The 72,089-nt window shown below is 46.6% G+C and overlaps 1 protein-coding gene and 2 pseudogenes across 1 annotated transcript; 1 reads left to right on the plus strand and 2 right to left on the minus strand.

Moving 5' to 3' along the window:
* The first annotated feature begins 4,342 nt into the window (after nt 1-4,342).
* Nucleotides 4,343-46,632, plus strand: LOC103640091 (uncharacterized; annotated as a pseudogene).
* Nucleotides 46,633-46,910: 278 nt separating this feature from the next.
* On the minus strand, nt 46,911-50,551 carry LOC103640093 (uncharacterized). Its single transcript, XM_020544379.2, has 4 exons — nt 48,769-50,551; nt 48,567-48,639; nt 47,953-48,493; nt 46,911-47,154 (listed from the first exon to the last, which is right to left on the minus strand). Exons 1-4 carry the CDS (start codon nt 49,087-49,089, stop codon nt 47,130-47,132), a joined length of 960 nt encoding a protein of 319 aa, XP_020399968.1. The 5' UTR covers nt 49,090-50,551; the 3' UTR covers nt 46,911-47,129.
* Nucleotides 49,965-50,484, minus strand: LOC109942410 (uncharacterized; annotated as a pseudogene).
* Nucleotides 50,552-72,089: the final 21,538 nt, after the last annotated feature.

A 72,089-nucleotide genomic window follows, 5' to 3' on the forward strand; every position in this document is an offset into this window, starting at 1 on the left:
TTATTATAAAGACTATGTGGATGTCTCAGACATATGATGTAATCGACTATTATTTCCCTTTTTAATACTATTTGAGCATTGTGTGATGATGCCCATGTTATGTAACTACTGTGTACGTGAATTGCTGATCCCGGCACGTACATGGTTCGCATTCGGTTTGCCTTCTAAAACCGGGTGTGACAGTCGCCTAGAGGGGGGTGAATGGGTGAAACTTGGAAATTATAAGCTTTGAACACGCACTATGCCCGGGGTTAGTGTTAGAAATAATTTGGAGTGCGGAAGATAGTTCTTGCTATGAGTTTCTCAATAAATGCGGATGACCTTGGGAGCAAACTCAAATCAATATGAGCAAGGGAACTTTTAGAGAGAGGGGAAAGGGAAAACAAATCAAGTGGAGATCAACACAAATGAACACGGCGATTTGTTTACCGAGGTTCGGTTCCAAAGAACCTAGTCCCCGTTAAGGAGGCCACAAAAGCCGGGTCTATTCCAACCCTTCCCCTCTCTCAATCGGTCATTTAGACCGGTTGAGTGTTTCTCCTTAATCACTTGGGTCACTAAGTCCCCGCAAAGATCACCACGCACTTAGGTGTCTCTTGCTAGCTTTACAAAGCACTTTAGAACAGTTAGAGTGAGAAGGAAAAAGCAATCCAAGCAACAAGAGCAACAAAGAAAACACAAAACACCTTCTCTCAAGTCACTAAGCACTTGAGTTGATTTTGAGGCTTGAAGAGGATTTGATCTTTTCATTGTGTCTTGGAGTGTATGCTTTTGCTCTTGTATTGAATGTGAAGGTCTAAAAACTTGGATGGCTCGATTGGTGGTGATTGGGGGTATTTATAGCCCCAACCACTATTCCAGTCATTGCTGTTGATGGGCACACCGGACAGTCCGTTGCGTGCCACGTTGGCCGATCGTTGGGGTTTGGAGCGGTTGATCGTTGAAGTCCTTTCTCCCCTTGCGACACCAGACAGTCTGGTGGCATACCGGACAGTCTGGTGCGTTCTGACTTTGCAATTCTGACTTCTGCACTGTTCACTATATACTCAGTGTGAATCAACAACTACGAAATCAGTAGTGAGCATGATTACTATGAAATGATTAGTCACCATCAACTACTATTGATGCTGGTTTCTTCCAGCTTCAGTAAAAAGTTCATTCTTTTTGGTCGAAAGGACTAAAAATCCCCATGCAACACAATGCCCTCTCATGTGGCTGTTGAAAATGAATCAAGAGTTAAATAATATGAACTCATAGCCAAAAGCAAATGGACGGTTCAAGAATTTCAGCGAAAGTATGCATCTCAGTAAGATTTCAGCTTTTAGGTGTTATCTCTTCATGCTTGAAGACATTCATTGTTTCCATAGGAGGACTAACAACAGGTAGTCTAAACGATAGCACCATAATTTTGACGACACATCTTGAGTTCTCTTTCCTTTTCTATTTTCATTCATAGATGAGGATACTTTTTCATTTATATCACTTACAAAATTCACATTTTCAAGAAGTGATAACAAATAAAGATCTTCCTTTTGAAAACAAAGACCGACACTTTCTTTATTGCAAAATATCTCACATTTGCCATCTCCAAAATAACAATCAAAACCATCATTGTCCAAACATGATACACTAATCAAATTCCTCTGTAATTAGGGAACATAAAGAACATCTCTAAGTACAAGTATGAAGCCATTAGCAAGCTCTAGAGGAATGTCGCCAACAGCTTCAGCATCTACTTGTACTCCATTTGCAACTTTAATGTGTCTTTCTTTTCATTCACTATAGGAAACACATAAATTTTCGTGGGCTAGGCTATTTTTGTCGGCCGGCCCATGAAAATACAATGTTATTTTCGTCGGCCCTCGTGACCGATGAAAATGTGGCATATTTTCGTGGGCCGGGGAATATTTTCGTGGGCAGGCCCACAAGAATACGGAAGTTATTTTCGTCGGCCTCTGGACCGACGAAAATGTGGTGTATTTTCGTCAGCCTCAGCCAGGCCGACGAAAATAAGTCATTAACCGACCACTATTTTTGTCGGCCTCACTGAGGCCGACGAAAATAGAGGCCCGTTAATCGTCCATCTCGGCCTCATCCCGCACCTTCTCGCTCTCGCTCGTCTCAATCCCGCCGCGCCGCCGCCCGCCCGTCCTCGCCGTGTCGCGCCGCCGCACGCGGCCCGCCCGCCCTCGCCGCACGGTCGTGGCCACTGTCGCGAAGAAGGGAGACGGCCCGCGCCACGCAAATCACCGTCGCGACGATCACCGAGCTCCATCGCGCGCGCCCGCCGTCCATCCACGCCGCCCTCGTTCCCCGCGGTGAGCCTCCCCGTCTCCCTCCTTCCCCGACCTCCCTCCTCCCCATGCTCGCAGCTCGCGCGACCCCCTGGCTAGCGTGTGGACCCCTATCCCGACGCAGTGCGGCCCCGACACGCGGCCATGGCTTTCCGGCGTGCCGTGCGCGCGGCCATGGCGCTCGCCCGCCCTCACCGCGCCACCCTGCCGCACGCGCCCAAATAGTTAGTAGAAGGTTACTGGATCCATTGGCGCCTGATGTTGGAACTTGCTCTCCAGGGCAAGATGATCCAACGGGGGTAAGTGGAGTACGAACAAGGTTTTAGCTCGAGATGGCAATTGCTCTGTTAATCTAGCCTCTCAAGGGCACTGTGCGAGGGTATTTATAGGTGCCTGAGTGCCAAGCGTCTTGGATTAAGGACGCATGTGCCCTCAGGCGCCTAGGTCATCCCTGGAATATTCCCATAAAGCAGGGTTACAGACTGTCATTACAGAAAAGCCTTTAGAAATCGGGCCCATAATACACTCAGCCGCGCGAGGCCTGTTACAATGGGCCGAATACCATGTGGGCCTTCGTGTTGGACGAGGACGCGGGACGGGGCGACCTCATCGTAGGCCTTCGTCTTGCAGCATGTTGGACGAAGGGTGGAAATTGCCGGTCGCTTTGCCTCCGTTGGTGCAGCGAGATTGGCGAAGGCATCAAGCGAAGGGTAGCGTCTTCGCCTTCGCCCCAACATTTGCCCTCCGAGGGACCAGTTCGACTAAGTCATCTGGTGCCAAAGACATCGCTAGATGGTGGAGACGCTGCCCTCGCTCGAAGTGGTTCCGAGGGGGTTTTTGATGTGACCGTTGATGGACGCCGTACTGTTTGATTGCGGGTTTCTCGAAGCGTCGCGTCCTGTGTATAAAAGGGGGTGGGGGCGGCGTAGCTGACACCTAACGTCGTGGTGGCTCTGGCGAAGTACGTCTGGGCGATGACTTCGTATGGCAGTCAGCCTTCGGTGGAAGTCTTCACCAAGCAATACTGTCTGCACTGGCAGAAAAGAAAAATTGGACATAAGATTGCACAATTTGGATCGTGCACTTTCACGCTGAAGTCCGGGAAGACTTCGATGGAAGTCATGGAGTTGGTTCCCTGTGCCCGTAATAAGTGGGGCAACTGGTGGGATTACTGGTTCTATGTTTCAGAGGCCGAAGTCGAAGACCACCCAGGGCTCCCCGCGGCCATTATGTGCTCCCATTACTATGTGGCGTACCGGCCATTTGATGTAGCGAAGGATGATGAGAATGAAGGAGCCCTTCGGATCGCTGCCCGTATGAGTAGTGGGCGCGATCTAGTTGAGGAATTCATCGGGTATGGGGTGTGGCCCTTGGCGCATGGATGGGCGTTGGGCGAAGTATGCCCTCGCAAGATGCCCTCCCTGGGTGGGCGGAAAGTGCGAAGTCCACTTTTTGCTTTGGATGTGAGAGGCCGGGATCCTGCCGCGGTCGTGCGTGAAGCGGAGGATGGGGCGGTGCGAATTGTGGGGCGTTATGTGCCGAGGACGGAGGCCCTGCGGAGCTGGGATATTCGCGGATCCAACGACCGCCTGAATAGGGTCTTCGAGTTGAATCACTTACCGTATGACGGTTATCCCGGGGATGACGCTGTCGACCGCCGCAGGAAAGGGCCAGCGACTGTGACTGAGGAAGACCCTACGCAGGAGGTCGCCCCAGCCACTAAGAAAAGAAAACTGGGTACTGCGGTGGGGGAACTGGGGGTCTCCGATAGTTTTGCTATGGAGTTGATGGGGACGTGTGCAGCCCTCGGGGGAAGGATGTCTTCGCCCGAGCTTCGGGAGTCTTCGGCGCGGATGCTAGAGGTTACCGGGGGTCGATGGCCCAAGAACGTTCTGATCCCCCGCGCGGCTGGCGAAGACTTCTTTACGTCTCGCATGGCTCGTGACTTGAGGGTGTTTCCTTACGGATGGAATATTGCTGTTGTTGTGTCGGCAGTGATGAACAAGGACCGTCAAGACGCTGCGCAGAAGCGCCGGGTGGTCGTCAGGATGGCAGATCCCATGCGCGAGGCGAAGAGGGCGTGGGGGAGCGCGAAGGCTGCTGCCTCCGGCAGTAGCAAGCCGGTGCCGGCTGCAAAACCGGCTGCCCCCGGACCCAGCAAGGCGTCTACGGGCGCGAAGACTGCAGCCTCTGGCGGAACCAAGCCTCCCCCGGGCGGACCCGCGAAAGGACGGGAGGTGCCATCGCCCGCGAAGCTGCCTTCGCCGGGTAGACGTGTTGCTGACTTCGGCATGAATATCAATGTCGAGGATTATCTTGTTGGTAAGTTTTTTTTGACCGGAGATATGTTGCAGGGTCGGGTGAGGGACAACTGGTTGTTGTCCCGCCCTCGGTGGCAACCACTTCGCCATCGGCGGTGGTAAGGACGAAGGGAGCCGCGCAGGACCCGTGGGCCGCCTTCTGTACGAGCGGCGAGATTCTAACAGCCGCTGCCGCTAAGGACGTGGCGGGCACCATGTCCCAGCGGCTGAGGGAGGTGTCGCAGCAGCTGACGCAACAGCTGAAGCAAGTAAGTTGTGTTGGACTTCGATGTTTGTTGTTTCCATGAAGGTTTGGGTCTCATGTGTTTTTGTCAGGCGGCCGACTTCGCCGACCGTGTTGCGTCGGGTGTCCTGACTATGGACGTCGCTGCCGAAGTCGAGAGTCTTCGGGCGTAGCATGCGGATGCTGTCCGGGAGAAGTCGGCTGCGGAAAGCAAGAACCGCAGGCTGGTGGAGAAGGTGGCCGCCTTGGAGGCCGAGAAGACGGACCTCCGGTGCCGGCTGGCGGAGGAGAGGAGGGAGGCTAACCAGGCTGTCGCTGAAGCGCAGGCTGCGCGAGCGGAGGCTAAAGTGGCACGGGAGGAGAACAGTCTCGCCAGCCAACGCGCCGAGGAGTGGGAGGCGAGATTCAACGCCCTGCGCAGTCTCGTGGACAAGGCCGATGCCTCAGCGCGCTCGGAAGTCAAGCGGACGCACGCGCAGCTCGTGGAAGCATACCGTGATCTGGGTGCGTGGACTGCAGACTTCGAAGTACCCGACCAAGAGGTAGGCCTTTGCTTCCTCGAATGGTTGCAGGAGGAGCTGGTGGTGCTCCCGACTATTGTGCAGGGTTTCATGTCCTTCGCCTCCCTCGTCACCTGCGAGGGGACCATGAATGCGTTGTCCCGCGAGGGGTGCAAACACTACGAGGTCTTCGACCAATCAGACGAGAACTTTGAACGTGAAATTTTCAAGGTCGAAGACCCTGTGGTGAAGCAGTCAACGGGGGCACTCTTCGATAGGATGTGGGGTCCACACGGTCGGGAGGCGGTTAGGGAGCGGTCTGACCGGGCGAGAGAGCAGGTAAAGGTTATCTTTTGTTTTGTGTGGTTATGTGTGGGTACGTGTGGTTTTGCTGAATGAGTGTACTGTTGCTGCAGATGGCGCGTGCCAAGGATGTCGAGGACCTTGGAGATCTGGTCGGCGCGCCGCTCGAGGCTAAGGTCAACCCGGTGCTGCCCTCGGATGCCGGTGAAGGCTCCTCGGCTGCACCCGCGCCTACTGTGGCCGGTGAAGGCCCTTTGCCAGCCCCTGCGCCGACGGCCGAAGATCCCCCGAAGGTGGTGGTGGAGCCGGCAGCCGAAGACCCATGGCCGCGACTGGGCCTTCGCAGGTGGCTGAGTAGTTGTTGGGGAGTCTGTAAATTTTGTCTGTGTTACTGAACCTTGGTTGCTGCGCAGGTTCAGGATTTTGGGCCTGCACACGCAACCGCTACTGACACTGCTAATTTTGTGGCGGCTTCGACCGTGGTTGCTGAAGACTATTCTGATGATTCTGTGTCTAAGTGTTTTGAGTCTGATGATTCTGGGAGTTTGATTGTGTGGACAGAGGAGTCATCGGATGAGGATTTGGATTACTTTGTAGCATTGGATGTGGCTGCGGCGGAGGCTTCTCCGCGTGTAATGGGTGATGAGGATCTTCCGGGTGCGAGTACTGGGCATAGGCGACAAAGGGCGGTGGCGAAACAGAGAGTGAGTGAGTTGTCGCGAAGTGATAGGCGTCATCGTGGTGAGGTGGAGGGTGGTCGTCTTCGTGTGGACGAGACTGGCAAGCAGGAATTGCTGGCCTCGCCGGCTGGGGCGAGTGTAGGTGAGGGAGAGCTGCAAAGTCTGTTTGAGGGTGATGAATTGAGGATAATGCTATTCAACTACAGGGAGATGGGTATCATCCTGAAGGTTGAGCCAATGTAATGTGTGATGCCCTCGCTACATGTATGTAACTATAATTTGTATGATAAGGCTGCGTGCCTTCGCTGATCCGGCCGCGCCCGTAGGCGACTTGTGCACTTGATGTTGCACATTTATTGTGTTGGTCTGGCTGCACCCGTAGTTGATTTTTGCATGGAGGATCCGGCTGCACCCTTAGGCAACTTTTGCACGGATAGTCTTTTGAGGAAGACTTCGATTTTGCGCACTTGTTGTGCTAGTCCGGCTGCACCCTTAGGCGACTTTTGCACGGATGGTCTTTTGAAGAAGACTTCGATTTTGCGCACTTGTTGTGCTAGTCCGGCTGCACCCTTAGGCGACTTTTGCACGGATAGTCTTTTAAGGAAGACTTCGATTTTACGCACTTGTTGTGCTAGTCCGGCTGCACCCTTAGGCGACTTTTGCACGGAGATTCTGGCTGCACCCTTAGGCGACTTTTGCGCGGAGTGTCACACGCGAGGGTAGTTAGCGCTGCCCCTCGCGGTGACTTTGGTGTGGTCGAATGCCGAAGACCGTCGATGCGGTCTTTTTCGACATATTGTGTCTTAATTTTTGCGGGGGATTTTTGCGGGTATATTGCATGGCTCCGCCTCATTAAAAACCTCACCCCCCGGGAGGAAAAGAGTGCGGGCCGGAATAATGATGTTTGGTGAATTACAAGGGCGTGATGGCCCTGAGGATTCAAACAAAAATTTGCGGAGATTATCTATATTCCAGGAATGTTCCAGGTCTTCGCCAGATTGCGTTGTTAGTCTATACACGCTGGGAGACGACTTCGTTTTGACGATAAATGGTCCTTCCCACTTTGGCTCCAGCTTACCCCGTGACTCTGTCCGGGTTGTGCGGACAAGTACGAGGTCCCCTTCGTTGAATTCTCTTGGAACGACTGCGTGGTCGCGCCAGGCCTTCGTTTGGGCTTGGTATTTGTTGAGGGCCTACAGGGCGAAGACGTGGTCTCTGTCGATGAGTTCTTTGGAGGTTAGCTCGTCGACGTCGGGTACTGCTGAAGCGCTTGTCCGCGGGGACCCATGTTTGATTTCCTGCGGGGTCATGGCCTCTGATCCGTATAGGAGGCGAAAGAGAGTGAATCCGGTCGCCCGACACTCAGTCGTGTTCAGTGCCCATACTGCTTCAGGTAGCAGGTCGGCCCATTTACCCTTCTTGTCATCGAGGACATTTTCTTGATCGCCGTGAAAATCTTGCCGTTGGCACGCTCCACGACGCCGTTGGATTGTGGGTGGTACACTGCGGCGAAGGCAAGCTTGGTGCCAATGGAGAAGCAGAAGTCCCTGAAGTCTTGGCTGTCAAATTGTTTGCCATTGTCAACTGTGAGCTCGGACGGGACTCCGAATCGACAAACAATGTTTTGCCAGAAGAATTTCTGGGCAGTCTTCGATGTTATCGTGGATACTGCTCTTGCCTCTATCCACTTGGTGAAATACTCGACGGCGACGAAGGTGAACTTGAGGTTCCCTTGGGCCGTGGGTAGCGGCCCGACAATGTCCAGGCCCCAGCGCTGAAGAGGCCACGTGTGGGCTATTAGCTTTGTGAACTGCGAAGGGTTTCCCGAGCGTGGAGAAAATTTCTGGCAGGCTTCGTAGGACCTCATCACCCGATTCGCGGCGCAAATCATAGCAGGCCAATAGAAGCCTTGACGGATCACCTTGGCGGCTAGGGCCCTAGGTCCTGTGTGAGAGCCGCAAGTTCCGCTGTGGACTTCGCGCAGGATCTGGATGCCTTCGGTCTCGGTGACGCATTTAAGCATGGGTTGACTGACCCCCTTTTTGTAAAGTTGTCCCTCGATGAGTGCGAAGTCCCGGCTTTGGTGTTTGAGGCGCTTGGCCTCGTTGATATCGCTTGGATGGTAGTATCCCTGCAGGAACAGGGTTATTGGTGCCCGCCAGTCTTCGGTCATAATGAGGTTGACTATGCGGTGGCCCTCTGTGTCGTTGGTTATTTGGAGGCCCTCTGGGCTGCGGACAGGTGGCGTGCCAATGACATGGTAGAATACGTCGGAGGGCAGGGCCTCACCTCTGGCGGCTGCCTTGGCCAATGCGTCGGCCTCCTCATTCTTGGCTCGGTCCACGTGCTGCAAGGTAAAGCCCTTGAATTGTCTCTCGAGACTGCGGACAATCGCGAGACACTGCATAAGTGCAGGGTCCTTTGCTGCGTAATCTTTCTCGACTTGGCCGGCAACCACTTTGGAGTCTGTTCTGATTATGCAGGTAGTGACACCAAGTGCCCTTAGCTTGCGAAGGCCGAGGATGACAGCTTCGTACTCTCCTACATTATTGGTGCACCTGTCGGACTCCAAAGCAAAGCTGAGGCGTGCTGCATATCTGTGCTTGGCCCCTGTGGGTGACGTGATGACTGTAGCTGTGCCTGCCCCCGCATGGCACCATGCGCCGTCGCAGTGGATGGTCCACACCTTCTCTGTAGACGTCTGGCTGCGCTGCTGGCCCTGTCCAGTCGACGATGAAATCTGCCAGGACTTGTGACTTGATGGCAGTCCTGGGTTCGAAGGTGATATGGTAGCCGGAGAGCTCGGCTGCCCATTTGGCGATCCGGACAGACGCCTCCGGATTTCTGAATAGTTCGCCGAGTCCCCTGTCCGAGGTGACCTGTACTTTGAACGCTTCGAAGTAGTGGTGCAACTTGCGCGAAGCCATAACGACTGAGTAGGCAATTTTTTCCAGTTCCGTCATGTTGCATTTGGATGCCGTGAGTACTTCGGAGACATAATAAACTAGACACTGCCTTGTTGTGCCCTACCTGTCCTGCTCTTGGACCAGCGCTGCGCTGACCGTGTGTGGCGAAGCTACGATGTAGAGCAACAGGGGTAGCGAAGGGTTGGGGCTATTAAGAGTTGCCAGCTCTGACAGGTGCTGCTTTAGAGATGCGAAGGCCGCCGCTTGCTCTGGTCCCCATGCGAAGTCCTTTGCGTCGCGTAGCGTTTTGAGGAAAGGTAGGCTTCTATCTGTGGACTTGGAAATGAATCGGTTTAGGGCGGCCAATTTGCCAGTCAGTCGTTGTACGTCTCTGGCTGACTACGGGGGCGTCATGTTGATAATAGCCTGTATAACACCCCAGGTGTTACCTTGGCCAGAGCCCACCTTGGCACTAGAAGCTGTGATCACAAGGGGTAAAGGCTTAGGGCAACACTTGAGAACTTGGAGATCAAGTGCCAATAAAGTTACCAATGACATGAGAAGAATTACTCTAATCCTTGCTCACTTACTACTTTGGATAAGAGGGGAGAAGAACCCTAGACCTCTCTTAAAACCCTGTCTTCCAAAACCCTAGGCAAGGGGGGGGGGAGAGGGTGATCAAGTATGCAAAGTATGTGTAACTTTTACCCAAACCCTAAGCAATCTTACAACCATCAATTAGGGGAGGGAAATGTTGCAAAAAGACCCCTGGAGAAACCCCAATTCAAATCTCCAAGTGGAGAGAGAGCTAGAGCTCTCTATTTCCCTCTAAGTCAATTTTAACCCTAACCCAAAGATCAACTGTGTTCACTTTGAAGATGGCGCCAAAACCACTTGGGTTCTATACCAAAAATGTGGTATACCACTTGAGGCACCCCCTGGAAAAAGTGGAGACCCAGACTCGGACGTTTGACACCTCTTGACATCAGTTTTGTCGCAATGTGGGCAGTGAGACAAGCCAGATTTGGCGCCCGTCTATCTCCTGATCTAGGGCGTATCCTCCATTGGAACTCACACATGTGAGATAGCCCTAGGTGCCAGGAAGAGGCCTGCGCCGGATTCATGGCGAGATTCGCACGTTTGCGATCTCTGGAGACGTTTGAACACTGGAAGAAAAACACCTCCACGTGTTCGACGCCTTCTGCCCGCGCCAGAGCACGCTCACGCGCGCCCCCGCACGCCCAGCGCCGCGCCCGAGCCAAGCCAGCGCCCTAGCCCGCGCCCGCGCTTATAAAAACCCTCCCAGGCTTAGATTGTACCCTTCCGTGCACCCTCAAACCTCACCGGAGTCGAGCTCGTCGCCGTTTCCCCGTGCGCAGCGAGTCCGCGGCCGCCCAATCCCTCTGTCACCGTAGACCGGCCAGTGGAGCCATTCCCAACCCCGTCCAGCCCACGGAGAAGACTGTGCACACCTCCGTGAAGCTCCCCAAGCAAGGAATCGGAGTTTGCTTCGCCGGAGAGGCCAGTCCACGCTCGCCGGAGCTCTCAACCCTGCCGGAGTACGTGGACCGGGTAAACCACTCCACCATCCTTCGATTCCTTGTGCACGCAGTCGCTACATTACCCCGTGAAGCTCACCATGCCCTCGGATTGAACCAGTTCGCCGTGGTTTGGCCGGTATACTCGCCGCCGACGAGGACCCCCGCCTGCACGCGTGGACCGAGCGATTCCGGCCATCCCCGACGTCAAGCCGTACCTCGACGTGACCGCCAGAGTCTCCCCGAGCCAACCCCACCCTTCGCCGGACCTCCCTCGCCGCCGGTAAGCCGCGCCGCCCTTTTCTTTCCCGCGGTTACTGTTTGCATAAGGGGAAGGACTGCGGGTGAGAGGGAGAGAAGGTCAGGGGGTTTTGTGAAATGTCAGAGACACAGGGGAATAGTGGCGTGGGGGTAGATTTGCGAAGGTGGATTTAGTTTAAACCCAGGGACCTCGGTGTAAACTGTTTTTCCAGAAAACCTTTATTAAATCTGTTTTTAATTTGGACAGAGACTTTGAAAATGCATAACTTTTGTTTAAATCATCCAAATTTGGTCAAACCAATTTTGTCAGACTCTAAATAATGTAACCTACTTGAGAAAAATATAAAACCCCCTATGTACTATAGAAAACTTTAAAGCTCTGATTTAATTATAGTTTGACCAAAAGCTTAATAATAGGCCCAAAATTAGTTGCACTATTTGACTAGGGTTAGAAAAATTTTGAGAAGTTTGTATCTACCTACTAAACCAATTAAAAATGCTAAACCTCTCTGTCCACTCCATTAAGTTAGTTTTTACCCCTTATTCTATAATATGCTTAAGGATAAAGAAAATAGAAAATGTAATTTAATTAATGGACCAGAGAGTACCTCTATTTTTGTTAGGATACTTATTCAATATAGTTCACTGGAAAAATATATCATACCCTGTTTTAGTATAAAATAAGTAGGATCCCTTTTGTTTTAATAAAACAAGTGAAACTTAGAAAAACTCTACAAAAATAACCCCAAGGTAAAAACACCCCCACCCTTGGGATAACTAATGTTTTATTAATAAGAACTTAGGAAAAATAGGAAATCTGCTGTTTGACATTTTTCAAATAATAATGTAGTAGAAAGTGCCTTTTTGACATTAAACTTAAGAAAATCATAACTAAATAACCACCCTTTAGTTTTCTGTGATTTTTAGCACAGAAGCCTATTAATACTATGGGATACCAGCAAAAATAACCTTTAGGACAGAACCCACCCCTAACTAAGAGGTGTAGTGTAAGGTGGCCCATTTTGCCTAACTATTGTTATTTTTGTTTAAAGTCTAGCTTTTGTACTTTAAGCCTCAAATTCTGAAAACCAGTTAGAATAGAAAATGACAACCCACTGTAATTTTTACAGAATTTTTGGAAATTATTAAAACACTGTCGTAGTTCAACCTACACTAGAAACCCTAAATGGAAATTAAAGAAAGGAAAATGAATAAGGGAAATCAATGTCATACTAAAACCTTTGTAAATTGTCTACTGAATTCTATAAAGACAATGCAATTCCACTATGTTATCCTAAAGGAAAACCTAAGCCTAAAAGGTAATAAGTCTATGTATATATATATATACCACTAGAAGCCCCACATGACTAAGAAACCCTAAATTACTTCTTAACATAGTTCTCTTTAGCATAATATTATTGAATCCTGCATAATCATGACATACATGTTCATTGCATTTCGATAGACTGTAATCTTGCTGACGGAGAGTACATCCTCGTGCTGGAGCAAGGAGCTGCTCAGGAGGTAGCCCCAGATCCAGCATCCGAGCCTGCACCAGAGGACCTGCCTGCCACTGCTTTGGAAGGCAAGCCCCGGTTTTATGCATAACCTGTTACTTATGCTATTTTACTTCACTTAACGATTGTAGGATTGATTGTGCACTTAGGTGTAGGAATTGTTTGAAACCCTAGTTGCATGATCTCAGGAATCCTATTGAAATGAATACTAGTATGACAGGTCGAATAGTTGCTTTATTTAATTAGGATCTCGGTAGAAGACGAGTGATTTTTCTAGCACTCGCGCGAGATCAGGAAATTGATTGTACCCACTTTCACACTGTCATGATACTAGTTGGTGGACAACAATCCATGGGGATTGGTTGTTCACGGGATGGAAAATGGAATAAGGATTAACGTGCGGATACCTGTGTCAAGCGTTTGAATGTACTAAACACATACCGAGAAATATGTTAAATCGGTAAGCCTAGTACCTGAGTGAACCTGCCCGCAGACATATCCCCTCACGCGACCTGAGACGAGGTCTCCCATTCCGGTTATGGTGGGTACAAGTGCGGTCACTGCACGACGGCCAGTCTGGGTCAGTGGGGCATTGTACGCCAAGGCGGTGAGCCCTAATCTGTTGCCAGGGAATCGATGGGGACGGTTGATGTGTGTGGGGACGGAGTGCCCCTACATATCGTGTGTTTAGGTTTACCTTGCAAGGATAAAAACTCGATTCGAATCGTCTGCTTCTCGCAGCTAATGAGACTGCTTGATCCATTGTACTGCATTGAGTAACAAGTGGAAGTATGGTGAGTTGAGATAAGATGTTGATTGCTAATAATGCTTGCTACCATGTATGAGTAGATAGTCCACTTTTAGCCTTAAGAGAGTCACACTTAATTTTGACTAAGTTAAAATCTTGATTTAGAAACTCAGCTAGTGCTTTTGGCCACCAAACCCCACAGCCAAATAGCTGCATGTCTAGAGGTAGAGGAGTAGACTCCTCACACCGGGTAAGTCTAGCTGAGTATTAGTATACTCAGCCTTGCTTGTGGCAATATTTTTTACAGGTTCTCTGGAGGAAATGGTTGCTGGAATAACTTGGCCGTCCACCTTACCACCGGGTTGGACTGTCGAGTGGGACCCTGCCTCGGCTGAGGAGGAGCATAAGGAGTGATGGGACAGGCTTCCCCATCCCTCTATTTATTTACCGTTAGTTTATTTCCGCTGCACTTCGAACAATGACGGTTACTTTTGCAAAAACTCCGATGATGATGATGGTGATGTAATAATTTAATACTCTGACATGTATGGTTTTATGCTTTATTGTATTTGCTCTGTGACTCACCTTCGAGTGAGATTGTGGTACTTGATCCTGTCAGTGGCCGTGTCGGACTAGATCCGAGGGATTGACGGGTTATTCCCATTTAAGTGTGGTCTAGCCTCTAAGGCGGGACTTAGGCACTTAAGTTGGAATAATTCGGGCAGTTCCGCCACAGCTGGTATCGGAGCTTGTACCACCACAGAGGAATCAATAAAATGTAAATACCATCAATTTTCCAAGTAAAATTTGATAGAAACAATATTGGATAGATAGTAGGACGAGCAGGATAGACCTAGGACGTGAAGCCTTAGGGTAATAAAAGGGTAGCTAGGTGGCTAAGTAACTAGGCCCTACAGGCCACCTTTACAGGATGGGGGTTTCTCCCTATTCCTTTTACCTTGTTGTGAGGTCGTTCAGGACGAGCATGCATGCATTCATAATTAAGCAAATGGATAACTGAGTAAAGGACTTAAAAACAAGATAACAACCAACTAGGTCTCCAGTGCCTTTTCATTTAACTAGAGAAGGGCTGAGTTTTATTTTTCTTTGTTCTTTTTTATTTCTCTTTCTTTTACTTACGCTTAACCGTACACAGATGACTTCCCACGGATCCTCCGATGACGGAAATGCACTGACCCACACTGATGGACTTGCACGAGAGGGCTTTCCCCGCATTTTGTGGGAGGTACTTCAGGGGGCCGGGTACGCGACACCCCCGCAATACGCGGTGCAGCAGTTCGAGAAGCACCGAGTGCCTCGCTGTAGGGTGAGGATGACTTTGGAGCCTCATCCCCTGCAGCCAGGCTGGCGCTCCTTGGACTCTGAGTCCTTCGGATACAGAGCAGAGGACACGATCGAGGCGATCGCACTGCATGGATTGACCACTTTCTGTGGATTCCATCCCTTGGAGCTGGCTACCCACCCCATTAGCTTGTTCCCCGCTGAGAGGGAGGACGACCCAATGTGGAAGGATCGGGTGGAGCATGCCAAGGATATCTAGGCCATCTACCCAGGACAGACTGCGCACTTAACCGTACGGTGCATGAATGCTCTGTACCGTCTGCAGGTGATGCGCGGTGAGGCGATGTCCCATTTGATGGCACTGCTGGAGGCAACAAAGATTACGTTGGATCACAGAGAGGAGCTCGTGGTTGATTTATCCCAAGAAATGGTGGAGAAGGATTTGCAGGTGGAGCAGCTATCCACTGATATTCAGGAGTTGGAGGAGCTGGTAGGCACCAGGGAGAACACCATCGAGGTTCTAGAGGATCAGCTCATTAACACTCAGCAGCAGCTTGCTGAGGCTAACGAGCACCTGGACATGCATCACCAGGAGATCCAGGACCAAGAGGCAAACGAGGACGTCGACATTGAGGGAGGAGATGAGCCTGCCTCCAGTGTGGACACTGCTGGCTCGGGAAGACCACCTTCCCCCGAGTCGAGCGTTGCTTCGTTCGCTCACTAGGTGTTCAGGATAGGCTTAGAAGTGGGATAGTCGGACTCCTCGCAGGTAGCTTAGCTTTTGCACCCTTGGGGTACTAGGCTAGATAGAGTTGAGTCATTTTGGAGCAAATTGATGTAATCATGCTAAACTCTCTTGGGAGCTTGTTTGATGGATGCTGTATTCAGTTTAATTTGGGAAGGAAAAATTTATGCCTCTTTAAAATCCTTTTGTTGAAGTCGGAGTCTATCATGTTGTCTTAACTTTTTCTCCGTGATAAAATCTTGAACTTGGAACGGTGGTGTTAAGTATGTATGTGGTTTTTTCAGATGGCCGGGAGGCAGCGTCGTGGCCAGAACGAGCGCGTTCCTCCACCGCCGCCACCACCTCCCACTCTGCAGGAGCTCATGGCTCAGCAGAATGAGATCCTAAGGCAGCTGGCTCAACGTCAGCCACCACCTCAGCACTATGGTGGTGGAGACCATCAGCGCCACCCCGCGGCGGCTACATACCAAGAATTCCTTAGCACCCAGCCTCCATTGTTCACAAGGGCGGAGGACCCACTTGACACAGATGTGTGGCTGCGAGTGGTGGAATCCAAATTCCCACTGCTACATGGAGTTTGCTCAGAGGTCACCAAAGTCAGGTTCGCCACCCAGCAGCTTCGCGGACCCGCAAGGACTTGGTGGGATCATTTTCTTGCTATGCAGCCAGAGGACCGAGAGGTGGAGTGGAGGGAGTTTAAGGCAGCTTTCAGAGGACACCATATACCAGCCGGGATCATGGACAGGAAGCTCAATGAGTTTTTGGCACTCACTCAGGGCAACAGGACAGTGTTGCAGTATGCCCAGGCTTTTAATGATTTGTGCCAGTATGCGGGATACCATGCAGATACAGATGAGAAGAAGAGGGATAGGTTCAGGAGGGGGCTCAGCACTAAGCTCCGTGATCGTCTCAACACCGTCAGGGCCAACAGTTACAATGAGTTGGTCAACATGGCTATCTCCCAGGAGGACTGCATTACAGCTAGACAGGCAGAGAAGAAGAGGAAGACCCCTGTGGCAGGACCCTCAGCTCAGCCACAGCGCTTCAGGATTGTGTCCGACACCCAGGGCAGGGGACCCCAGCAGCAGCAAGGGCGATGGGTGATCCGACCTCAGCAGCAGCAGCAGCCGGCACCCAACCGCACCCAATTTCCAGCTCAGAGGGGCAATCAGCAGCAGCAGCAGTACCGCCACCCAAATGACAACAGATGCTTCACATGTGGCAACACTAGGCATTATGCCAAGAATTGCCCCAGGAACCAGCAGAGGCAGGGACAGAATGTCAATCAGAACCAAGGCAAGAGACAGAAGGTGCAAGTGAGGCAGGGCAGGCTGAACTTCACCACCATGACTGATATTCCAGAGGGAGCACCCGTCATGACTGGTATCTTTACAGTTTTGAATTATCCTGCTATTATTCTTTTTGATTCTAGTGCATCGCATAGTTTTATCAGTGCAAAATTTAGTGCCAAGTGCCAATTGCCTTTTCACCACACCAATGGAGGTATCACAATTTCAACCCCAGGAGGCAGGGTTGCCACTTACCAAATTAACAAGAATGTGCCTATAAAGTTTGGTAGTCTGATAATTAAAGCCAACCTCCTCATTTTGGGTTTGGAGAGTGTGGATATTATATTGGGAACTGACTGGTTGACCAGAAATCAGGCTGTGATGGATATTGCGGCTAGAGCCATTGAGGTGCACTCACCAACCTGTGGTGAGACTACACTGTATTTGCCTGACCAGGGTTGTACCCAATCTTGTGCTTTTGTTATGTTAGAATCCCCAGTGGAAAAGATCCCAGTGGTCCGTGACTACCCGGATGTTTTTCCGGAGGAATTGCCAGGGATGCCACCTGACCGAGATATTGAGTTCGCCATCGAATTGCAACCCGGGACTGCTCCTATCTCCAAGAGACCCTATAGGATGTCTCCCGCGGAATTGGCAGAATTGAAGAAGCAATTGCAAGAATTGTTGGACAAGGGGTTTATTCGTCCAAGCACTCCACCATGGGGATGTCCAGCATTATTTGTGAAGAAAAAGGACGAGAGTTTGAGGATGTGTGTTGACTACCGCCCTCTTAATGCGGTGACTGTCAAGAACAAATACCCACTGCCCCGCATTGATGTTCTGTTCGATCAATTGGTAGGAGCCAAGGTATTCTCCAAGATAGACCTTCGCTCAAGATACCATCAGATCAAGATCCGTGCCAGCGATATTCCCAAGACGGCTTTCTCTACCAGATATGGGCTGTATGAGTTTTTGGTGATGTCTTTTGGGCTGACCAATGCCCCGGCTTATTTTATGTACTTGATGAACTCAGTATTCATGCCAGAGTTAGACAAGTTCGTGGTCGTTTTCATTGATGACATTCTGGTTTATTCCAAGAATGAGGCCGAGCACACCAAACACTTGCATACTGTACTTCAGAGACTGCGTGATCATCAGTTGTATGCTAAGTTGAGTAAGTGTGAGTTCTGGCTGAAGGAGATCAAATTCTTGGGTCATACAATTTCTCAGGATGGGATATCAGTTGATCCTGAGAAGGTGCAAGAGGTAATGGATTGGAAACCCCCGACTACAGTGAAGCAAATTCGGAGTTTTCTGGGATTGGCAGGGTATTACCGATGATTTATTCCGGATTTCTCCAGAATTGCCAAGCCAATGACTGAACTGTTGAAGAAGGGAGTCAAATTTGAGTGGAGCCAAAAGTGTGAAGATGCCTTTCATACCTTGAGGCAGCATTTGACAACAGCCCCAGTGCTAGCTCAACCTGACAACACCAAGCCATTTGAAGTTTATTGTGATGCTTCTGGTACCGGATTGGGATGTGTCTTGATGCAAGAGAATAGAGTGATTGCTTATGCTTCCCGAGCACTCAGGCCCCATGAGCAGAACTACCCTACCCATGATCTAGAATTGGCAGCTGTAGTTCATGCTCTAAAGATATGGAGACACTATTTGATGGGAGCTCACTGTAACATCTACACTGATCACAAGAGTCTCAAGTACATTTTCACTCAGGCAGATCTGAACATGAGGCAGAGGAGATGGTTGGAGTTAATTAAAGACTATGATTTGGAAGTGCATTACCACCCTGGTAAGGCCAATGTTGTGGCAGATGCCTTGAGCAGAAAGGCCCAGTGCAATTGTATGAGCATGGATGTGGGAGTGACCACCCTGTGTGATGAGTTGTGCAAGCTGAACCTGGAAGTTGTTTCTTCGGGTAACCTAAGCTATATCTCGGTGGAGCCCACATTGCAAGAACAGATAGTCAGGGCACAGGTTGAGGATAAGGGTGTTCAGGTTATCAAGGATATGATCAAGCAAAAGGCAGAAAAATACAAGTGTTTCCGACAGGACAGCAAGGGAATTCTATGGTTTGGAGATCGATTGGTTGTTCCCAAGGACCCTGAGCTCAGAAAGCAGATACTAGATGAAGCTCACCTCTCCAAATTCTCCATGCACCCTGGTAGCAACAAGATGTACCATGATCTCAGATCTCTATATTGGTGGACTAGAATGAAAAGGGAAATTGCCAAGTATATATCCGAATGTGAAACCTGCCAGAGAATTAAAGCTAGTCACTTGAAGGCAGCAGGCCCTTTGCAACCCCTTCCCATACCATCTTGGAAATGGGAGGACATTTGCATGGACTTCATAGTGGGATTACCCAATACCTCCAGGCACCATGATTCTATTTGGGTTATTGTGGACAGGTTGACCAAGACTGCTCATTTCTTGTCAGTGCACACCACCCACAAGACAGAGAAGTACGCAGAAATTTATGTTGATCAAATAGTGCGATTGCATGGTATTCCAAAGACCATTATATCTGACAGAGGAGCACTGTTTGTGGCACGCTTTTGGGAGAAGCTGCAAGAATCACTCGGGACCCAAGTAATCCGAAGCTCAGCATATCACCCTCAAACCGATGGCCAGACGGAAAGGGTGAATCAGATTTTGGAAGACATGTTGCGAGCATGTGCACTACATTATGGAAAGGATTGGGACAAGTGTCTGTCTTTGGCAGAGTTTTCTTACAATAACAGCTATCAGTCTAGTCTGAAGATGGCACCTTTTGAGGCATTATATGGGAGAAGGTGTAGGACCCCACTAAATTGGTCTCAAGCAGGAGAAAGGGAAATTTTTGGGCCAGATTTGGTACTCGAGGTAGAGGCAAAGGTCAGGGTTATTACCAAGAACTTGGAAGCTGCTCAGGCCAGACAAAGGAGCTATCATGATAAGAGGCGGAAGCCTCTACAGTTTGAGGTGGGAGATCATGTCTATCTTAAGGTATCACCCATTAAGGGTGTTCAGAGATTCGGGATCAAGGGCAAGTTAGCCCCTCGCTACATTGGACCCTATGAGATCAAGGCAAGTTGTGGACCCGTAGCCTACCAATTGGAATTGCCACCTCACATGTCAGCAGTTCATAATGTGTTCCATGTATCTCAGCTACGGAAATGTATTCGTCTACCCACTGAGGTGCTACCAGAACCAGACATTGAGATAGAACCAGACTTGTCCTACCAAGAGTACCCTGTCAAGGTATTAGATCAGAAGGAAAGATCAACTCGGGCAAGGTCGGTCAGAATGTATAAGGTTCAGTGGAGTCACCATTCAGCAGAAGAAGCTACATGGGAGACTGAGGATTTTCTACGCTCTCGCTTCCCCGACCTTCTGCCCAAAGGAGTCGGTATGTAACCCCAAAACCCCACCCCCACCTGCCCTTTGAATTCAATTATAAGAAAAACTTAGATAACAAGGATAGTCTAAGTTGCGGATTTAACTTAAGAAGGGCTTCCTTCTGAAGTTGCAAAGAGGATGACAATCGAAGAGCAGTTAATAAGAGAAATTAAGTAAGGGGAAAACAACACCAGCACACCTTCAAGCACCCTCCAAGGGACTCTACCTAAATCTCGGGGCGAGATTCCTTTAAGGGGGGAGGGCTGTAACACCCCAGGTGTTACCTTGGCCAGAGCCCACCTTGGCACTAGAAGCTGTGATCACAAGGGGTAAAGGCTTAGGGCAACACTTGAGAACTTGGAGATCAAGTGCCAATAAAGTTACCAATGACATGAGAAGCATTACTCTAATCCTTTCTCACTTACTACTTTGGATAAGAGGGGAGAAGAACCCTAGACCTCTCTTAAAACCCTGTCTTCCAAAACCCTAGGCAAGGGGGGGAAGAGGGTGATCAAGTATGCAAAGTATGTGTAACTTTTACCCAAACCCTAAGCAATCTTACAACCATCAATTAGGGGAGGGAAATGTTGCAAAAAGACCCCTAGAGAAACCCCAATTCAAATCTCCAAGTGGAGAGAGAGCTAGAGCTCTCTATTTCCCTCTAAGTCAATTTTTAACCCTAACCCAAAGATCAACCGTGTTCACTTTGAAGATGGCGCCAAAACCACTTGGGTTCTATACCAAAAATGTGGTATACCACTTGAGGCACCCCCTGGAAAAAGTGGAGACCGAGACTCGGACGTTTGACAGCTCTTGACATCAGTTTTGTCGCAATGTGGGCAGTGAGACAAGCCAGATTTGGCGCCCGTCTATCTCCTGATCTAGGGCGTATCCTCCATTGGAACTCACACATGTGAGATAGCCCTAGGTGCCAGGAAGAGGCCTGCGCCGGATTCATGGCGAGATTCGCACGTTTGCGATCTCTGGAGACGTTTGAACACTGGAAGAAAAACACCTCCACGTGTTCGACGCCTTCTGCCCGCGCCAGAGCACGCTCACGCGCGCCCCCGCACGCCCAGCGCCGCGCCCGAGCCAAGCCAGCGCCCTGGCCCGCGCCCGCGCTTATAAAACCCTCCCAGGCTTAGATTGTACCCTTCCGTGCACCCTCAAACCTCACCGGAGTCGAGCTCGTCGCCGTTTGCCCGTGCGCAGCGAGTCCGCGGCCGCCCAATCCCTCTGTCACCGTAGACCGGCCAGTGGAGCCATTCCCAACCCCGTCCAGCCCTCGGAGAAGACTGTGCACACCTCCGTGAAGCTCCCCGAGCAAGGAATCGGAGTTTGCTTCGCCGGAGAGGCCAGTCCACGCTCGCCGGAGCTCTCAACCCCGCCGGAGTATGTGGACCGGGTAAACCACTCCACCATCCTTCGATTCCTTGTGCACGCAGTCGCTACATTACCCCGTGAAGCTCACCATGCCCTCGGATTGAACCAGTTCGCCGTGGTTTGGCCGGTATACTCGCCGCTGACGAGGACCCCCGTCTGCACGCGTGGACCGGGCGATTCCGGCCATCCCCGACGTCAAGTCGTACCTCGACGTGACCGCCAGAGTCTCCCCGAGCCAACCCCACCCTTCGCCGGACCTCCCTCGCCGCCGGTAAGCCGCGCCGCCCTTTTCTTTCCCGCGGTTACTGTTTGCATAAGGGGAAGGACTGCGGGTGAGAGGGAGAGAAGGTCAGGGGGTTTTGTGAAATGTCAGAGACACAGGGGAATAGTGGCGTGGGGGTAGATTTGCGAAGGTGGATTTAGTTTAAACCCAGGGACCTCGGTGTAAACTGTTTTTCCAGAAAACCTTTATTAAATCTGTTTTTAATTTGGACAAAGACTTTGAAAATGCATAACTTTTGTTTAAATCATCCAAATTTGGTCAAACCAATTTTGTCAGACTCTAAATAATGTAACCTACTTAAGAAAAATATAAAACCCCCTATGTACTATAGAAAACTTTAAAGCTCTGATTTAATTATAGTTTTGACCAAAAGCTTAATAATAGGGCCAAAATTAGTTGCACTATTTGACAAGGGTTAGAAAAATTTTGAGAAGTTTGTATCTACCTACTAAACCAATTAAAAATGCTAAACCTCTCTGTCCACTCCATTAAGTTAGTTTTTACCCCTTATTCTATAATATGCTTAAGGATAAGGAAAATAGAAAATGTAATTTAATTAATGGACCAGAGAGTACCTCTATTTTTGTTAGGATACTTATTCAATATAGTTCACTGGAGAAATATATCATACCCTGTTTTAGTATAAAATAAGTAGGATCCCTTTTGTTTTAATAAAACAAGTGAAACTTAGAAAAACTCTACAAAAATAACCCCAAAGTAAAAACACCCCCACCCTTGGGATAACTAATGTTTTATTAATAAGAACTTAGGAAAAATAGGAAATCTGCTGTTTGACATTTTTCAAATAATAATGTAGTAGAAAGTGCCTTTTTGACATTAAACTTAAGAAAATCATAACTAAATAACCACCCTTTAGTTTTCTGTGATTTTTAGCACAGAAGCCTATTAATACTATGGGATACCAGCAAAAATAACCTTTAGGACAGAACCCACCCCTAACTAAGAGGTGTAGTGTAAGGTGGCCCATTTTGCCTAACTATTGTTATTTTTGTTTAAAGTCTAGCTTTTGTACTTTAAGCCTCAAATTCTGAAAACCAGTTAGAATAGCAAATGACAAACCACTGTAATTTTTACAGAATTTTTGGAAATTATTAAAACACTGTCGTAGTTCAACCTACACTAGAAACCCTAAATGGAAATTAAAGAAAGGAAAATGAATAAGGGAAATTAATGTCATACTAAAACCTTTGTAAATTGTCTACTGAATTCTATAAAGACAATGCAATTCCACTATGTTATCCTAAAGGAAAACCTAAGCCTAAAAGGTAATAAGTCTATATATATATATACCACTAGAAGCCCCACATGACTAAGAAACCCTAAATTACTTCTTAACCTAGTTCTCTTTAGCATAATATTATTGAATCCTGCATAATCATGACATACATGTTCATTGCATTTCGATAGACTGTAATCTTGCTGACGGAGAGTACATCCTCGTGCCGGAGCAAGGAGCTGCTCAGGAGGTAGCCCCAGATCCAGCACCCGAGCCTGCGCCAGAGGACCTGCCTGCCACTGCTTTGGAAGGCAAGCCCCGGTTTTATGCATAACCTGTTACTTATGCTATTTTACTTCACTTAATGATTGTAGGATTGATTGTGCACTTAGGTGTAGGAATTGTTTGAAACCCTAGTTGCATGATCTCAGGAATCCTTTTGAAATGAATACTAGTATGACAGGTCGAATAGTTGCTTTATTTAATTAGGATCTCGGTAGAAGACGAGTGATTTTTCTAGCACTCGCGCGAGATCAGGAAATTGATTGTACCCACTTTCACACTGTCATGATACTAGTTGGTGGACAACAATCCATGGGGATTGGTTGTTCACGGGATGGAAAATGGAATAAGGATTAACGTGCGGATACCTGTGTCAAGCGTTTGAATGTACTAAACACATACCGAGAAATATGGTAAATCGGTAAGCCTAGTACCTGAGTGAACCTGCCCGCAGACATATCCCCTCACGCGACCTGAGACGAGGTCTCCCATTCCGGTTATGGTGGGTACAAGTGCGGTCACTGCACGACGGCCAGTCGGGGTCAGTGGGGCATTGTACGCCAAGGCGGTGAGCCCTGATCTGTTGCCAGGGAATCGATGGGGACGGTTGATGTGTGTGGGGACGGAGTGCCCCTACATATCGTGTGTTTAGGTTTACCTTGCAAGGATAAAAACTCGATTCGAATCGTCTGCTTCTCGCAGCTAATGAGACTGCTTGATCCATTGTACTGCATTGAGTAACAAGTGGAAGTATGGTGAGTTGAGATAAGATGTTGATTGCTAATAATGCTTGCTACCATGTATGAGTAGATAGTCCACTTTTAGCCTTAAGAGAGTCACACTTAATTTTGACTAAGTTAAAATCTTGATTTAGAAACTCAGCTAGTGCTTTTGGCCACCAAACCCCACAGCCAAATAGCTGCATGTCTAGAGGTAGAGGAGTAGACTCCTCACACCGGGTAAGTCTAGCTGAGTATTAGTATACTCAGCCTTGCTTGTGGCAATATTTTTTACAGGTTCTCTGGAGGAAATGGTTGCTGGAATAACTTGGCCGTCCACCTTACCACCGGGTTGGACTGTCGAGTGGGACCCTGCCTCGGCTGAAGAGGAGCATGAGGAGTGATGGGACAGGCTTCCCCATCCCTCTATTTATTTACCGTTAGTTTATTTCCGCTGCACTTCGAACAATGACGGTTACTTTTGCAAAAACTCCGATGATGATGATGGTGATGTAATAATTTAATACTCTGACATGTATGGTTTTATGCTTTATTGTATTTGCTCTGTGACTCACCTTCGAGTGAGATTGTGGTACTTGATCCTGTCAGTGGCCGTGTCGGACTAGATCCGAGGGATTGACGGGTTATTCCCATTTAAGTGTGGTCTAGCCTCTAAGGCGGGACTTAGGCACTTAAGTTGGAATAATTCGGGCAGTTCCGCCACAGCCTGGATCTTGGTCGGGTTGGCTTCGATCCCACGGTGCGACACCAGGTAACCCAGTATCTTCCCCTGGCGAACGCCGAAGACACAATTTTCGGTGTTTAGGCAAAGTCGTGCGTCCTGCATGTTCGCGAATGTTTCTGCGAGGTCTGCTAGATGGTCCTCTTTGCTTTTGCTGCCGATGACGATGTCATCCACATATGTGAATATGTTCCTGCCGACTTGGCTTTCGAGCACTGTCTTGGTGAAGCGAGAGAATGTGGACCCAGCGTTCTTGAGTCCCTCCGGCATTCTGATGAAGCCATACGTGCCGAAGGGTGTTATGAAACTAGTGCTGGCCTTGTCTTCCTCCTCCATATAAATTTGGTGATAGCCGGAGAAGCAATCAAGGAGTGACATGACTTCGCACCCGGTCGCACTATCGACGATCCTGTCGATTCGAGGCAACGGGAAATTATCTTTGGGGCAGGCCATGTTGAGGCTGGTGAAATCAATGCACATCTGCCACTTGCCGCTCTTCTTTTGCACCATGACTACGTTGGCGAGCCACATAGGGTAGGCGACTGGCTCGATGAAGTTGGCCTCAAGCAGGCGGTGTACCTCGGCCTTGGCGGCTTCTGTCTTCTCATCAGACATCTTGCGGAGCCTCTGCTTCTTCGACCTCAACGAAGGGTCGATGCCCAAGCTGTGCTCGATGATAGTGCGACTGACTCCGACCAGGTCGAGGGCGGACCAGGCGAAGACGTCCTTATTTTTGGACAGACAGGAGATGAGTCTCTCCTCGTCATGCGAGGTAAGGTCTTCGCTTATGATGACCGTTTGCTTGGGCGTTGCCTGGTCAAGGGGAACTGTCTTGGTCCCATCGTTGCTCTGCAGCTGTGCCTTTTCATGCTCTTTGGCGGTTGGGCTGGTAGCCTCGGGGACCTCGCGCTGCGCCGTGAGGCAGTGTATGTTCCTTTGTCCTGGAACGAAGTCTCTTTCTATGTTGCGCGCGGCCTACTGGTTGTCGTAGACTGTTGTTGGGGCGAAGGCAAAGACGCCACCCTTCGCTCGATGCCCTCGCTGCAGTCGCCGGTCCGACGGAGACAAAACGGGCAGGGACACCCTTCGCTTTATTCAGCACCAGACGAAGGCCTGCGACGGCGTCATCCCACCGTGCGGCCTCGTCCAGCTCAGAGGCCCACGTGTGATCCGGCCCATTGTAACGGGCCCTGCGTGGCCGGCGCGTGTTACGGGCCTAATTTGTAAAGGCATTCCTGTAATTACAGTCTGTAACCCTGCTTTATGGGAATATTCTGGGGATAACTTAGGTGGCTGAGGGCACATGCGTCCTTAACACAAGGCGCTGGGCGCTCAGATACCTATAAATACCCCCGCACAGTGCCCGTGAGTGGCCAGATTAACAGAGCTATTGCCATATAGCGCGTGAACCCTGTTAACGTCACTGTTCACCCTTGTTGGCCCCCCTTGCGACTGAGAGCAAGTTCCAACAACTGTGATCGCGCCTTGCGGACCCGGGATCTTCATGCACAGGTAAAGTCCGTGAATTGCTGCCTCAAACTTGTTGATGGAGCCCCGACCCATTATGGCGTTGTACGGGTACACCATGTCGACGATGTCGAAAGTGACTTGCTCACTTCGTGCATTGGGTGCTACACCGAAGGAGAGGGGTAGCTCTATTTTGCCAATAGGAAAGGTGCCCTTGCCGCCGAAGCCATACAGTGGGTTGTCCGAAGGTTTAAGTAAGTTGTGGCTGATGCCCATGCGGTCGAAGGCATGGAGGAAAATGATATCCACTTGGCTGCCGTGGTCAACTAAGACTTTGTGCAGGTCCCAGCCTGCCACGCTGTAGTTGATGACCATGGCGTCGATGTGGGGTGCGCTGCGTAGGTCGACGTCTCTAGCGTCGAAGGTCAATGGCACATGGGACCACTTTGTCTGCACGACTGGACCAGTGACGGCGACGTGGTTGATGCTGCGGTAGTGGTCCCTCTTATGTTGCTTCGTGTCGAAGTCGACGCTGGACCCCCCAGTGATCATGTGAATGACTCTGCGATACGGCTGATCGGCGAAGTCTTCTTGTTTTGGTGCTTGGGGTGGTTTGGGTGGTGGATGTTTGGCTGTTGCGGGTGTGGAGGTGGGAGTGGAGGAGGTACGATTTGTACCTCCTGGTGATGTTGGTAGGCGTGGTTGGGTGGATGCTGAGCGGGGCCGTGGTTGTATGGTTGTGGGAGTTGTTGATAAGTGTACGCGACAACTCTTGGGTTGTCGGCTGGTTGCGCCCGAGACATCCTGTCTCTGGTGGCCTTCGTCTCTAGGCAGTCCCTTGTTGGGTGCGTGCAGTCTTCGCCGTGAAACAAGCAGTAAAATCTGCGCGGCTGTTGTGCCCGTCCTCGGCCCCGACCACGAGTTCTGTTGTCGCGACCCTAGGGGGGATAATCTTGGCGGCGAGGGGCCTCACCAGCGGGGTGCTGGTTGGCGATGTTGTGCACCTGCTGCTGACTGCGGTCGTCCCGGTCGGAGTCTAACTGCGAAGGTCTCGTCCACGTTCGGCTGGACTGCGGAGGGTCTTTGGGTTTCCTCTGGGACTCGACCTTGCGCTGGTGGAGCTCTTCGGATTTGGCATATTTTTTGAACAGCTGATACAGCTCCTGGAGGTTCTTGGGTGGATCCCAGATGCAGTGGCTGTAAAGGACGCCAGCTCGAAGGACACTGATGGCGTAGTGAATGGCGATTTGGTCATCAACCGAAGGCAGTTGTGACTTGAGAGTCAGAAACTTGTGGTAGTACTCTCACAGAGTTTCTCTTTCCAGCTGCTTGCAGAGTGACAATTCAGCCAAGGCATCGGTGTCTGGGCGATACCCTTGGAAGTTGAGCAGAAATTTGTCCCGGAGACTTCTCTAGGAGTCGATGGACAACGGGGGCAACCAGGTGTACCAGGTGAGAGCCGGACCTTCGAGGGCGATGATGAATGACTTGGCTATCGTGGCGTCGTCCCCTCCGGATGATGCAACGACGACTTGATAGCTCATGATATACTGTGCTGGGTCAGTGCTACCGTTGTACTTGGGGTAGGTACCTACCCTGAAGTTGGCGGGCCAAGGGGACACTTGCAGGTGCGGCGCTAGAGGACTCCGCTCGTCAAGGTAGTTGACACCTTGGAATGTTGTGGCGTGCGGGATGACGGGTCCGCGCTGAGGGATGAACGGGTCAATGATTGGCGCACGCTGTTGGAGGGGTGGGTCATGTTGCAGATCAAGTTGGCCTTCGCGCTGCATGAGCGCAATTTCTTGCTCAAGCTCCTAAGCCCTCTTCTCCTCATCACGTATCATCTGGCGCACCTTGGCCTGCATAGAGACACGTTGGCGCTTGGCCTCGAGGATCTCTTTCTGCTTCTGGAGGTTGCGGTTCTTGATGCGCAGGGCCCGCAGTTGCAGCTGTTCTTCTGGTGAAACCCCGATGACTTCGCCATCCTCTGTGGCGTCCTCGCCCTCTAGTGGAGCGAAGCCTGGGGGTGCTTGCGGTTGTCCTCCGGAGTTGCAGGTACGAGCGGTGCCTTCGGGGGTTGGCTGATCATTGCGCTATCTCTTGCTGAGTGCGTCGTCTTCGCAAGCTTCTTGGTGGGTGGTGTCGACAGGGGCCTTGCCCTTTTTCTCGGCTAGCAGCGCTGCCTTCGCTGCTTCATCAACGGATGGGGCTGCCTTCGAGCTAGCTCTCTTGGGTGCCATCGCAGGTGGTTTTTTCGTAGCACGCATGGTGGGCGCCAAATGTTGGAACTTGCTCTCCAGGGCAAGATGATCCAACGGGGGAGTAAGTGGAGTACGAACAAGGTTTTAGATCGAGATGGCAATTGCTCTGTTAATCTAGCCTCTCAAGGGCACTGTGCGAGGGTATTTATAGGTGCCTGAGTGCCCAGCGTCTTGGATTAAGGACGCATGTGCCCTCAGGCACCTAGGTCATCCCCGGAATATTCCCATAAAGTGGGGTTACAGACTGTGATTACAGAAAAGCCTTTACAAATCGGGCCCGTAATACACTCAGCCGCGCGGGGCCTGTTACAATGGGCGGAATTCCATGTGGGCCTTCGTGTTGGACAAGGACGCGGGACGGGGCGACCTCGTCGTAGGCCTTCGTCTTGCAGCGTGTTGGACGAAGGGTGGAAACTGCCGGTCAGTTCGCCTCCGTTGGTGCAGCGAGATTGGTGAAGGCATCGAGCGAAGGGTAGCGTCTTCACCTTCGCCCCAACACCTAACTGTTGGATTTCTGTGTGCCGTTGCGGCGATTCTGTTACTGACTAGGTGGGGGGAGGTCGACGACCGTGCACGCGGTTCTAGATGTTGTGTGCTCTGGAACCTCCTCCTAGGACCGTGGGTTTCAGTACGCTTAGCCACGTTTCTAGGCTAACAGCACAATTTTGTCGACTAGTTCTGCAAAGTGCAGTCACGGCGGCGTCGTATTTTGTTTGTAAAATGCGCTACCATGTTGTCCTAAGATTGTTATCACACCACATTTGATGCTTTGGTCATGTTGTTTGGAGAATTTTCTGAATTCCTTTTGGATGGCTAACCGATGTGATATATGAGGTTATGAGTGCCACCAGTGCCCCATTGATTTTAATTCCTGGAGCAACATGGCTTACGAATGTTCTACTGTTCTACTCCTATATATGTGATGGTAGTGTCGTAACAGGCTTGCACATCACTTGAAATGGGCGTATTATACGAGCCTCGCAAGAAACTGCTCAGTTCCATGCCTAATAGTTAGCTCTGTACCGGCGTATAGGGCACTTCTGTCTTATGGTTGTGTCGTTGCATCCTTTGTCTAATCCTCAATGTGAATCTGGTTATGCTCTTGTTAACTGGGATTTTTAATCTCATTGCTATTGCAGTACACTTAATGTGAATGTTATTTGTCTTTTGTTTAATTAGCCTTTGAAATGGACGGTGATCGGAGGGTGATGTATGACGGGTGGAGAAAGGATGGGGCACATTCGAATGAATGGATGGTTGTAACAAAGGCTTTTCTTGAGCACGCTTTCAAAGATGCAACTGGTCGTCTAGTGAAGTGTCCTTGCAATCGCTGCGAGAATAAGTGGCCTCAGAAGAAGGAAGAAATGGAGAAACACCTTTGCAAAAGTGGGTTTATGCCGAACTACCTTGTATGGTACCGGCATGGAGAGTCTATTAGACACGTTGACGCGGAGGTGTAACTTGATGACGATTATGATAGGATGGATGACATGTTGCATGATCTTGGTAGGGAGGTTGAAATGAACGCTGAGGAGCCGTGACAGCTTCCACGCGATGCTCAGGAATTCTTCCGGCTACTCGCCACGGGAGAAGAGAGACTGCATGAGCACACTCAGTGTGGCGGAACTGCCTGAATTATTCCGACTTAAGTGCCTAAGCCCTGCCTCAGAGGCTAGACCACACTTAAATGGGAATAACCCATCAATCCCTCGGATCTAGTCCGACACGGCCACTGACAGGATCAAGTACCACAATCTCACTCGATGGTGAGTCACAGAGCAAATACAATAAAGCACAAAACCATGCATGTAAGAGTATTAAATTATTACATCACCATCGGAGTTTTGCAAAAGTAGTCATCATTGTTTGAAGTGCAGCGGAATAAAACTAATGGTAAATAAACAGAGAGATGGGGAAGCCTGTCCCATCACTCCTCATGCTCCTCCTCAGCCGAGGTGGGGTCCCACTCGACAGTCCAACCCGGTGGCAAGATGGACGGCCAAGTCACTCCAGCAACCATGTCCTCCAGAGAGCCTGAAAAATTATGCCACAAGCAAGGCTGAGTATACTAATACTCAGCTAGACTTACCCGGTGTGAGGAGTCTACTCCTCTACCTCTAGACATGCAGCTGTTTGGTTGTGGGGTTTGGTTGCCAAAAGCACTAGCTGAGTTTCTAAGTCAAGTTTTAACTTTGCCAATTTAAGTGTGACTCTCTTAAGGCTAAATGTGTACTATCTACTCATACATAGTAGCAAACATTATTAGCAATCAACATCTTATATCAACTCATCATATTTCCACTTGTTACTCAATGCAGTACAATGGATCAAGCAGTCTCATTAGCTGCGAGAAGCAGACGATTCGAATCGAGTTTTTATCCTTGCAAGGTAAACCTAAGCACACGACGTGGCGAGGCACTCCGTCCCCACACACATCAACCGTCCCCATCGATCCCCTGGCAACAGATCAGGGCTCACCGCCTTGGTGTAAAATGCCTCACTGACCCCGACTGCCGTCGTGCAGTGACCACACTTGTACCCACCATAACCGGAATGGGAGACCACGTCTCAGGTCGCGTGAGGGGTAAAGTCTGCGGGCAGGTTCACTCAAGTACTAGGCTTACCGATTTACCATATTTCTCGGTATGTGTTTAGTACGTTCAAACGCTTGACACAGGTATCCGCACGTTAATCCTTATTCCAATTTCCCATCTCGTAGACAACCAATCCCCATGGATTGTTGTCCACAAACTAGTATCATGATAGTATGAAAGTGGGTACAACCAATTCCTGATCTCGCGCGAGTGCTAGAAAAATCACTCGTCTTCTATCGAGATCCTAATTAAATAAAGCAACTACTCGACCTAGCATACTAGTATCCATTTCAAAAGGATTCCTGAGATCATGCAACTAGGGTTTCAGTCAACTCCTACACTTAAGTGCACATTCAATCCTACAACCATTAAGTATAGTAAAATAGCATAAATAACAGGTTATGCATAAAACCGGGGTTTGCCTTCCAAAGCAGTGGCAGGCAGGTCCTCTGGTGCAGGCTCTGGTGCTGGATCTGGGGCTACCTCCTGAGCAGCTCCTTGCTCCGGCACGAGGACGTACTCTCCGTCCGCAAGGTTACAGTCTATCGAAATGCAATGAACATGTATGTCATGATTATGCAGGATTTAATAACATTATGCTAAGAGAAGAAAAACTAAGTTAATGAGCAATTTAGGGTTTCTGCGTCATACGTGGCTTTTAATGGTTTATGCTTATCACTTCTAGGTTTAGGTTTTGCTAGGTATAGGCATAAAGAATTGGTATTGCCTTTATATATTTCAGTGGACAAGTTATAAAGAGTTTTAGGATGACACTAATTTCCTATTATTCATTTTTCCCTTTCTTTATTTTCTTCTTATGGTTTCTAGTGTAGGTTTGAACTACGACAGGGGTTTAATATTTTCCAAAAATTTTATAAAAATTACAGTGGGTTGCCATTGGTCATTATAGCCTGTTCTAGGAATTTGAGGTTTAAAATAAAAGGCTATGCCTTAGACAAAAATAGCAAATGTTTGTGTAAAATGGGCCACTTTGCACTACATCTCTTAATTAGAGGTGAGTTCTGTCCTAAGGGTTATTTTTGTTGGCATCTAACAGTAATAATAGGCTTATGTGCCAAAAATCACAGAAAGTTAAGGGATGGTCATTGAGTTGTGATTTTCTAAAGTTAAATGCCAAAAAGGCACTTTCTACTACATTGTTATTTGAAAAATGTCAAACAGCAGATTTCATATTTTTTTTCTAAGCTCTTAATAACAAAATATTAATTATCCCAAGGGTTGGGGTGTTTTCACCTTGGGGTTATTTTTGTAGGGTTTTTCTAAGTTTTCCTTGTTTTCTTAAAATAAAAGGGATCCTACTTATTTCATACTAAACCAGGGTATAATAGATTTTTCTAGTAAACTACATTGAATAAGTACTCTAACAAAAATAGGGGTGCCCTCTGGTTCATTATTTAAATCACCTTTTCTATTTTTCTTAACCTTAAGCATATTGTAAATTAAATGGCAAAAACTAACTTGATGGGTTGGACAGAGAGGTTTAGCATTTTTAAACAGGTCAATAGGTGGATATAAACTTCTCCAAATTTTTCTAACCCTAGTCAAATAGTGCAACTATTTTTATCCCTATTATTTAGCTTTTGGTCAAAATAACAATTAAATCAGAACCTTATAGTTTTCTGTAGTACATAAGGGTTTTATATTTTTCCTAAGCAGTTTACATTATTTAAAGTCTGACAAAATTGGTTTGACCAAATTTGGATGAACTAAACAGAAGTTATGAATTATTAAAGTTTCTGTTCAAATTTAAAAACAGATTTAATAAAGGTTTCCTGGAAAAGCAGTTTACACCGAGGACCCTGGGGTATTACCAAACTAACTCTCTCAGTTATACCCCCGCGCTACTATTCATTTGAGTCACTGACATTTCACAAAACCCCCTAGACTTCTCTCCTTCTCCCCCACGGTCCCTCCCTAGGTTTAAATAGTACCCGCAAGATAGAAAAGGGTGGCGTGGCTTACCGACGGCGAGATAGGTCCGGCGAGGGGTGGGGTTGGCTCGGGGAGGCTCTGGCGGTCACAGCGATGTACCGTTCGACGGCGGGGATGGCCGGAATCGCTCGGTCCACGTGCGCAGGCGGGTGTCCTCGTCGGCAGCGGGTGTGCCGGCCAAATCACGGTGATCTGGTTCAATCCAAGGGCACGGTGAGCTTCACGGGGTGACGTAGAGACTGTGTGCACAAGGAATCGGAAATTGGTTCAGTGGATTACCCGGTCCACGCACTCCGGCGGGGTTGTGAACTCCGGCGACCGTGGACTGGCCTCTCCGACGAAGCAGGCTTCGATTCCTCGCTCGGGGAGCTTCACTGAGGTGTGCTCACTCGTCTCCGAGGGTTGGACAGGGTCGGGAAAGGCTGGGCTGGCCGGTCTACGGCGGCAGGGGCTCGGGTGGCCGCGGACACGCCGTGCACGGGCAAACGACGGTGAGCTGAGCTCCAGTGAGGTTTGAGCGTGCGCGGAAGAGTGTGGTCGACGCCTGAGTGGGCTTTATAGGCGCGGGCGCGGGCCATGGCGTCGGCTGGCCGTTGGCGCGACGCGGGGCGCGCGCGGGCGTGCTCTGGCGCACACAGAGCGCGTCAAACACGTGGAGCTTTTCTTCTACCCGTGCTCCACAGCTCACCCAAGTCGCAAACGTGCGAATCTTGGCAAAAATCTGGCGCGAGTCATTTCCTGGCACCTAGGGCTGTTTCTCATCCGTGAGTTGCCATGGCAGATATGGCCTAGGTAGGGAGATCTTCGGTCGCCAAATCAGGTATGTCACTCTGCCCACCTCGCGACAAAAACCATGCCAAGGCATGTCAAACGTCAAGGTCTCGGGCTCAGCTTTTTCCAACGGGTGCCCTAGGTGGTATGCCACATTTTTGGTATAGAACTTAGGTGGTTTTGGTGCCAGCTTCGAGGTGAACACGGTTGATCTTTAGTGTAGGTGTAGTTTTTAACTTAGAGAGAATTAGAGAGCTCTAGCTCTCTCTCCACTTAAGGAATGGATTTGGGGTCTCTCCAGGGGTCTTTTTGCAATATTTCCTTCCCACAATTGCTGGTTATAAGGTTACTTAAAGTTTGGTTAAAGATTACTCATGGTTTGCACATATGCTCACTCTCTCCCCCCCCTCTTAACCATGGCTTTGGGAGATAGGGTTCAAGAGAGGTCTAGGGTTTCTCCCTCCTCTTGCCCAAGGTAGTAAGTGCACAAAGGTTTGAGTGATACTTCTTAGGTCATTAGAAATCTTGGTTAACACATGGTCTCCAAGGTTCTTATGTTCACCTTAAGTTTTTACCACATGTGATCACAGTCCTTAGTTCCAAGGTGTGCTCTAGCCATGGTAACACCTGAGGTGTTACACTCAGATGTCAGTTCTTGGGACTCTCACAAGACTAATGGCGATAAAGTCGAAGCACAACATTTCAAATAGTGCTTACAACGACATCGTCCAAGTGATGGGCGAGGTTCTCCCGGAGAATCATAAGTTGCCAAAGAATATGTACTTCGCAAAGAAGATGTTGGCTGGTCTTGGGTTGACATATGAGAAGATCGACGTGTGTCCCAACAATTGCATGCTATTCTTTGAGGAGGATGACAAGCTGGACCGTCGTAAGCATTGCGAAGCTTCTAGATATGTCGAGGTGACAAATGATGAGGGTGAATTGGTAGTTACGAAGGTCGCAGCTAAGCAACTTCGTCGGTTGCCCATCATTCCTCGGCTTTCAAGGTTGTTCCTCAACAAGAAAATAGCTCTGCATATGACGTGGCCAAAGAATGGTGTACGTCTCATCACTGATCCAGACATAATGGTCCATCCGTCGGACGGTGATGCGTGGAAGGCATTTGACGAGTTTGATCCCGAATTTGCAAACGACCCTAGGAGTGTACGGCTAGGTCTATCGACGGACGGATTCACACCTTTCAATAGCAGTGCAAGCCCTTACTCATGTTGGCCTGTCTTCATTGTGCCATATAATCTTCCTCATGAGTTGGTCAATAAAGAAGAGTTCATGTTCCTTGCACTAGTCATCCTAGGCCCCGAGCATCCAAGGCCAAAGCTGAATATGTTTGTTCGCCCTTTAATTGAAGAGCTGAAACAATTGTGGTAGAGGTGTGAAGGCTTATGACAACCATACTGAAAAGGAGTTTACCATGCGCGTTGCTTATTTGTGGCCAGTGCATGATCTGTTGGCGTATGGAGATTGGTCTGGATAGTGTGTTCATGGTCGGTTGTGCTATCCCATATGTATGAATGATACGGATGCATTCAGATTGAAGCATGGTGGGAAAGTGTCATTCTTTGATGCTCATCGACGTTGGACTCCATTCAAGCATGATTTCAGGAGTTCACTTACTGCATTCAGAAGTGGAGCCAAAATCAGAAATGGGCCACCAAAGAGGCAAACTGCACCGCAGATAATGGCATGGCATGCTTGTCTGAAGCAAGGAGAAAATGATAGGTTCCAAGGCTACGGGGAGGACCACAACTGGACCCATATTTCATCAATATGGGAGCTTCCGTTTGCAAAAGCCTTGATCATGCCGCACAACGTAGACTTGATGCACCAAGAGCGTAACGTTGCTGAAAGCATCATAAGCACATGTTTTGATGTGACTGATAAAACGAAAGATAATATGAAGGCAAGAAAAGACATGGCTGAAATTTGTAAGAGGTCGATGCTCGAGTTGAAAGTAAGCGATAAAGGGCATGAGAGTAGGCCGCGAGCTGATTACTGCCTCAAGCCGGATGAAAGGAAAGAAATATTTAAGTGGTTGAAGAATCTGAAATTTCCAGATCGATATGCGGCAAATCTGAAACAGGCAGTCAATCTGAAGACCGGTAAATTAATTGATCGGTTTGAAAAGCCATGACTACCATATTATTATGGAGAGGCTGATGCCCGTGATGTTTCGAGGCTATTTTAAAGATGAGCTTTGGACCATATTTGCAGAGCTGAGTTACTTCTATAGGGAAGTATGCGCAAAGACGGTATCGAAGAGGTTGATGCAGAAATTTGAGAAAGAAATTCCAATTCTTATTTGTAAATTTGAAAAGGTTTTCCCACCAGGATTCTTCAATGTGATGCAACATCTAATTGTGCATTTGGCTTGGGAAGCTTTGGTAGGCAGACCAGTGCAATTCAGGTGGATGTATCATATAGAAAGGGCGTTGAAAAAGCTCAGGGCGTCTGTTCGCAACAAGGCTAGAGTCGAAGGGTGTATTGCGGAGGCTTTTGCCCTTAAGGAGATATCTCAATTCTCAACCAGGTATTTCGCTCGAGCCAACAATGTGTTTGTGCCTTCAGTGCGACTTCATGTCGAAAATAAATCACCCCAAAGCACCCTTCAATTTTTTGTGAATCCGGGTAAAGCAGTTGGAAAAGGGAGTGTACGTCACATTGAAGCATCAGATTTGAACACGCTAATGCTATATATGTATAGCAATATTGACAGCACACAGGAGGCGTTCGAGTAAGTTTTCCTCATAGCTACGTCTATTTTCTCATCTCATAATTTCTATAGTGTGTAATCTCCATGTTTCTATATGTCCAGCATGTTTGATGAAGAATGTTGGAAATCTACTAGTAAACCTACGGCCATCCAATTAGAAAATCTTCGACGTGATGGGTTGAAAGGTGGCCCAAACTTCGTGCAGTGGTTTCGTAATTATTTTAGTAATTGTCGTTCTCTCAATTTTGGACTTGGAAGATATAATGCATATACTAATTCCTTGTATAGGTTTCCAAAAACTTTGTGCACCGTCCAGAACTATACTCGCTATGATGTAAATGGATATCACTTCCGAACCGCGAAATTGGAGAAGAGTCGACCATTGGCAGCCACCACCAATAGTGGTGTGTTGGCAAGTTCATATGTTGACGATGACAAAGTAGTGGACTATTACGGTGTTCTTCAAAACATTGTAGAGTTGATTTTCGATGGCCCTAAGGAACTTAAAGTCGTGTTTTTCGAGTGCGACTAGTTTGATGCTAATAGTGGGACTCGTGTCGACAAGTATGGTAATGTCGAGGTGAAGCATAGCTCTAGGATTCCGAGCAGTATGAGCGATGTTGTCCTTGCAAATCAGGCAAAACAGGTGTACTACCTGCCATATCCTCACCCAAGTCTTAGGGCTTGGTGGGTTGCAATCAAAGTCAACCCACAAGTCGTCGCTCCAGAGAGTGCTGACTACGTGAGTACGAGCAGGGACAACGATGATGCTGTTTTTCAACCAGAAGCGGCGTCGAATCAAGACATAGCTCACCGATTCCATGTGACCAATGGAGAAGGCCTTGAAAATCTCTGTAGCAATTCAAGCGACTTAATTGAAGAACCTACGTCAAAGCATAAACGACCTGTCGTCGTTAGAAGATCAGTAAGGATCCAACGAAATCAAGAGCGTATGAATAAACAACGAGCCGAAGAAGCATCATCGGATGCGGATGACTTTTGATTAGTATGTTTCTTTTAGTTAATCAATTAAGCTATGTATTGCAATTTTCATATTATTTGTTTCATATACTGTGGTTTGACATTAATTTATCTACAGTTGAACATGTTCAAGCATAGGAGATCGAGGAGGAGTGGGGGCAGCGTGGCCAGCGAGGACAGCTCGGGCAGTGGGCTTTTTCAGGGCACCTCACAGAGCCGACAGAGGCAGCAGCAACTTCTCGACTGTCTAGACGAAGTGCAGGGTGAGGAGGGTGAGCAGGAGGCTCCTCAGCAGGATGCTCATGTGCAGGGTGAGGAGGGTGAGCAGGAGGCTCATGTGCAGGATGAGGAGGTTGACCCTATGGGGGCAGGCAGCGCGGGCGACGCGTCAGATGGTTCTACGTCCTTCAGGTATTATTATGCATATTAGTTTCATTGATATTAGTTTTTAATCATATTAGTTTTTAATCATTTCATCATATTGAATTTACTTGTATACTTAGGTATAAGAAGAGCAATGCGCTTGCTCCGAGACCTGCCGAGAGGAGGCTCATCCGGCTGCATGGAGAATGGTGGGGCTTATTTCTATTGTGTTAATTTTTTAATGTGAACATGATTGCACTGGTTTACTTGTTTTATTAATGTTTGTAGGTCATGGGAAGACTTGACTTGGGATGGTACAGGCAGACGTCCCAAGGTGAACGCGGTGTTGGGTAGCCTCTGTCGCTTCTACTACCCTGGCATGGTGGAGCTCAATGGCGAGAGGTTCGCGGCTATGCAGTGGGCCGACTGGGGTCTGAAGGACTATGTCCAGCCAGGGGAGTCAGGGGAAAGCAGTAGCGGAGGGGGAACTTCGGAACAAAAACGAAGGACTTGTCAGGTGGCTGTGTGGGACGAGTTCTGGGTGAGTTTACTTTCGTATATAAGCAATTCACTGAATTATTGCTTCTCCTAATCTTACTTTAACTTAACTTCTCCGTTGATATGTAGGGGAGGTTCCAATTGCCGAATGAGATCGAGGAGGATCAGGCTCAGTGGGCACGTGTGAAGAGGCACTTTCGGAAGTGCGCTGATAAGGTCATCAAGGATGCCATGTACAATGCTCGCATCGTGGCCGTCAACTACTACTACAAGAAGATAAAGGGGCAGAACATGAGCAAATCATTAGGGGCCAATGAGATCTACCTCATAGAGGAGCAGTACCTGGAGAGCGTTGTGGATTGGCTTGCGAAGGACATGGAAGCTTGGAGGTGGTTGGCTAAGAGATGGGTGTCGCCTGAGTGGATTGCAGAGTCCCAGAAGCACCGTGCCAACCGTGGCACTGAAGGACCGGGGCACAGGTACGGCGCCGATGGACACCATGGTACCACACGCCGCCGCATGGTAAGTATATAAATCAAACTTGTATGTTACATCTATGAAAATTCTATGGTTTAACTCTTCTTTTTTATGCAGGAAGCTGAAAGTGGAGTTGCTCCAAGTTTTATGGAGGTTTACGTCCGTGGTCACCGTGGCCCTGATCCGGCGAACCCTGATGTGCTATGCAGCGAGGCGGCAAGGGAGAAAATGGTAAACAAGTTTGTATTTACGGTATAAATTGCATGTTTTGTGTCTAACTCCAACTATAACTTTCTTTGCAGTATGCATATGGAGAGGAAATGACTCAACTCCATGGGCCTGACTTTGACTGGATGCATTCAGACTTAGATGCCTCGGCGTTGTACCACAGTGGTGGGGGTAGAAAGCATGGTAGGTGAGGTGTTTGTGTTTGATTCGACAATTTCATTAACAAGAATGTGTCCACTTAATGGCTAAACTATGTGTATCATGCAGGTTTGCGTTTGGCACCGGCGTTGTGGAGTATAACAGGACAATAGGTCAAGGGAAGGCATCGTCTTCGGCAGGGAGTTCTCGCTCCTCCAGGTCTGCTCGAGAGGCTCAGCTGGAGGAGGAGACTCGGGCAGCACAGGTGCAGGCTCGAGCAGCACAGGAGCAGGCTCGAGCAGCGCAGGAGCAGGTCGGACAGATATGGCTTCTTATTTTCAGGTAATTCGTCTATCTCATCACGTGTCATTGAATTCAAAGTATAATGTTGCGATTCTAACGTTTCATCCATTTGCAGGAAATGACTACTCGACTCGGCCCTGATATGAACTTGACCGCTTTTCGCCCTCCCCAGGTAACACTATCTGAACACTTCAATTCCATAGCAACTCTTTTTTTATTATGAAAAATGGCTCACAGGCACAAGGATGGGGACAGTGGCCAGGACAAGCTCCAGCGTCGCAGCCACTGTGGACCGGTGTTGGGTGGACACAGGCACCTCCAGGCACTTGGACGACTCCACCACCCCAAGGATCGCAGCCTGTCCCGGGATGGGTGCCACCGATCGCCCAGCCACCGGCGGGCTTTCAGCCATTTCAAGCGTGGATGGCACCGCCACCGACGGGGTGGGTGCCACCACCTCAGGGGTGGCTAGCACAACAGGTGCAAGAGACTGATTCGGACTTCTTGCAGAGTGGAACAATGCAGTACCAGACACGAGATATATCTTTCAAAGAAGAAGGCTTTTTTCGAATAAGCCAATTGATTTGGGACCTTCGGATCCATTCTTTTTCCTATTCAAAGATCAGGCCTTTGTCTCTGTGTTTTCATGTCGAGAATTCTTTGCAGATGAAGATGAAGAGATGGCAAAGCGGCTTAGTACCAGTACCTGGAGAAAAAAGGCTCCTAAACATATGGCTAGCAACTGGTTCACCAGGAGTACGCAAGAAAGGCAAAAGCACTACGAATTATTGATTTAGGAATGGGAATGGGCTAGAACCCTGGGCTCTTCCTTATATAATTAATGGTCTTTTCATTCTAATACTCTATCCGAGAGTTCTCAGTATTTAGCAAAGCTGTTCCTATCTAACGGAAGGCTCCTGGATCAAATGACAAAGACATTGTTTGTGGAGAAAGAGGTGGCTTTTCCCGTGGATGCATGCACAGCCTCCTCATCACCATGGATCACAGGTGACGTTCCATGTTTAGTTTTATGCAAATAGTGAACAAACATAGCAATGTATAGGTATAGGGATAGCAAAACACAACCTTATTTGAATAATTGATGAATTGCAGGGTTAAGTGTCACATGCTCAGGGATCGGAGGGTGCTGCCAACGTCCAAGACTTCCTCGTTCATGGTTCTGGAGGGAGTGGCCACCTTCCTGGTGGCGGAGGAGGGAGTGGCCAAAACTCCCACAGCCCGCAGGAGTGAGTAGTGACTTTGTTTATGGACTATGTATGGATATGTATAGACTTTATTATGGATGTGATTATGCTATTGAAACTATGTATGGACTATATATGGACTATGTATGGAATATGTTTGAAACAATTATGTAATTGCTTGTGAATGTTGTTTGTGAAAACTGTATTGCTTGTGAAATCTGTATATGTGATTGTGTATATGTTTATTTTGCTGTGAATTAAAAGGTGCAGAAAAATCTGTTTTGGGGGGGTATCATGCATTTTCGTGGGCCTGTTCGAAGGCCGACGAAAATAAATGCAGGCGCCAGCTATTTTCGTGGGCCACAGGGGCCGACGAAAATAAAGTTCCTATTTTCGTCAGTCACCGAGGCCGACGTAAATACCCAGCCTAATTTTGTCGGCCTTGGGGAAGCCGACGAAAATAGGTCGTTTTCACCGGTGCCGACGGAAATAGTTGCCTATTTTCGTCGGTTTACGCTTATTTTCGTGGGTTTTTGGCCCACGAAAATTTAGGTGTTTCCTGTAGTGATTGCATAGCCCCCGTCGAACAGAATCCCTGTAAAGAATTAGCAACATGGACAGTTGCACCAGAGTCAATCCACCAAGTAGATTTTGAATATTGTACATACAAGGTTTCATTAATAAACATAATAATGTTCTCACCATTCTTTACCATGAGGCTTCTATTGTGTGAGACGGTCACAGAATACCTCGATAGAATTAAGGGTCCGTTCTATGGCTCTTGAAAGACATGTAATTTAGCTTATAAAGCAGATGATGACAGAGAGGTATTCTAGAGGAGGCAATGCAACTGGCATAAGAGAGTACATACTAAAGATGAGTCATATGAACTCAAAGCTTAAACCAATGAATCTGCATGTTAAGGATGCATTCCTGGTCCATTTGATTTTTGCTTCATTGCCAAAAGAGTTTGACACCTTTGTCAACTACAACATTCAACCCGAGAAGTGGGATATTGATCGTTGTAAGGGTATGTTGTGCAAAAGGAGAGAATGAAAGTCGCCAATGGTGGCACTCTCCACTATGTTAATGATAATAAGAAAAGAAATTTTAATGTCAATACCAATTCTCCCGTACATACAAAGGAAAAGGCTCCTCAGCAGCATCAGCCTCAATAGAAAAAGTTTGTAGTAAACAAAGAACAATGTATACACTTTAAGAATTTAGGATAATTTTCTTATAATGTTCTGTCTTTCTTGGAGTGGAGACATTGAACTTTGTTTACCACAAACTTTTTCTATTGAGGCTAATGTTTCCTAGGTACAGTCTACCATACCAATACATGCCAAATACATGGCTTCGTGTTTGTACTGGCGGCTGTGTGACGGAGAATCGTATTCTAGGAAATCCCCTCGAAATCTACCCTAACCTCGCCACTAAAACCATAGCTAGGGTGGTGCGGCTTGGAAGCCACATGTTCGTCAGTCAGTATAAGGATTTCATTACCTGGTGAACTATTGGAACGGCCCTCAAGAAATGGCAACGTGATTTTTTAGATGATCCAAAGCAGATATTGTTGCGGTAGGGAACAATTGTTGAATGGCAGGCAGCACGACGACATCTTCCTCCTCTTTCCATGGTATACTGGAGGACATGGCCGACATCAAAGATCTCTCCAGTACCGCCTCCGCGTTCATAGCCGAGGTCAACAAGCTTGCCCCTAAGGTTGGTATTTGGCACAGTACCGACGCACCCATTCAGCCATCCGACGTGATGCGAAGATGCGATGAACAGGCGCGACGTGGCCTCTTCTTCCTCTATCCGTGGCATGCTGGAGGAAATGGCCAACGTCAAAGACAGCTCTAGGGCCGTCTACGTGTTCATCGTCGAGGTCGATAAACTCGCCCATGGTTGGTACTTGGAACAGTATCCACACATCCATCCATCCACCCATCCTAAGATTGCATCTTTTTCTGAGACCCATAGATAGCAAATTCAGAACGAATGGAGCAAGAGAGTTTGAGACTACCGGAGTTGCCCAACTAAACAAGCAGTCGTTGTTGCTCACCTCTGAATAAAATCTGATTGGTGGCATGTGGACTTTTAAATCTGATGTGTTATATTGGCTTAGCTTTTTCTAGAGTTTTGAGTGGATCACAGGAGTCCATGACCAGATCCAGCAACAACTATTATCACCAATGAAGAAACATGAATGCTTTCCTTCGGTCGCTGTGCCATCTTCAATTTCTTAATAGTGTTAATTTGATTGAACGTTATAATATTCATCAATCCACATGCACCTCAATCTCAGCGTCCTTAGGAAAAATAGTGTTTGGTCAATTTGCCTCACGTTACTTGATTATGTTCCAAGTTCGTACGAACATATGTTTCTAGTGTTTTGATTAAAATGTCAAAAACATGCCACTATTTGTGTTATGCCTTCTCTACTTATGCTATAACGCTAACATGGAAAATTTGACGCCATCTATTATATTTTGGGCCACTTAATTTCCTACCAAAAAATCATGTTTGTACTGTAGTGTAATCTAGAGTTTAATCTCCATGAAACTCTTTCATCTCCTATTCTCTTAAATCTCTCTTCATTAAATTACATGTCATATCATGTTAACGTTTGTAGTATGTCATTTAATAAGAATGAAACTAAGAATAGCTGAAGACGACGCGAGCAAGGCACGCATGATGTGCTAGTATACAATAATCAGGGTGGGCAACTTGTAGGTAGGGGAATGATGAGTCGTTTTATTACGATACTAAGATACACAGCCGAGCATGAGAGTGGAGCAGATGCAGATCAGCAAGTCTGCATATTGGCTGAGGGCAGGACGGGAAACAGCCATTACGCGCCAGCAAAATTGCGCCAAAACGCAATGGTGCTGTCAGGCACGAAAACAGCCGTGCAGGTGCAATGGCGGCTTAAGCACTTGCGCTGTGGATGTTAATTGTGGCAACAAGATTTGAACCCATATAAATACATCTAGCACCACACTGAAAAAGTGAAAATACTTAAATCTAGCATTAACATCCATGCATAACTGACGACATACATTTGCAAAAGGATACAGTGCATTTAAGATCATCCCAAGTAGTGGCAAGTTCATGTATATAAAACTTGATGACAGATGGCACAGCCATTTAGTTGCAAGGAATCTCCCAGCTATTATAATCAAGGCCATCTCTTCCACCATGATCAATTCTCTAAAATTCATCATCACTGCCGTGTTCATTATACTTGTCCCAATAATACTCTGCTTGGTCATAGCTATATGGAAGGGTCAGTTTCTTCACTTTCAAACATTTTGCATATAGCTCTGCATCCATTATACCATAAAAACAACCTGTAATGTAGAGATCTTCGAGTACAGGGCAGTGATCAAGTAAGTCTGTCAATCCTTCAGCAGTGAGGTTATAGAACAACAAATCTAAGAAGCGTAGCACAGACATTCTTGTGAATGTACCTATAATCTCGTTCCTCATCCAGTCATCACCATAATAATATTCACCAGTGCAGAACCTGATTCTGAGTTTCCTGAGAAGGGGGCAAGCTTGAAACACATATTCCAAGAAAGCCTGGGTGCTAAAGATAGGCGACGAAAGAGATACTTCAAGATCCTCGAGAGGGTGTTCCTTAAGCAATGCAACAAGGACTTGGCTGCTGCCATCGAAAGTTGAGAGACGGAGGCTTTTCAAACAGGGTGCTCTGTAATAAGCAACGCTATAAATTAGCAGCCTATATAGTCAACAAAAGTATTAATAGTGCTTTCAGAATAAGCAGCTAGACTATTTAGGCTAGAACATTATGGATATTATTTGTACGAGACCATAATATCATAACTCAAAACTGTAAGGGGGTGTTTGGGAACACAGGTTTTCAAAACCAAAATATTAAAATAAATACGGTATACAAATTATGACATAAGCTCAGTTTACAATACCATGGTATTATGAAATACTGAGTATTGTTCCAATACTGTAGAAAACTGTGTTCCTAAACACACCATAAACCACTGCACACAAGAAATTATCCAAAATATAATATATTCTACAAATTAGTAAGTGTAGCCGATTCAACCTTATAATAGAACATTTATCAATGCTTAGAAACACAACGATGACTAGTAGTACAAATTTCATACCATCTATTATAGTTCCGAAATTTTCTACCTTTAGGTCCTGTTTGAAAGTAGCAGTTTTTAAGAATCCAGTTTTTATCTTCAGTAGAAACTGATTTATTTGGAAAAAATGGTTTATGGTCCAGTTTTAATAATTTGGTTTTAGCTAGGAGATGCTAGCTACTATAAACTAGGATAAAAACTAGTATGTTGGTAAACACCTCAATTTTTATAAACATGTTTCTTAAAACTAGTGCTTCCAAAAAATGCATTTAAACGCGCTCGCGTATATTTTCATACGTTGTTAGCCCTTATTTTCACAAGTGCGAAGATTATATGTTAAGACAGGAAGTTATCGGAGACCAGTTTCTTTTGTAATTTTGCTTAAAAAATCAGATCGGGAGTCAGTTTTCGAACTCTCAGATATACCCAGAAAGACATTTTATACAATCGATTGAATACATTTGAAAAGCTAAGTACTACTTTCATCAAGCTAATGATGATACTAAAAAAATGGAAACAAACTCGAGAGATGGAGAGGCAAAGGACTAGACCATACCTTCCCACAAGATAGAGCAGCATCTCATTGTCGCAGGATCCCCAGAAGGCCTCGCACTGCCCCGCGCTACGATCTAGCGCGGCACGCGCCATCGCGCGCCTAGCGGGGTGAAAAACCGAAATTTTGTCTATGCCCATGTCGATGCGGCGCCACAGCAGAGCCTCGCCGACGGCTACACGCCGCCACGTCGTGCACACGAACTCTGCGCCCAGCATGATCTCGCGGGGCCCAAGCTTAAGGAAGACGGTTATCAGGATGTCCTGAGGCAGCGCCGTCCAGTCCCTCGGCTCGCTGGGCGCTGGTGAATGCGAGGAGGTTCTGCTCTGTGGCGACCACCGTGGCGGCGGGAGGAGGACGGCATAGCTACGGCCTGTGAAACATTAGCCATACGAAAACGTTGGTGAGGCCGCGAGCGGGTCTGTGGTGTGAGTATGATTTCGCTGCCGCCTGCATTTTATTGACGCTTGAGCTGCGAGTGCGATGCATAGGTGCAGAAGACGAAGGGTCGCCTAGGTGGAATTTAAGGCTGAGGTGACCGATGCGTCTATAATTTAAATTTCACTTAATAAATGCATAACAGTATGTTACGCTTGTTTCGATGAAGAGCACAAGCGCCTTGAGCCGCCGAGGCCAGTGGCGGCTGAGCTGCCACCTCCGCCGGCAGTTGAGCCTGTCGAGGCGAAGGCTAAGACGAGAGCAGGGAATGTGAGGATGCGGAAGCCCTAAGGCGAGGGAGCCTAACAAGAGGGAGATGAGCCTAGAGGAGAAGAACATGCTCAGGCTGGGGCTGGTGAGCCTGCCCGAAGAGAAGATGCACAATGTGCTTCAGATTGTGCGCAAGAGGAACAACAACCCGGAGATGCTTGGGGATGAGATCGAGCTTGATATTGATGTGATGGATGTTGAGACACAGTGGGAGCTTGATCGTTTCGTTACTAACTTCAACAAGGCGCTCAAGAAGTCCCAGCGTGCTGCGATGATCAATGGTGGCGTTGCTGATGTAACCAGTACTGCTGTGGCTGAGGATGACACTGCACCTGTGGGCGATGTGCCTACATTGGTTGACAACGACGATGCGGTAATGACAATAAGAGCAGCACGTTTGTTTTTGGTTGCAGCTAGTGGACATATGAATTGGGCGCTGATGCTAGTTTGTTTATTTATTATTTTTGCAGGAGAGCGAGGAACCTGTGAAGAGTACTACAGTGGCTGAGCAGGTGGATGAGTATGTTGATATTGGGGATGAAATGCCAGCAGCCACTTACCAATCCACGGAGATCGAGAAGGACGCTGAGGGCTAGTTTGGCAGTGAAGAGAAAAATATCCCTTGGAAACTAACCCTGGAGGGGATTTTAGATGTCACCTTATTTCCCGGAGAGAATCTCCCCTCCCGGATATATTTTCCTGGCGTTGTTTGGGAAGAAAGGGGCTAAATACCCCTCTTGAGCAAAAAATACATCAAAAATTTAGAAAAAATCAAACAAAAATAAGGAATATTTAGAAAACTCATAAACAATAAAACATCACTAAAAATCCAGAAATATGAAGCATGTATCAATACTGCAATGCCCGTTTAATATCATCATCACATAATATCATCTAATATTCAACGAAGCTAATCCATCCATCATCACATCACATAATATCATCATCTCCATTCACACGTACAGATAGACAATATAGTATAAAAATGGAGTATTATGAAGTTTGGCAGTAGAATAAGACATCTAAAACATGAACGTCACATGTCAACTTTATGCGTTTTAGTGTCATGCCAGCTTCCTTCTCCATGTCCGCTTCATGTGTTGCTTCCACTTAACACACTGCAAGTAATACCAATTGACACACATTTTAGTTTATATGGTTACACAATTATATAGTTCAATGCTAGTAGCATAGCATAGCAGTGTGATTAAACAATATATAGCAGTAGGAGTTAGTAGCTGAAATGAATCAATTTAGTATATACACAATGAACATTATCTTAGAAAGACTAGATGTGAAGTAAATGTGAAATACAAAAGCAGATTATATATATATATATATATATATATATATATATATATATATATATATATATACACACACACGATTGCAAATTCTTGGTATACGTTAAACCAAAGGTCTGATAAGTTGTTAATAATGCACTGGCTCTCTACTAACTTAAGCATCTAGTGAGTTATACTTATATGGAGTTAAGCTTAAGCCTCAATCACAAGTCACAGTGGAAGATTCAACATGATAACACAAGTTCTGGAAGTATGGAAGCAGAGCATATGACTATAAACTGGATTCAGCATACACAAGTTCTGGAAGATTCAGAATACACAAGTTAACTGTAAGCAGAGCATATAGTTCTGGAAGTATGGAAGCAGAGCATGCACAAGTTCTGGAAGATTCAGCATGATAACATATTTTATTTTATTTTATTTTTTAAAAAAAACAAGAAAAATAACCAGTTTGTAATACAGTGAATACCTATAAGCCCATCTCTTCATCGCCACATTCACCACACATCACATGATAGTAGCGAGCGCTCTACAAGCATTGTGGAGAAAAATAACCAACAATAATCATATAAACAAACTCCAATTGCATAGAAACTAAGAATTAGAACTTACCTAATTTTCCTCTTCAACCAAAGTAATCTAGCATTGTGGTTTTTTGACTTCATAAACACCTCTCTGTTTATCGCAGATTCAAAGACCTCCATTGCATATGATCTATCCTCATCAGTGAACCCATCAATTCTATCCAACTTGTCTAGACATTTTTCCATAGACACTTCTTCAATACCTTCGAGCGTTTTGGATGTGGCACTCCTCTTAAAATCCACAAAACTTTCAATGGCTGCTCCAATTTGGCTTTGCTTGCGCTTTCTCCCATTTCCACCTTCTACACGTCTTGATTGAGCTTCATTTGATATTTCTTGCCATTCCATGGAGAATGGGTTTGTGTGGGGGTGTAAGGGAGAGTGGCTTTGTTCAGAGGTACTCCTGTTCGAATGAGCAGTAGCAGAAGCGGAAGCTGTAGCAAGAGGACCACAAGGAGGGGCAGCAAGAGGGCCACCAGGAGGGGCAGTAAGAGGACGAACATGAATGAAAGAAGGTGGTGGCATTTGCTGAGTGGATGTGAAATTCAAATCTCCTGTAGCCACACTACCTAAAAAGAGAGAAGATGACTAAAAATACCTTCTGATAAGTACTAAAAAGATAGAAGTTATGAGTAAAAATACCTTCGTGCAGGCTTTCCAAAGAGTAGTACAATGGAAATGGCTTCTTTTGGTACTTCGCTACCTTTGGGTGAGCCTATATTAAGAAAACATATTAAATATTAAGAAAACAACAGCTGCTGCTATCATACATAGGGAATCATTCGTGCAGCCTTTACATGTGCAATATTAAGAAAACATATTAAATATTGAGGAAATGACTTACAAGGATGAGCTTTTCCCAAAGTTCTGGCTCAGCCACTATCATACATAGGGAATCATTCCAACCCACCCCACTTTCTTTCCTTGAATCTCTTACTGCCTTGTAATGAGATTTAAGCTCCTTATCTTTGTCTTGCATTTGCTGTTTGGAGTAATGGGCAAGAGGATACCTCTCATTGAACTTGTTTGTGATACTGTTCCATCCCTCAGCAGTCCAACCATTTTGACTTTTGAACTTTGGGTTGTCCTTATGTTCAAGGAGCACATCAACCAGACCTTTCTCATACACAGTGTTCCAAGCTGCCCTAGAAACATTCTTTGCCATGGCTATATTTTTCAACAAAACATAGTAAACAAAAGGCTTTACTACTACATAATAAAACAAAAGACTTTACTACTACATAATAAAACATAAGTCTTTATTACTATATAATAAATATAAGAGATCCTATACTAACTATTGTAGGCAGCCCACATTTGGAGAGCAATCTGATCTCTCAGGTTGCTTCCATCACTTGAGTCCATATCATTGGGATAGTTGTTGTCTCCCTCTGGGACTTCAACATACTGGCTTGGAGATATATGATCTGGTTGGTGGTCAAGCCAACCTTCATCACCATTTTGCCCTCTAATTATGTTGTGAAAATCAACAGCTGCTGCTGCTATCTTGATTTGATTTTGGATAGGATGAAATGTGCCTACTTTGAGAATTGGAAACCTTTTCTTCAGAACACCAATGGCTCTTTCGATGTGGTTGCGAAGAATGGCATGACGATGGTTGAATAGCTCTTTATAGTTCACATAACTAGCTTGTGATGAACGACGCCTTCTAAACTCGCTAAGGTGATACCTAACTCCTCGGTATGGGGCAATAAAGGATGATGTATTTGCATACCCACCATCTACAAGATAAAATCTTCCTTCTGGCACACTGAACCCTTTACTGATAGCGGATCGAAGGATCCCTGCATCTGAGGCTGAGCCTTCCCACCCACATGAAATAAATATAAAATTCAGATCGAAGTCACATGCCAACATCACGTTTTGTGAAAGTGACCCTTTCCTATTTCGGTAAGGAGGAGCCTTATCTTCTGCAATGGTGATAGGTACATGGGTTCCGTCAATTGCTCCAATGCAATTCTGTATAAAAGGAGAGGAAGTTTAGGGCATGTTAAAGGGAAAAACTAAGGAAATCATGTTTACTATTGATAGGTCACCTGAAAAAAGGGCATGAACCTAGAATCTGTTATAATTTTTGGATGTGTCTGGATAGAATTGGGAAGCTTCACGAACCGCTGAGTTAGAGTGGGAACTATATCGAAAACTTCTGATATTTTTCGATGGATAGTCTCTCCACTGTGTTGGAAAGCCTTTTGAAGCATTTGGTTACTGGCATTGTGGGAGATCATATACATGAACATCCCAAGCTGCTCTTCAACTTTAACTCCTCGTGTGTCACGTAACAAACCCTCTCTTCTAAGGAAATCTGATGTGGCTCTAAATATTTCTGGCTCCATTCGAAACTCGGACTTGCACCAACTCTCATGCCCTTCAAGAATCTCCTTAACCTTCTGGGCACCAGAGAGAGAGGAGGTATGGATAGACCTTTTCTCTTCAGAGATGAATGGAAGTATAGCAGGGAGAAGAATAAAAAAAACTCCTCATCGTCTTCTTCTTCCTCCAACAAAAATTGCCTAGCTAGCTCTTCCCAAGAACCCATATCTAGAGAAATCGAGAAACTAGATAAGCAACACATAATCATAGCAAAAAGCATGATAAGCATTTCTGTTCGAAAAAATACCTAATGCTCTCGCAAAGATTTTGAACAAGGCTATGCAGGTAAACATCATACACTTGTAAAATTTAAACAGCAGGATTAATATGCCACAACAAAATGGTTTATACTTATATAAATTAGAACAAACTAAAGTTACAATATCACTTGAAAGAAATATAAAATTATCAAAATCAAACAGCTGTTTACGTGCAAAGGCGATTGAATCAACAATAATATCTAGCACTGTCTTTTGGCAAAAGAACTGCTTTACTACAATTTAAGTAACTCTTAATCATGAACCCGTGCCATAAGATGATTGGATTAAACTAAACACGAGGACAAATGTAGGCTTCTTCCGCTCTTCCCTCTACTACAGCTTGCTCTACACCAAGATGGTAGCCGTGAATCATCAAAGTTGCTAACCCAAATCGCATCATCTTACTTATAAAATAATTACTAATTGTCTGCAACTCTGCTGACCAAACTATTTTACTGACCAAGTTCTGAATCAAGACTTGATGCACTCTCCAAGCAAGAACCAGAAATCTGGCGAAACCCACAGACCAAAAATTTGTTTATCTAAGAAAATAGTGCCATTGGAAGTCTACTTTGTAGACTGCATTAAATCCTGGCAGATGTTCAGACAACCTAGCATCCAGCTCCAGCGACGTGCAGAGAAGATTAAAAGCTAGCAAAGAGATACTGAGCGGAAGTAGCGACATGCAGAGAATCAGCTAGGAATTTTGAAGTACATGGTCATTTTTCTCAAATTCAGATAAAATTCAGATAACCAAATTGGGATACTGAGAGGAAGTATGCCAACGACGACCCGCTGCTGAGCAGAAATTTGAGATTTACAGTTAACTAACCGGTGCTGACTGAATCCTGCCGTCCGAGAGCTCGATTTACAAAAAGTACGCCAACGACGACCCGCAGCTGACTGACCCGGATACTGAGCGGCCTAACAGCAACAACCTACTGGATCTTGAAAATCAAAACCGAAGAAGAGTAAGCAACAACCTACTGGATCTTGGAAATCAATTTGGGGGAATGATTTGAAACCCTAGGTAAGCAAGAGGAGGGCAAAAACCATACATCGTGCGTGGAAGACAGCGGCGGCGCTGTGGACGGCGGCAGAGCGAACGACGATGCACAGATGGTGGTGATGGAGCGGACGGCGGCACATAGATAGCAGTGGCACTGTGGCTGCGCAGACGAGTTCTGTCGCCGCTCCGCGTCGCCTCGCTCGCGGGGAAAGGCGCCCGGAGTCAGGTGTCTGGGAAGGGTTTCCCCGGGTGAGAGGCCGGGTTGGAGGAGCGCTGACCCGGGTGAGCGCGTTCCAAACAAGCCGGAAATTTTCACCGGGCCTATTTCCACGGTGGGTTGTGGCCACGGTGAAATGCCCAATTTCCCCCTCGGAATTGGACTTCCAAACAAGGCCTGAAGGTACGACTGGCTCTGGTGGTTCTGGCAGTGGCTCTTCATCGTCTAGTGGTATGATCAAGCTGGCATTGTGTAGTCCTTCAATAGTTCCAAAATTTCTTCAGGGTGCAGACTTTTTACATTTACAGGTTCTGAGTCGAGGAGCTCAGGGGATAGTGCCTCAGGAGCTGGCAATGCACATTCTTTGACTTAGGGGAGGTTGGTAACAATAGTATTTGAAAATCTGAATGATCCGAGTTCGTGTTCTTGGGTGGTTTGTGGCTGTGCAGGGCTAGAGGTAATTGTAAGTATGTAGCTGTTTCTGAGACATGGGTGTCTGTTTAGGCTTCGATTACGTTAGTAGTAGATAACAAACTGGCTTTGTGGGTGTCTGACAGCAGTACAGCACCATGTGTATGTAAGCTGGAGGTGGAAGGTACTGGTGTAGTGGTGTGAGCTGACCGACCTTCTCGTATGAAGGGGGCCAGGGCTAGTGTCTGTGTTCTTAATGGTAGGGTTGTTCTGGTGCAGATCTCTCATGTAATTGATGCTTTGTGCATGACATTAAAGTATGGTTTTATAAGTAACAATGCAGTATCATTTGTTGGGTGACGACTTTTGATGTAAGAGTTATTTCTGCATTTTGGATAGGCCTACGCAAGATAAATTTCAACGACCATGCAAATTTGTGTTGACTGTTGAGTTTGTTCTGGTGGTGTTGCTGGATCTATGAAAATTACCATCCTTTGATAGGCATGTGCTTCTTTATTGTGTATCACCACAAGACCATGGGTTAATGTGTCTTTATTTGGTACTCCCTCCATTCCAAAATATGGAGGAGAAAAAGCCAGTAAAGGCTAGTTTGAAAACTTTATTTTTCCAAGGAATTCCTATTTTCTCAAGGAAAAATGAACTAATTTCTCTTAAGAAAATAAAAATCCCTAGGAAAAATAGGTGCAGGTGTGCTGTTGGAATTTCTGGTAGATCATTGTGTAACATGTGATTTCATTGTTTCACTTCTAGACAGGGGCGCCAACATTGAAGAAAGCAAGGATGAAGTGCCATGTTTTGTTGTTGCAAATAGGAACGAAGAGATGCCGGTGGTCCTTTTTAACGATTCCTTGTGTTGAATCAGGTAGCTCATACAGTTGCATTGTTGACAATTTTGTTTCCCCGGCACTCTCATACAGTTCATCAGACGGTGGGGCCCTCAAATCTGAAGTAACTTGATCGCCGAGTGTGCTAACTACGACTTACATTCTGGATTCATATACACAGCACATCCAAAAAGGGAACTCTTGGCTTAGTTACGCTTTTGATGTTGATGTCCATTTTAAAGTCTTTATCAGACCTCGTTGGACTGGTAAAGCTTGCAGATCTACTTCTCGTTCAAAAGTTTGAAAGTGATAATCTTTTTCGATGAAGTTTAATTAAGATTGAGCAAAATCTGACTAAAACTTCTCACCAGTTTTCTAGGAGTACAAAAGTTTGGACGAATCTGGAAAATAGAAACAAGTGCAAACTAATCCAAGCTACACACTACGGTACTGACTAATATAATCCGCTGGTATAATAAAATCTGGCACTGGCTACTTCCTGTTCTTGTCTACAAAGGCCTGATCGATGTGACACTGCTGCTGCTACCATCCTTCGAAAAGGCATGTGTTTTAGCAACTAGTACAAGGAACGAACTTTTCTTTTTCTGTTCTGCTGGGGAAAACAAAGAACAAGAGGGGAAAAAATAGAAGCTATCTACTTCCTTAAAACTTGACCCCTTTTGAAGCTCTGTCCGCATTCCACGGGCTTCCAGCCATCACTGTGTCGACGCGTGGCCAAGTTGATGGCGGAACCGAAGCATTCGTCCAATAGAGCTGTGAGCGCCTGAACGGTTCTTGTTCTTCACTTCTCTCCCACACCGTCCCTCTTCTCCTATGCTCAGCTGCCATGAGCACGCTCTAGGCCTCCTCCTCCTCCGCCCGCTCCTTTCGCCACTGCCCCTTCCGCAGCCAGCCCCTCTCCTCCACCTCCCTCTATTTCCCCCACGGCCACCGCGAGCTCCGCCTCCGTGCATTTGTCCCGGCCGCGCCGCGAGGAGGTGGAGCATTGCGAACATGTGGCCTAAACGAAGACCCACCGCAGTCGGGGATGGCCCAGATGCCGCCACGATCCGGGGAGCGAGGATGAGGAGCCCGATGAGGTGGAGCCGCAGGCGGAGGATCCTCGCGAGGAGGAGAACATAGAGGCGGTGCCCGTAGCTGTAGGGGAATCGGTCAAGAGCACTGGCAAGGGGAAGAAGCAAAAGAAGCACTATGCTTCCTTTGAGTACCATGGCAAACAACTTCGAGATGGTAAGCCTCCTTCTCCTCTGTTTCTCGCTTCCAGATCTTCGTCCACAGTGTCGTCAGGGATTTAGAGCCACGAGAGCAGCACTGCCAAAGCCGCGCGCTGCCACCTCCGTCATTCCCTCTCCTCACCTGCCTTCCATTCCAATCTTCCACCATGCTTCTCGCAGGCAGCTGAAGCAATCGAAGTAAGCAGAGAGAGGCTGGCTCCTCCCACCCCCAGGCAGCCATGGATGCCCCCGAGGTGAGGAGTAGCGTGTCTTGCTCCCCGGAGTTCGAGTTCTGGCCGCTCTACCCCAACCCCGTCGCCTCGCCCTCCTACGCCGACGAGCTCTTCGCCGGCGGGGTGCTCCTCCTGCTTCCCGGCGAAGACAGCGTCGGAGGCCAGTATGGGGTTTCGCGGCTTGGACGGCAGAGAGAGGGGATGCTTCATCCACTTGGCGGATCCGGAGGGGGTGTAGGATAGCGCGGCGAGCTCGGTGAGGACGAGCACCGTGCCGGCGGGGCCGGCGAGGGCAGTGCCGTGGCGCGCCCAGGCGGATCTGAGCTGGGGCAAGAGGGCCGCGTCGACAACCTCGACCTCAAGAACGCCGGCCTGGCGGGGACGCTCCCGCCGTCGCTCCCCTCGCTCGCGACGCTACGCGAACTCAGTCTCTAGGGGAACAGCCTCTCTGGCGCGCTCCCGTCCTTCTGGGGCATGGCGTCCCTCCGGCGGCAAAAATGGCGGATGCGAAAAATCCTGGCGTTCGCGGGCGGGCGGGCGGGGTAGGGAGGCGGGGGCAGTCTACACTCCTCTCTTAATAGTTAGTAGAGAAGTAGCCCTTGGAGGATTGGACTACACTCGGTAGCATGGAGTTCTTAACACGTTATCAGCACATGGCTCTACAAAGGAGATCGAGCAAAGGTATTGGATCTACATATATTATGATTTGTGCCTTGAAGTTTTTTTAATTACTATTCAAGCACAAACATCAAAAGTATGCATCCCTAGTAGATTCTTTCGTCGGCACGCAGCCAATAGGATGCACATATGGTTGCTGCTAATTTGAAATCACCGACATACGTCGATCAATCACATGAGATACACATTTATTTTACTGCATCATCTCAAGAATAGAGAAAACAAAAACAAAAGTACGCAAGCGAGCGTCATCGCCTCGCCACAACCGTGGGCAGGCACGGGGGCGCGCTGAGCGGCCGCTGCCTCGCCACTGTCGTACGCAGGAGCACGGGCACGCAGAGCAGCCACCGCCTCATCTCTGCTCAGGAATACGAAGCGCCTCCGTGAGTTGAAAATAAAATACACGCACGCACAATGAATACAAAGTGTTGCACTCGTACCTCTCCAGGCCCCTAAATAGAAGTGGCTCGTTCTTTCAGATAATAAGAACACACAGGCGAAGTGGAGTGGCTAGTGAGCAACGGTGGAGTAGCCTAGTAAGCAACGACTCCCATCTCTAAAAAAAGAAAAGAAAAGATGGGGCAGCGCGCACGCTAATGGCCTTTAATGGGCCATTTTTTCTTTTCATGAGAAAAAAATAGAATAGAATGTTCATTATGACTCTAGAAATTTTTTATGAAATAATATGAAACTAAACAATGGGAGCTTATATAACTATGTAATTAAATCTGTATATTGCATCATTCATTTAAAATATTTACTTTCTTGCAATTTCTTTTTTCATCCTCTGAAATGATTACAAGAAGTAATCTAATTGTGCAATTTATCACATGTAGATGACCGGTATTGTGAGCCGCGAATTTGAGGTGTTGGCCCCGCATGGCCAAAACTACCTCACGTGGGCATCAGATGTGCAGATTGTGATTGGGGGCAAGAAGCTCAAAGCTGCAATCGGACTTAGCCAAAAAGATGAAATGGCCACTGACGAGCAAAATGACCAAGCATTGCATTTTCTGCGGCACCATCTCTCACCTACACTCAAGAACGAGTACATGTCAGAGAGAAAGGCAAGCAACCTCTGGAATGCATTGCAACAACGTTTTGAGAGGTTAAAGTACACAGTCTTGCCCCAAGTACAACAAGACTAGGCTCGCCTTAGATATGCCGACTTTGAAACTATGGTAGAATATAAAGCAGCACTGCGCCGAATATGCACCAAATTATCTCTTTGTGGTAAGGTGATAGCAGATGAAGAAAAGATTGAAAAAACCTTGTCTACCTTTCACCTAAGTGTCATTCAATCTGCCCGTAACTATCGACAAGATGCATACAAGCAGTATAGCGATCTTATCGATATGATGCAAGTAAATGAGGCACAAGATGATGCATTGAAGACGAACTTTAATGTTTATCCAAATGGAAAGGACATTAGCACTAAAGTTAATATCGCCTCGTACAAGATAAGAAAGCCTATCTAGAGAAAGAGAGGCAAGCATGGTGCTGGCAAGGGAAAGAAAGAAACCACATTTAATCCTATCAATGCTCATGGAAAGAAAACAAGAAAAGAGAAGCCACAACACAAGCCATATGGATTGCAAGATCAAACATGCTACAAATGTGGCGTGTGGGGACATTGGTCCAAAATATGCCAGTCACCAAAGCATGTCATAGAAGCATATAAGGCAAAGAACATACATAAACAGAAACCTTAGGCACACTTCACCATGGCAACCAACAATGAAGCCATGGAAGAAGACCACTTGAAGCATCTGGCATGCCTCTTGATCTTGCAGGTGTTGTGAAGATGATTGACACCGAAGAGAACCCCTCCATAGCTCTAGTGGAGGCTGACACCGATGCCTTCCTTGATTCCATTTGAGTTCTTGCATGCACATTTATTTTTCAGAGTTCAAAAAAACATGAATTATGGTCTATAAGCTCTATAAGAGCATTATCTTTATTTCATGAATGTTGAACTATTTAAATTTACTATGCAATATTTCCCTTATGATAATTACTAATTGCAATAATTGTATTATGAAAGGTCTATGGAGGATATATGTATTGTCGACAGTGGCACGACAAATACCATTTTAAGGAAAACAAAATACTTTCACACGATCATGAAGAATGTTGGTAGTATTACCACAATCGCCAAAATCGATTCATGTGTAATAGGCTGAGGTAAAGCCACAATTACACTCTCGATGGGTACTCAAATTCAAATCAAGGAAGCACTATTGTACCCCGAATCAACCAGAACTCTCTCGAGTTTTAGGGACATTCGTGCAAATGGTTTTCATGTAGAAACCACAGAGGAAAATGGTAAGAAATACCTATACATTATAAAGTATGGGGAATATGATAAAGAAGTCATAGAAAAATTCCCATCGCTAGAATCAGGGTTATATTATACTAAGATTAGTGCACCTGCAGTGCACACTTCCCTAAAGACGGTGTTTAGACATTCTGAATTATTCTTTCTATGGCATTATCGACTAGGGCACCCTAGTCTTAGAATGATGAGAAATATCATCAATAACTCACAAGAACGCGACATAAATGTGAAACACTTCCCAAATCAAGAAGATTTTGTGTGCCATGGCAAAATTGATAGTGAAACCATCCCCTTGAAAGTAAAGGATGAAATTCCCGCCTTCTTGGAACGAATCCAGGGAGACATTTGTGGTCCAATTCAACCACTTTCGGGACCTTTTCAATATTTTATGGTCTTAATTGATGCATCCTCGAAGTGGTCGCACGCATGCTAACTATAAACTCAAAACCATACATTTGCAAAGTGGATCTCGTAGATCATCCGGACTAAGTTTCCCTGACCACCGAATAAAGTCCATCAGAATGGATAATGCTGGAGAGTTTACCTCTAAGGCATTTGATGATTATTGTACCGCATCAGGAATTGCAGTTGAGCACTCTGTGCCTCATGGTCATACTCAAAATGGACTAGCCGAAGCTTTGATTAAAATAATTAAGCTAATTGCTCGACCACTCTTGCAGAGTTGTAACCTACCCAACACATATTGGGGCCATGTCGTCCTGCACGCAGCAACACTTATCAATTTCCGTCCATCCGCATACAACATTCACTCACCAATGCAACTAGTGCAAGGTGTCATCCCAAAAATCTCTCATCTAAGAAAATTAGGATGCATGGTATATGTACCTATACCACCTCCACAGCAAAGTGCAATGGGTCCTATCCGAAAAATAGGGATATATATTGGATATGAGAGTGCATCCATAATTAGACACCTTGACCCAATGACCGGAGAATTGCATACAGCCCGATTCTGAAAGGGAAATGGACCTAATCATTTCCTATAATCGATTTTGGTGGTTGACGTCCAACACAAACCACATGGACTAACTAGTTTGTCTAGATATCATTTATCTGAGGTGCATAAGATTCAACACAAACCAAGAAAGAAATTCAGTTGGGAACACAAACAAAATTGGAGCAAAAGGACTTAGAGTGTGCTGCCTTTGGCGCACCGGACACTGTCCCATGCACCAGGCCAGCGCGCAACGAACCAGCCACTCTCGAGAATTCAATGGGTGTGCTCCGCTATAATTCACCAGACTGTCCGGTGTGCACCGGACTGTCCGGTGAACCAACAGAGCAACGGCTCCCTGCGCGCTAACGGTCGACTGCTCAGATGAACAGTGATGAACACTGCCGCGCAGAGTTAGAGCAGCAAAGTCAGAGGTTACCGGACTGTCCGGTGCCGCTTGAAGATAGAAGGTGGCAACATTCAACTGCTACAAACCCTAACGAATAGCTGACGTGGTGCGCACCGGACAATGAACAGTGCAGTGTCCGGTGCGCCCATCGACAGCAAAAACAGCCAACAGCTAGGAAGTGGTTGGGGGCTATAAATACTCCCAACCACCTCATTCAAAGCCATCAAAGCATTTTGAAGTTCTCATTCATTGCAAGAGAAAAGTCCAACACTTCAAGACACAATCAAAGCATTCAATCCACTCCAAGTTCCCAAAATCAACTCTAGTGCTTAAAGGCTTGTGAGAGGATCATTTATGTTCTTTTGTTGCTCTTGTCGCTTGGATTGCCTTCTCTTCTTCCCATTCTTATTTCCAAGTGTTTGTAAAGCTCGCAAGAGACACCTAAGTGTGTGGTGGTCCTTGCGGGGTCTTAGTGACCCGTTTTATTAAGGAGAAGGCTCACTTGGTCTAAGTGACCGTTTGAGAGCGAGAGGGAAAGGGTTGAAATAGACCCGACCTTTGTGGCCTCCTCAACGGGGATTAGGTTCTTTGGAACCGTACCTCGGTAAAACAAATCACCGTGTCCACTTGTGTTGATTCCCATTTGATTTATTTGCCCTCTTTCCTCTCTCTAAAGTTTCCTTGCCAATATTGATTTGAGTTTGCTCCCAAACATCATTCGCATCATTTGAGCAAACTCATGGCAAGAAAAACAATCTTCCACCTCGGATTTAATTCCAACGCTAACCCCGACCTTAGTGTGTGTTTAAGTTTATAAATTTCAGGTTTCACCTATTCACCCCCCTCTAGGCGACTTTCAATTGGTATCAGAGCCAGTGCTTCATTAAGAGTCTAACAAACTCGAAGTGATGTCTGGAGATCATGCCAAGAGGGAGATCGTGACCGGCGACAAGCCCACGGGCTCAGGGAAGACTCTCTCAAGGGAGTCCGACAACAAGTACAAGGAGGAATCCTCTTCCTCCATCAAGTCACATAGGAGGGGTGACAAGAAGAAAAAGTAGATGAAGATGGTGGTGTACTACGAGACCGACTCTTCAACACCCTCCACATCCGGCATCGAGTCATCCACTACTTCTAAGCGTCATGAGCGCAAGAAGTATAGTAAGATGCCCCTATGCTATCCCCGTATTTCAAAACGTGCTCCTCTACTTTCCGTTCCCTTAGGCAAACCACCATATTTTGATGGTGAAGATTATTGTATGTGGAGTGATAAAATGAGGCATCATCTAACCTCACTCCACGAAAGCATATGGGACATTGTTAAATTTGGAGCGCAGGCACCACAGGTGGGGGACGAGGACTATGACTCGGATGAGGCCACCCAAATTAGGCACTTTAACTCCCAAGCAACTTCTATGCTCCTCGCCTCTTTATGTCGAGAGGAGTATAATAAGGTGCAAGGGTTAAAAAATGCCAAAGAAATTTGGGACGTCCTCAAAACGGCGCATGAAGGGGACAAGGTGACCAAGATCACCAAATGGGAGACGATCGAGGGAGAGTTCAGTTGATTCGTCCTCAACAAAGGAGAAGAGCCGCAAGCAATGTACAACCGGCTCAAGACAATGGTCAACCAAGTGCACAACCTCGGGAGCACAAAATGGGATGACCATGAAATGGTCAAGGTTATTCTAAGATCCCTTGTTTTTCGTAATCCTACTCAAGTACAATTAATACGTGGGGATCCTAGATACAAAAAGATGTCTCCCGACGAGGTTATTGGCAAGTTTGTGAGCTTTGAACTAATGATCAAAGACTCTAAACATATTGTCAACTTGGAGAAAGGTGCCACCTCTACACCCAAGGTGCAACCCATTGCTTTCAAAGCAACGGAAGAAAAGAAGGAGGAGACTACACCAAGTAGGCTTCCAATTGATGCCTCCAAGCTCGACAACGAGAAGATGGCTCTTATCATTAAGAGCTTTCGCCAAATCCTCAAGCAAAGGAGGGGAAAGAACTACAAGCCTCGCTCCAAAAGGGTGTGCTACTGGTGTGGTAAGTCCGGTCACTTTATAGCTAAATGTCCATATTCTAGTGAAAGTGACAGGGACGAAGACAAGAAAGGGAAGAAGAAGATGGAGAAGAAGTACTACAAGAAGAAGGGCGGCGAGGCGCACATGGGGCGGGAATGGGACTCTGATGAGAGCTCCACCGCCTCCTCCTCCGACGAGGACGCCGCCAACATCGCCATCAACAAGGGACTTCTCTTCCCCAATGTCGGCCACAAGTGTCTCATGGCTAAGGACGACAAGAAGAAGAAGGTATACTCTAGAGCCACCCCTAAATATACTACATCCGATGATGAGGGTAGCTCTAGCGATAATGAATATTGATTTAATTTCTCTCTTTGCCAACCTTAACATGGACCAAAAGAAAAAAGAATGAATTAATAGAAACCATTAACGAGAAGGATGATCTCTTGGAATGCCAAGAGGACTTGCTCGTTAAGGAAAACAAAAAATTGTTAAGTTGAAAAATGCTTATGCTCTAGAAGTAGAAAAATGTGAAAATTTGTCTAAGGAGCATAGCATGTGCAATGATTCAATTTCTAGTCTTAGGATTGAGAATAATAATTTAATTGCTAAGATTGAAGAATTGAATGATTGCAAAGCATCTACATCTACTATTGAACATGTTACTATTTGCACTAGATGTAGAGATGTTAATGTTGAAGCTATTGATGTTCACCTTGCCATGATTAAACAACAAAATGATCACATAACTACATGAAATGCTAAAATTGCCGAGCATGAGCTAGAAAATGAAAATTTTAAGCATGCTCTATAATGGAAGACGCCCTGACATTAAGGATGGTATTGGTTTCCAATAAGGAAGCCAAAGCAATACCAAACTTAATACCCCTAAGAAATTGTCTAATTTTGTTAAGGGTAAGGCTCTCATGGTTCAAGATAGAGAGGGTTAAATTTTATATTCTGCAAACTATCTTGAGCATAAGATTAGGAAAAGTCATGCTAGAAAACCTCACAATGTTTCTCATCATGATTTTATGTATAAAAATGAGGCTTCTAGTTCTAGGCATATTACTCATGTCAAAATGCCTAAGAAGAAAATTCCTAATGCATCAAATGAGCATAATATTTCATTTAAAACTTTTGATGCTTCTAATGTGCTTACTAACAAACCAGGCAAAATAGTTGCCAAATATGTTGGGGGCAAACACAAAAGTCCTAAGACTTGTGTTTGGGTACCCAAGGTGCTTGTTTCTAATGTAAAAGGACCCAAGACCGTTTGAGTACCTAAAAACAAGGCCTAGATTTGTTTTGTAGGTTTATGCATCCGGTGTATCAAGTTGGATGCACAAACCACATGACAGAGGAGAAAAGGATGTTCTCCTCATATGAGAAAAATGAAGATCCCCAAAGAGTTATTACATTCGGGGATGGAAATCAAGGTTTGGTCAAAGATTTGGGTAAAATAGCTATATCCCCTAACCATTTCATTTCTAATGTTTTTCTCGTAGAATCTTTAGATTACAATTTGCTTTCTGTTTCTCAATTATGCAAAATGGGCTACAACTGTCTATTCGCTGATATAAGTGTTATTTTGTTTAGAAGAAGTGATGATTCAATAGCATTTAAGGGAGTGTTAGATGGTCAACTATATTTAGTTGATTTAAATGATAACAAAGCTGAACTAGACACTTGCTTAATTGCTAAGACTAACATGGGTTGGCTCTGGCATCGCCGACTTGCTCATGTTGGAATGAAGAATCTTCACAAGCTTCTAAAGGGAGAGCACATTCTAGGACTAACAAATGTTCATTTTGAGAAAGACATAATTTATAGCGCATGCCCAGAAGGGAAGCAAGTTGGAGTCCATCATCCACACAAGAACATCATGACGACTGACATGTCGCTCGAGCTACTCCACATGGACCTATTCGGCCAGATCGCTTACATAAGCATCGGCGGGAGTAAGTATTGTCTAGTTATTGTGGATGATTATTCTCGCTTCACTTCGGTATTCTTTTTTGCAGGAAAAATCTCAAACCCAAGAGACCTTAAAGAGATTCTTAAGATGAGCTCAAAATGATTTCGGATTGAGAATCAAAAAGATTAGAAGTGATAATGGAACGTAGTTCAAGAATTCACAACTTGAAAGATTTCTTGAGGAAGAGGGAATTAAGCATGAGTTCTCTTCTCCCTACACACCTCAACAAAATGTTGTAGTTGAGAGGAAAAATAGAACTCTACTGGAAATGGCAAGGACCATGCTTGATGAATACAAGACACCAGACCGATTTGGGGCAGAGGCGATTAACACTGCCTGCTACTCCATCAACCAGTTATATCTTCACCAAATCCTCAAGAAGACATCATATGAACTCCTCACTGGTAAAAAGCCCAATGTTTCATATTTTAGAGTTTTTGGGAGCAAATGCTTTATTCTTATTAAGAGAGGTAGAATTTCTAAATTTGCCCCTAAAGTTGTAGAAGGCTTTTTACTCGGTTATGACTCAAACACAAGGGCATATAGAGTCTTCAACAAATCCACTGGACTAGTTGAAGTTTCTTGTGACATTGTGTTTGATGAGACTAATGGCTCCCAAGTGGAGCAAGTTGATCTTGATGAATTAGATGATGAAGAGGCTTCGTGCATCGCGCTAAAGAACATGTCCATTGGTGATGTGTGTCCAAAAGAACCCGAAGAGCCTCCACAAGCACAAGATCAACCATCATCTTCCATGCAAGCATCTCCACCCACTCAAGATGAGGATCAGGCTCAAGAAGATGAAGATAAAAATCAAGACAATGTGCCACCTCAAGAGGAGGACATTGATCAAGGGGGAGATGAAGATGGTGATGACAAGGAAGATGATCAAGAGATTCAGGATCAAAGACAACCGCACCCAAGAGTCCACCAAGCAATTCAAAGAGATCACCCCGTCAACTCAATTCTTGGTGACATTCACAAGGGGGTAACCACTAGATCTCGAGTTGCTCATTTCTATGAACATTATTCTTTTGTGTCCTCTATTGAGCCGTACAAGATAGAGGATGCACTAAGAGATCCGGATTGGGTGGTGGCAATGCAAGAGGAGCTCAACAACTTCACGAGGAATGAGGTATGGCATTTAGTTCCACGTCCTAACCAAAATGTTGTAGGTAACAAGTGGGTATTCCACAACAAGCAAGATGAGCACGGTGTGGTGACAAGGAACAAAGCCCGACTTGTTGCAAAAGGTTATTCACAAGTATAAGGTTTGGATTTTGATGAAACCTATGCACCCGTAGCTAGGCTTGAGTCAATTCGTATATTATTTGCCTATGCTACTTACCATGGCTTTAAGCTTTATCAAATGGACATGAAAAGTGCCTTCCTCAATGGCCCTATCAAAGAAGAGGTCTATGTTGAGCAACCTCCCGGCTTTGAAGATAGTGAGTATCCTAACCATGTGTATAAACTCTCAAAGGCGCTTTATGGGCTCAAGCAAAAGCCCCAAGAACATGGTATGAATGCCTGCGAAACTTTCTTATCACTAATGACTTCAAAGTCGGTAAAGATGATCCTACTCTCTTCACTAAAACAATTGCTAAAGACTTATTTATATGCCAAATTTATGTTGATGATATCATATTTGGGTCTACTAACAAGTTCTAAGAGTTTAGTAAGATCATGATACAAAAATTCGAGATGTCTATGACGGGGGAGTTGAAGTATTTCCTTGGATTCCAAATCAAGCAACTCCAAGAGGGCACCTTCATCAGCCAAACTAAGTACATTCAAGACATACTTAAGAAGTTTGGAATGAAGAATGGCAAACCCATCAAGACACCCATGGGAACCAATGGGCATCTCGACCTCGACACAGGATGTAAATCCATAGATCAAAAGGTATACCGGTTGATGATAGGTTCTTTACTCTACTTATGTGCATCTTGACCGGACATTATGCTTTCTGTATGCATGTGTGCAAGGTTCCAGGCAAATCCTAAGGAAGTTCACCTTAGGACCGTGAAAAGAATCATGAGATATTTAGTTTACACTCCTAAGTTTGGGCTTTGGTACCCCAAGGGATCTACCTTTGATCTAATTGGGTATTCCGATGTCGATTATGCTGGATGTAAAATTGACAGGAAGAGCACATTAGTGACTTGTCAGTTTCTGGAGAGATCCCTGGTGTCTTGGGCTTCAAAGAAACAAAACTCAGTAGCTCTTTCCACTGCCGAAGCCGAGTACATTGTCGTAGGCCACTATTGTGCGCAATTATTTTGGATGAGGCAAACCCTTAGGGACTATGGCTACAAGTTGAGCAAACTCCCTCTTCTATGTGATAATGAGAGTGCAATCCGCATGGCGGATAATCCCGTTGAACACAGCCGCACTAAGCACATAGACACCCGGTATCACTTTCTGAGAGATCACCAACAAAAGGGGGATATCGAAATTGCTTATGTGAACACCCACAACCAATTAGTCGATATCTTTACCAAGCCACTAGATGAGAAAACCTTAAGCAAACTTAGAAATGAGCTAAATATACTTGATTCTCGGAACTTTGATTGAAACATTGCACACATCGCTCATGTATATACCTTTGATCATGTCTCTTTCATTTGGTACAAATGCATATTTCTTATTCTTCTTGTGCCAAGGCTAAGACTAATGTGCTTTCAAGTGTATTTCTATACTTAGTCTTAGATTGAAAGGGAAATGGAGTATTCGGCAAAGACAAGGCTTCCACTCCAACTCTGATGGTATCATTTACCCTTTGTCGTTACTCATATAACTCTCAATTGGTATGACCCTTCACTCATATTTATTTTTCCATTTTACAGAAATTATTAGGCCCCAAAGGGGGAGAAAATATAAAAGGGCTCTCAAGTTCTCTGTTTTTTGCGATTAATGCCAATGTCACACCCGGTTTTGGAAGGTAAACCGAATGCGAACCATGTACGTGCCAGGATCAGAAACACAAATACACAACGATTACATAATTGGACAACATCACACAATGCTTGAAATAAATAGAGGAAAGGTACTTTATTACATCAAGATGTCTGAGACATCCACAGAGTCTAATACATAACCATTGTCTTTAACATAACTATCAAAGTGCGGAGAAACGAAACGTAGATGATAAGCCTACACAGGCAGCTGACTGGGGTTTGCCACTAAGTAAACTAGAACTCGTCATAATCCTAGAACTCATCGAAGTCCTCCATGTTGCCAGCATCACCTCCTGAGCACTGAGTACAGTGGGGACAACCTGGGTGGGGTGGTTTGTAAAGCAAGGGTGAGTACACATCAATGTACTCAGCAAATGTCCCGTTTGGCTAAAGTGGACTAGCTGTATATGGGGTTGAGGTTAAGCAGTTGATTTTAGTTGGTCAAGTATTTATTATTATTAGTAGAGCCAAGTTTTAGTAATAAACCCAGTTATTACCCAAAAGTATTCCCTCCGAAGAGGAAATACCAGAGATCAGATCTATAACATCATTATTAACCATCATCATAAAATTATCCAAAGTTCTTCTAATCAAATAGGATCCCAAGGCTGCTCTTAACCGTGAGCTCGGCTGATATACCAGTTTCTAACAATCTGCAGAGGTTGCACACTTTACTCACGAGTCGTGATCCCTTTCCAGCTTGGATTGTACAGACCCGATCTTCACTACCGAGGTGAATGGCCAGGGATACACTATGTAGCCTTTACAAATACTCCCCTGGTGCATAGCTACTCGTTAGGTTTCACTAGTCGTACAAACGTAGTACAACTCCTCAAGGTGGGTGACTAACAAAACCAAATCGAATGAACATCTGCACCCCCCTTGGCAGAGCGAGCACTACGCCCTGGCCCCCATTGACGGCCATCCGGCAAAGCCAACTACACCCCAGGTTCATCTAATTATTCAGCTAAGGGCGTCCCATTCCACCCTCATGGCTTCACTGTTATCCTGGGTGGTCACTCCACGAACAGGTCCTTACGGAGAGGTACTCAGGAAAAAGCCTGAGCCCCCTAGAGTATCACAAGATCATCAACATAATCAAGATAACGGTATTGTATCATAAATGTTCACATCATGTTCATTGATTAAGTTAAGGCAATAGCAAAATGCTAACCATGATAACCCAAAAGGTAAACAAGGATAAGGTAAATACAGACTAGTCAATCCTTAGGTTTAAATAATGTAATGCGGGACAGTGAATCATAAGGTATGTAGGACATAATAGGTCAGAGGACACTTGCCTTCACCAGGTTGTTGCTCAGGGAGATCTCCAACAATACACTCAGGAACCTTGGTCTGCTCATTGTCTAAATAAAGCGAGCGTGCATTCAATACATTTGGAAAGTACAAATGAACAACACACCAACATGTACAAACATAGGAATGCAACTTAAAAACACAATAGGGAATAATGAGATCAAAGTATAACATGAACTATAACATAGACTAACTTTCTTTGGAAATATATTATTATTTCTCCAAGTGTTACTCACAAATACATAACATAGTTCAATTTATTTTATTGTGACCTAAAAATTAGACCAGAGATGATTTCATGTAATACACATTATTAATCTCACAAGATTAAACATGTTTAAATCTCTAGGGTTCTCCTTTTATTTATTTTTATTAAATAAATAAATCTACACCTACACTAGTTCATACTTAATCATAAAAATTAGAATGTGCAGACACTCATTGAAACTAATTTATTTAAACAGAGAATAATCCTATGAACATTTTGCAATTTGAATCACTAAATTTGGAGTTCATATGCAAAAGGTATGAAATAAACAAGTTTGGGAATTTAAAATATGAAATTAGGTCTAATTCTATGAATATTTAAAAGTCCAGGGTTCAATCTGCAAGAATACAGGGGCCTACGCGCGAAAACCAGGGACGACAGGTTGATTCTAAACAAACCGAGGGTCTCTTTAATAAAACTACCGCGCGAAGGGGCATCGGGTGATTCTAACCGTTAGATCAGAAACCGACGACCGAGATTAGATCTGCGGCCGAGGGCACGCGCGCGCGAGCGAGCGCTGACAGGCGGGCCAGGGGGTGTTAGCGACCAAGGGGGAGAGCGCACTGACCGAGCGGGCCCAGCGCCAGGGGACACGGGCGCTGACAGGTGGGCCAGGGGCACAGGGCGCGCGTGCGCGAAGCGGTATCTGCGATCTGGGCCGTGCGATCAAGATCGGACGGGGGAGATCAGACCGGGGAGGGGTTGAACGGCTGCGGGTGGCGCTGCTCCTCTCTGCGGTGGTGAGGTCGCCGGAGTTGAGGCAGGCGTGTGCTAGGGGGGTTCCGGGGTCGCCGGGATTGGGCAGAGAGGGAGAGAATGCCACGGCGAACTCAATGGCAAGGAAAAGGCCACGAATACGAGGGAAGAGAGGGGAGAACGGTGGGGAGAAAGCCTCGGGCGGATCGGAGGAACTTCGGCGAGGCATTCCGGCCACAAGGAGGGGGCTTGAGGCGTGCTAAGGCTTGGGTAAGCTTCAGTAGAGGCAGGGGCGACACAGGAACCTACACCGAGGAACTAGACCGGGCTAAATTGGACGGCCATCGCGCGAGCACGGCGGACCGCCACGTCCGAGCACCGGCGATGCCGAAATTGGCCGAGCACAGAGCGAAACTAGGGAAATTAAGCACGAGCAAAGGTGTCTCACCTCGGGGCAGATCTCGAGGAGGCTTGGTGCGGTCTCCGGTGAGCTAGATGGTCGGGAACACGGGCGCGGGTCTCCGGCAGCATCTGGCGGCGAGGGCAGAGCGCGAGAGAGCGCGATGCTGTGCGAAATGAGGCGGGGGAGCGAGTGTGGGCACTGGCAGGTGCTCTAAGAAGGGAGCTAGGCGCGTGGGCGGGCATCGTGGCCGAGAATTCCAGCGACGTGCGCACGCGCCGGTCCACGGTGGGGGCGGGGAGGGTGGAACTGACAGGGAAGGTCCACAACGCATAGAGAGAGAAAAGGGGGGCGCGGGGCAACGGCTCGGCGCCTGGTGAACCAGGCCCGCGAGGCAGAGAGAGAAGAGGGACGCACGCGGGCGAAGCAACTGGCGCCGACAGGTCGGCCCCAGTGGGCAGAGAGCGAGAGAAAGAGAGAGCGCACGGGAGAGAAAGCCGCCGCTGACAGGCGGGGCCCGCCTGTCAGGCGGCGCGGGCGCGCTGGCGCGCGGCCTGGCTGGGCCGAGCTGGGCTGCTCGGGTGCTTTTCCTTTTTCTTTTTCTCTGGATTTTCTAATTCCTTTTCTATTTCTTTTCTATAGGGTTTTCAATTCCAAATTCAAATTAGGTTTCAAATTCAAATAAATTCAAACATGTGCAACACTTCAATGAATATTTTAAGCTCAGCATGATGCAACATGTTATGACCCATAATGTTTTGGCAAAAATAAATAATTAAATCCCCCTAACTTTAAGCTAATTCTACTTAAAAGGGAAAAAGGAAGAGAGGATCTAGAGAGAGATAAAACCTAGAGTGAGAGAGAGAAGAGTAACACATGAATTTGGGTGATCATTAGAAAGAAATTTTATACCCCCAAATTCAGGGTGTTACAGACCTATCCCCCTTAAAAGAATCTCGCCCTCGAGATTCAGGGCTAGCTAGAAAAGAGCTCAGGGTACTTGGCATTCAAATCATCTTCTCGTTCCCAGGTGGCTTCTTCTTCTGAGTGGTGACCCCATTTGACTTTGCACATCCTGATGGTACTTCTCCGAGTGACCCGATCTGCTGTCTCCAGAATTTGAGTTGGCTTCTCAATATAAATCAGATCTTCTTGAACTTCAAGATCCTCTACTGGCAACTGCTCTTCTGACACCCTCAAGCATTTCTTCAACTGACACATGGAACACATTATGCACAGCGGACAGATTCTCCGATAAGTTGAGTTGGTAAGCCACTTCTCCACGTCTTGCTTGAATCTGATACGGCCCAATATATCGAGGTGCTAGCTTGCCTTTGACTCCAAACCTTTTGGTTCCTCTGATGGGCGACACCTTCAAATAGACATAGTCTCCCACTTCGAAACTAAGTTCCCTTCTTTTGGTGTTAGCATAGATTCGCTGTCTGGATTGTGCTGCCTTTAAATTCTCTCGGACCATTCTGATGTTCTCTTTGGCTTCAAGCAAAATATCTGGACCGAACACCTGTCTTTCACCAGGTTGGTCTGAAAGGGAAATGTGCCCTTGGGCCAATACTATAAGTATTTTGGTGATTAGATGCCCAACACATTAAATGAGTACTTATGTGCAAAATGAGTGAAGAATGCAAATCAAAGTGTAAGGTATGTTTCTAGACTTAGTATATTATTTTTTGGTATACTAATGTGTTTGTCTAAGTGCTAGAAACAGGGCCAAGAAAAGAAGAATTAAATTGGAGAAAAGTTGGCAAAGTTCAGCCAACACCAACTCTGGCCAGGCACACCGAACTGTCCGGTGGTGTACTGGACAATGTCCGGTGCGCCAGGCTGGCCAGCGGTGAACCAACTGTTCTCGGGAAAATGCAGAGGCGTACGACTATAATTCACCGAACTGTCCGGTGGTGCACCGGACTGTCTGGTGAGCCAACGGTCGCCAGCGCCAACGGTCGGCTGCGCAATCCACGTGCGACGCGTGGCCCGCAGCAACAGTCGGTTGGGCACACCGGACTGTCCTGTGCGCCAACCGACCCCGAGGACCAACAGTCGGATGTGCCAGATATGTAAGGAGATCACACACCGGACAACTACAGTGACTGTCTGGTGGTGCACCGGACTGTCCGGTGCACCACCCGACAGAAGGCAAGTTTGGCCTTCCAAGTTGGCCTCCAACGGCTCCTAGCTGCCTTGGGGCTATAAAAGGGACCCCTAGGCGCATGGAGGAGCATACCAAGCTTAGAAGAAACATCCTAAGACTCCTAGACTTCGCTTTCACGCAATCGGATCATCGTTCTTGAGATTTGAGCACTATTCGAGTTGTAAACTCCTCGCGCTGTGTTTGTGTGCTCATTTTCTCTCTTGTGTGCGTGGTTGTGTTGTGGACTTGAGTCTTGCTTGTGTTGCTCTCCCCAACCTTACTCTGTGCTTTCTTTGTGATCTATATTGTAAGGGCGAGAGACTCCAAACTGTGGAGATTCCTCGCACACGGGAAAAGATACTAAAGGAAAAGACTGTGGTATTCAAGTTGATCATCAGATCACTTGAAAGGGGTTAAGTGCAACCCTCGTCCATTGGGACGCCACAACGTGGAAGTAGACAAGTGTTACTTGGCTGAACCACGGGATAAAAATCACGTGTCTCTTGTGTTGCTTTCTCTGTGATTATTGTGTTCACAAGAACTTGCTTCAAAGCTACTTAGTCGAACTAACACTTCAAACTAAGTTTTGTGGCTATTTAGTGTTTGATTTTATAGGATCACCTATTCACCCCCCTCTAGGTGCTCTCAATTGGTATCGGAGCCATACTCTTCATCTAAGGGACTAACCGCCCGAAGAGATGGATCCTAAGGGAAAGGGGATGGTGGTCAACGATAAGGAGAAGGAGTCCCTCTTCAACGAGCCAAGAGATGACAAGCCCACTGACTCAGGCTCGAGTCACAAGAAGAGGGATGGGAAGAAGAAGAGACGCATCAAGAAGATCATCTACTATGACAGTGATGCATCATCTTCTTCACCAAGAGACGACGACGACTCTTCGACGAAAAAGAAAACGGTTAATCAGAACTACTCTTTTGACTATTCTCGCATGCCATACAATACAAATGCGCATTTTCTATCAATTCCCCTTGGAAAACCTCCACACTTTGATGGAGAAGACTATTCATTTTGGAGCCATAAAATGCGTAGTCATGTATTTTCTCTCCATCCTAGTATTTGGGAAATTGTAGAGAATGGGATGCATTTTGATAGTACTGATAACCCTGTGACTATAAATGAACAAATTCACAAAAATGCCCAAACCACTACTGTGTTGCTAGCATCTCTTTGCAGGGATGAATATAATAAGGTGAGCGGCTTGGACAACGCCAAGAAAATCTGGGACACCCTCAAGATATCTCATGAGGGAAACGACGCCACCATGATCACCAAAATGGAACTGGTGGAAGGCGAGCTGGGGAGATTCGCCATGATCAGGGGAGAAGAGCCAACACAAACCTACAACAGGCTCAAGACCCTGGTCA

The sequence above is a fragment of the Zea mays genome, chromosome 9, assembly GCF_902167145.1.
Source record: "Zea mays cultivar B73 chromosome 9, Zm-B73-REFERENCE-NAM-5.0, whole genome shotgun sequence".
Classification (NCBI taxonomy): domain Eukaryota; kingdom Viridiplantae; phylum Streptophyta; class Magnoliopsida; order Poales; family Poaceae; genus Zea; species Zea mays.

Coding starts and splice junctions, on each gene's coding strand:
- LOC103640093 (XM_020544379.2), bottom strand. CDS start 49,089: ATGGCAAAGAATGTTTCTAGGGCAGCTTGGAACACTGTGTATGAGAAA. Junction 48,640..48,768: donor TTTGGGAAAAGCTCATCCTT/GTAAGTCATTTC, acceptor TTCTTAATATAG/GCTCACCCAAAGGTAGCGAA. Junction 47,155..47,952: donor TGGTTGAAGAGGAAAATTAG/GTAAGTTCTAAT, acceptor TATTACTTGCAG/TGTGTTAAGTGGAAGCAACA.